At 47.0% G+C, this 72,089-nt stretch overlaps 3 protein-coding genes across 4 annotated transcripts in view; 2 read left to right on the top strand and 1 right to left on the bottom strand.

The window, feature by feature from the left end:
• The window catches only part of LOC136544701 (uncharacterized), a 12,865-nt gene extending 6,205 nt beyond the window's left edge, over positions 1–6,660 (top strand). Inside the window, exons 12-14 of the mRNA XM_066536769.1 lie at positions 3,540–3,584; positions 4,389–4,556; positions 5,787–6,660. Coding sequence (XP_066392866.1) covers positions 3,540–3,584; positions 4,389–4,556; positions 5,787–6,254 — 681 coding nt within the window. The 3' untranslated portion in view covers positions 6,255–6,660. The remainder of the gene's footprint in view (positions 1–3,539; positions 3,585–4,388; positions 4,557–5,786) is intronic.
• Positions 6,661–8,455: 1,795 nt separating this feature from the next.
• Positions 8,456–12,792, top strand: LOC136498933 (rhomboid-like protein 19). Of its 2 annotated transcripts, XM_066494635.1 has the most exons (8): positions 8,456–8,763; positions 9,020–9,144; positions 9,772–9,832; positions 10,229–10,395; positions 10,809–10,920; positions 11,015–11,217; positions 11,724–11,861; positions 12,210–12,783. In XM_066494635.1, exons 1-8 carry the CDS (start codon positions 8,731–8,733, stop codon positions 12,343–12,345), a joined length of 975 nt encoding a protein of 324 aa, XP_066350732.1. In that variant the 5' UTR covers positions 8,456–8,730; the 3' UTR covers positions 12,346–12,783. The 2 variants fall into 2 exon arrangements, with proteins under 2 accessions (XP_066350732.1, XP_066350738.1); XM_066494641.1 differs by lacking the exon at positions 11,724–11,861 and having other exon boundaries at positions 12,210–12,792.
• Positions 12,793–12,896: 104 nt separating this feature from the next.
• On the bottom strand, positions 12,897–15,521 carry LOC136498949 (probable glutathione peroxidase 4). The gene is made up of 6 exons (XM_066494651.1): positions 15,329–15,521; positions 15,125–15,201; positions 14,966–15,027; positions 13,967–14,085; positions 13,332–13,502; positions 12,897–13,243 (listed from the first exon to the last, which is right to left on the bottom strand). Exons 1-6 carry the CDS (start codon positions 15,380–15,382, stop codon positions 13,214–13,216), a joined length of 513 nt encoding a protein of 170 aa, XP_066350748.1. The 5' UTR covers positions 15,383–15,521; the 3' UTR covers positions 12,897–13,213.
• Between the last annotated feature and the right edge of the window lie 56,568 nt (positions 15,522–72,089).

Here is a 72,089-nt window from a genome sequence, read left to right on the forward strand (position 1 = left end):
CAGGTAGCGCAGACTGCCGATGAGGCGCCAGTAGTGTGTAGGATCGACCTCCGCCGCCGTGCTGTGCCTGCTAAGCCTCAGCCGCTCCTCCATTGGAGTATGGGCAGGGTTGCAGCCAGCCCTTTCGCCGATCTCCAGAATCCTCTTGGCATAATGTGTTTGATGGAGGGTGATGCCGGTGGCATCTTGATGCACCTCGACACCGAGGTAGAAGTTGAGGAGGCCGAGGTCACTCATGTCGAAGGTCTTCATCTTAACCTTGAACGCCTCCACCTCTCGATCCTCTGCGCCGGTGATGATCAGGTCATCGACGTAGACGCCGACGAGCAGGACAGAGCGTCCACTGCCCCGCCGGTACATCGCCGCCTCGTGAGCACTTTGCTGGAAGCCCATCTCCTTGAGTGTGGCATCCAGCTTGGCGTTCTAGGCGCGCGGAGCCTGCCGCAGGCCGTAGAGGGCGTTGCGGAGGCGGTAGACCTTCCCCTCTTCTCCGTCGACGGCGAAGCCGGGCTGCTGCTGCACGTATACCTCCTCCTTGAGGTCGCCGTTGAGGAGGGCCGATTTGACATCCATGTGATGGACACGCCAGCCTTCTTGAGCCGCCAGCGCGAGGAGGACCTTGACGGATTCCATGCGCGCCACCGGAGCAAACTCGTCGTCGTAGTCCACCCCTTCTTGCTGGATGAAGCCACGCGCCACGAGTCTTGCCTTGTGCTTGGTCACCGCGCCCAACTCATCTTTCTTGAGCTTGAATACCCATTTTAGGGTGATGGGCCGGTGACCGGCAGGGAGCGGCACCAGCTCCCAGGTCCGGTTCTGCTCCACCTCCTTGAGCTCTTGCTCCATTGCCGCCCACCATGCCGGATCATCCTTGGCCTCGCGTAGTTGGTAGGCTCGCCGGCGTGTGTGAGGTGAAGCTCGGCAAAGAGGCGTTGAGGCGGCGGAGGCGGAGGATGGTCGCCGATGATGTCCGTCATCGTGCGGTATCGCAACGGCTCGTCGTCGTAGTAGGCGTCGAGTCTGTCATCATCATCCTCCAGTGGAGTGGCAAACTCCACTTGGTCTCCAGCCACAGCTGCTGCCGCTGGTGATGCCGGTGAAGTAGTAGGAGCAGCAGGGGACGCTGGCGTTGGCGTTGGCGACGCTGGCTGGGGTGCTGGAGGAGCGACCGCTGCTGCCGATGTCCCTCCGGGCTCCCCCGGATTTGGTGACGGCGAGCGCGGTGCAGAGTGTGATGGCGCCGACGATGTAGCTCCGGCCGCCACTGGAGAAGCATCTTGTGCTCCCCCGGCTCCTCTAGTCTCCCAGAACTCGACGATGAAGTCGCTCTCCGCTGCGGCCGAGCTGCCGGCGTCCGGGGTGGACCAATCCCAGCCACGCCCTTCGTCGAAGACGACGTCACGGCTGATCCTGACACGCTGCGTTGCAGGGTCCAGGATGCGGTACGCCTTGGCTCCCTCCGCGTACCCGATGAAGATGCCGGGTTTGCCGCGATCATCCAGCTTGCGGAGCTGCCCCAGATCGTTGGTGTAGGCGACGCAGCCGAATGTCTTCAGGTGGCCGACCGCCGGCGTGCGCCCGTGCCAGGCCTCGTAGGGGGTCTTTCCCTGCAAGCTCCGCGTTGGTGAGTGATTAAGCAGATGGACTGCCGTCATCACCGCCTCCCCCCCAAAACTTGGCCGACATCCTCCTCTGCTTCAGCAACGCCCAAGCCGTGGCCACCACGGTTTGGTTCCGGCGTTCCACCACGCCATTCTGCTGCGGCAAGTGAGGCGCCGAGAAGTGGCGCTGGATACCCTCTCCCACGCAATAGTCGGCGAACTCCGCGACGGTAAACTTGCCGCCGTTGTCGGTGCGTAGCACCCGGAGCTTGCGGCCGCTCTCCTCTGCCGCGGCTTGAATCTTCTTGACGGCGTCCGCGACAACATCCTTGGACGGCAGCAGGACGGCCCACATGAAACGGGACGCGTCGTCCACCATCAGGAGGAAGTAGCGCCGCCCTCCTGGAGTCGCCGGCGTCACGGGCCCGCAAAGGTCGCCGTGGACGAGCTCCAGCTGCTTCTGCGCACGGTACTGGGCCTGCTGAGGGAAGGGGCGCCGGCGCTGCTTCGTCGTGACGCAGGTGTCGCAGACTTGTTCGGCGTGCTTGATCACCGACATGCCGTGCAGTGCACCATAGCCTGCTTGCCGAGCTGGTGTAGCGCTTCGAAGTGGAGGTGGCCGAACCGCTCGTGCCAGCGCCACACGTCGTCGTCCTTCCTCGTGGCGAGGCAAAGTGGCTTCGCGGCCTCAAGATGGAGGACATAGAGGTGGCTAGGCCCGCAGTTCACCTTGACGAGGAGGCGCTCGCGGCGATCCCAGATGCGTAGGACGCCCTTGTCGATCTCCACCTTGGACCCGCCCTCATCGAGCTGGCCGAGGCTCATGGTGGAGTTGCGTAGCGCCGGGATGAAGTAGACGCCGTGCAAGACTCGGTGCTCGCCGGTCTTGGCTTGGAACATGATCGAGCCGACGCCTTGAATCTCCACCCTTGACGCGTCGCCGAACCGCACCGAGCTGCGAACAGAGGTGTTGAGGTCGGAGAAGAGTTCGCAACGGCCGGTCATGTGGTGGGTAGCGCCGCTGTCGAGGTACCAGCCATCCAACTTGTCCTCGCCGAAGCCGGTGTTGAGGAACGCACGAGCCCGGGGTTCGTCGATGTCCGTCTGGACGGTCGCTGGCGACCCGCGATGGCCTCCACGTCGCCGATGGCGCTCTGGAGATGTCGATGGGATTCGGCGGCGCACCGGGCTCCGTGACGGCTCCCTGGGCTGCCACTCCAACTCCACGCGTAGCGCTGCGGCCGTGTTGGCCGCTGCTTGGGCTATTGCCACTGCCTGCCTGGCCCCCTCGATCGGCTGCGGCCTCTGCGCGGCCAGGCGCTCAGCGCGATCGGCGCCAGGATTGACCACCACTCCTCCGCCTGTGTTGGCGGCTGCGGTGGCGGCTGCTGCTCTCAGGGCGCGCTCGCTGGAGGTGGACATGGCCTCTGCTCTCTCCTAACCATGTTCCAATACCAATTGTTGCAAGTAAGTAGCTAGACAAGTGGAATTTCTCCTACCAGAGGGCAGCTTGGCACTTAGCCGCTTGATTGCATTATATAGGAAAAGCAAACTTGGGATACAAGAAGTTCTCAACTACTACAGCATATTCTAGTGCATAAAGTAGATGCTAGCTTGGATGCTAAGGCACCTGAAAACAGCTAGACAGTGAATAGTAAATAGCTAAGTAGATAACTAGATACATGGGTAAGCACTAGGCTAAACCCTCACTAAATGTATTTTACTGGGCAATCATTCCTTGTATAAAAATGACCAAACAAAACATCCCTAACTTATATCTCAAGCACAAATAATGGGCGGACAATGGAGGGAAAGGAAGAGATAAGGGGGTTATTTTGGCACAATATCCTCAGTAACCAGATGTTTCTCCTTATGCATTGTTCTCTGTTTTAATGAGGTAGCAAGCGTGGCTTCCACTTTTTATGATTGTTTTTGCAGGTCCCATCTGGTGCCACCACTGAAGATAGGGCTGATCGAACTGAGGTACTTTCCCCTTTAGGATTAGGATTATGCATGTTCTTTCTTTTGTAACACCGAAGTTTCTTATCTGATCATACCTAACTGTGACTTTTTACAGTTTGAAAGCAAATCACTCATACTAATCCTAGAACCATTGCAATTTGGAAGATATAACATGCTTGATTGCCATCAATTACTGGCATACTGGGTCTGACAAAAGGTGTCATCGAAAATTTATAATCCAGAGCGTATGGCATGACTAATAAGAACTTGTATCAAATTTGTAGTATTTAGGGAAGACATGAGAGGTTGATGCGTTCAAGTATGATGCTCTAACAGGCCCATATGCAGAGTGCGTTGCACCACACATCTTAACCATTATAAAGTCCAGCTTCCTTTGTAGTTTCTACCTTTTCCTGTTTTGTGTAGTCCTTGCTTTCTGTGTATTCCTTGCTGATTGGCCTGAACTTATTAGATTCCAAAAACCATGCACTTGAACAGTTACTATATGAAATGTAAAGTATATAATCAGTATTGAGTGTGCAGTGCGCTACATATGAAATTTGAAATGCAATATGGAATTTAGATGCCATTTATCTCAAAGTTGTAATTATAATTAAAATGGGCATTAGACTTCATTTGTTGTGGTAGTGTTATACCAAATTCATCTGCTTCAAGAACGTGCGTGGGCTACCTTCCAATTTCATATATTTTGCTGATACATTTCAGTGGAAATGCTTTGTTCTGTCAAATGCTAATCTTTGCTAAGCTAGTTTACACCTATTGAGCATGACCATACAGATTCTTACTCGGTTGCTGTCTGAACAGGGTTTGGATAGTGATCTTGGTCCCTCCTCATCTAGTGTATCAACAGCAACTCCTCCCAATGGCCGCAACGGAAGGCTGCTGACTCCAACCTCTGATGATGGCGAGTATGTGGAGTACTCATTTGATAGCATGTCAGATATGCCTTACACCGTGGAAGACGAAGATAGAGTAAGTCATACCTCAAATTCCTTATTCGGAGTCATAGTTGTGCCGTTATGCTTCACTTTCTTGTGTAGTACCTTATGACTTCTATATAGTTCAACAGAGGGTAAATATAGAATCTGGAGCTGGGTGCCTGGATCACTGATTAAACATAAGGTCATACCGTGATAAGTTCTTACTAATCTTTGGTCCAGTAATGACAGTACACTAATTAGAGCAGCTCCAACAGATGTAATATCCAGCTTCCAATAGCAATATTCGGAAAACCCAGGCCAAATACGCGCTCCATCAGCTTCTCCATCAGGCCCTTCAAAAGTTTGGACGCCCAAAACGCTTCTCTCACTTTCCACCTGCGGAGAAGCTTTCCTGCTTCCCAAGACTCCTTACTGCACATCGTCTTCTTCCCTCTCCGTGCTGCGGTCCTTGCTGGTCTGGGTGTCCTTGCGTTGAGCATCTGTGTGAGTGTGCCTCCTCACAGTGTTGCTCGTGCCCACCCTGTCTGGTCCCTGGTCCCTGTGAGCCCTGCCTGCCAAGTCTGGCTCTGGCACCATCCATGTGCCAGGCTGGAGTGAGACTGCCGGCTACGGGCTGCCACGCTTGTCGATGTCAAGTCAGGTCGGGCCCATCTGCGTATCCTTGGCAACTGCATGGATACGGTCTGCCTGTGCTGGAGTGACGCTCGTGCTTGGGGTTCCATCCTTCCGGCCCCAGCCCCTTCATGTTCCTTCTCCATGTGAGGGAGATTGATTATTGTGCTGGATTTGATTTGGCCGTGAGAGTTCAAGTGATGAAGCTGGGCTGTTTGGTTCAACTCCAAGCAAACTTACCTGGCGCGCCGTGTGTTCCTAGCCGTCCGATTTCGGTCGCCTGGGGTCTGGATCGTTGCCTGGCCGTGAGTCTGCCTGGGAGGGTTCGATCCAAACAGCCCTAGAAAGTGAATAATGGAGAACTGCTGGAGATGGTCTTAAGGACTATTGGTGCAAACGAGCACTCCGATTTGAAATGCGGATCTTAGCACCATGAACTTGATGACTTAGAGCTGTTGGGTATGTAGAGAACTTTGTTGGTAGCACTTTTAGTGTGGTACTATATATCTCATTCATGTGCAAATCAATGCCTTAAGGACTACAAGGATGAATGCTAACATGCTGAATGTGCTTTTTTTTTTAAAGATTCATCCTTTTTTGTTTCTAAGCCTATCAATGTTGAATCTTGTCTTGCTGTGCTAACATGCAGATGCTGATGCAAGCAATTCTGGAATCACTGAAAGACTATGAACAGTCAAATACAAAAAATGTGCAATCCACTGCATCTGATGCTGCACCTAAAGAGAACGATACTGTAAAAGACTGCAATGGTGTGGCTGCAGCAGCATCGGAGCAAGATTCCTCTGTGTCATTTGATGCTCCTGGCAAGCATACGAATGTCTACAACAGTGGAGAAAAAGTCAGTGAAGGGCAAAGTACAGATTGCGACGCTGTAAAGAACAGTGCTTCGGTCTCTGCTTCTGGTTCTTCAGAGCCCCTGGCATCAACTCAGATGACCAATGGAAAACCTGCTTCGGCAGAATCCCAGAAAGTTACTCAGAATGCCAATGGAGAGGACGGCACAAGGGCAACTTTGGTAGCTCAGAAGAGCCGGACGGGCGGCCTGATAGATGGTTTGACACAAAAATGGGGTTCTTTCTTCAAGAACAACGACTAAGACGAGGAAAATGATTCCCTTGACAATACGTGTCCCGTTGTGTTAATAGTAACAGAGTTGCCGTTGGCTGATGTCCAACTTGATTGGTTTTACATGTAAAATGGAAAGGAAACAGGTGATTTCAGGACGTTGGTGTGTATATAGAAGTAGGAATTGTAGCGCCCCCCCCCATTAATTTGTATCATCTCTCAACGTCCACTGTGAATTGGCAAGCCCCTTCTTCTTGCTAATGTGTTGTAACATAATTTGAAAGCCGATTACTTTGTAGGGTTTTATATTTTTGTTTATAAAAATAGTAAAGGGTAATGTGCCTCTTAATGTCGATTCGAATTCTCTTATACAGTATTAATGGGGTCAAATAAATATTGTATTTACGTCCGTGATGCCCAAAAAAAAAACCATTGTAATTTGTTCTGCATAAATTTATGTATGGTACTTCGTCTTGGACTTGGGCAGCAAACTGAAAGCAAAACGCCGGTGATCTATTGCCATCCGCCACCCCGACGTTTGTTTGGTCGGTGATCAAAACTTATCACGTCTAACCTTTTGTAAACTGTTGTTGTCAGAGAAAGTTCGGCGAACAAAATTGAAGCCACACTTGGGTAAAGTTTGGCAAGAAAATGGATCTATGATGTGGGACATGGTGTTAAGAAAGTGTGACACACCGTAGTTGTGGTAGCAAACTAATTAGCTATCAGAAAAACTGTGGCATGACACGTTTTGGTCACGACCCAAACATACCCTATCTGGGGAGTCTAGCTTCTCGCCGATACAGAGTATACGACGGTTGACGTCGGAGCAGACTGGTGGGAATGGGTCATTGCACTCGCATTCTCTGGAACTGGAAGACAATATGGGCTCGCCGATATGAGTATACGACGCTTGACGTCGGAGCAGGCTGGTGGGTATGGGTTGTTGCACTCGCATTCTCTGGAAGACAATATGGGGCACCGAGGTGTGGCACGATCTGGTAGCAGGCCCGTGTAGCCGCACTACGCTGCCTCACTCGCAGCGTTCATGTTTCGTTCACACACAATGGTGGATGCATCCAGTCACGCGCGGTCACGGTAGGAGCGGGCACACTCGCCGTTGTGCGCGTGCGCGTGCGCGTACTGGGTTTGGACCCAACCAACTGAATCCCAACGGACGGGACCGGCCACTGCCCCGCCCGCGCCCGCGCGGCCGCGCCTTTGCCAGTGCCCCTGCGATTCGAGTGGGGCGGACACGGACCGGCCCATGCCCACCCACCCAGCCATAAGTTGAGTCGCACCCGTCCATCGCCCTCGCCGCATAAAACCGGAAAAAATCTACTCCACCCTCTTAACTATGGAAGATGGTCTACATAACTCCTCAATTATGAAACTGTCTGTTTTACATCTGAACTTTCCAAAACCGTCTAATTTACCCCTGGGCGGTTTTTCAGAGGCGGTTTTGCTACAGTAACAGCGGGTCTGCTACAGTGACAACGGTTTTGCTACGGTACCGGTGCTTTGAATTTCCTTTTTTTTTATTTTCGGTGAATTTTTGAAAAATCATAGAAAAATCATAAAATGAAAAATCTAATTTTATTGGACTCCACATGAGTAGATCTACACAGTGAATATATAATACGATATGTTTTAGTACAATTTTTTTTTAGCTTTAGATTAATTGGAAAATCCAATTTTATCTGTAATTAATTAGAATTTATCTATAGCTAAGTTATACATAGTCCAATGAGTACGAAATTTTTACTATAGTTCAAGCATATAATAATTAGCGTACCATAAAAATTTCACCACAATTGGACCATAGAAGCTGCAGCTATGAATTATTCCAATTAATTACAGACAAAATTAGATTTTTCAATTAATATAAGGCTACAAAAAAAATTTGTACTAAAGCATACCGTATTATATATTCACTGTGTAGATCTACTCATATAGAGTCTAATAAAATTATATTTTTTCATTTTATGATTTTTCTATGATTTACTATGATTTTTCAAAAATTCACCGAAAATAAATTTAAAAAAAGAAAATTCAAAACATCGGCAATGTCGCAAACCCGCTGTTACTGTAGCAGACCTAAACCGCCCAGGGTAGAATAGACGGTTTTGAAAAGTTCATGAGTAAAACAGACGGTTTTATAGTTGAGGGGTTATGTAGACTGCCGCATAGTTGAGGGGTTGGAGTAGACTTTTTCCCATAAAACCCCGGCTCGCTCAGTCGCTCGACTCGGCCCCGCTCGCCTCTGCTCACCGGCGACGGAGGACGCCGAGGAGGCTCTCCGCTGCCGACTCCATTTCTACGAGATCCTCTCCGCGCAAGAAGCGAAACACCGCGTCTGCCTGCACCCGCGGGTCGCCGGCCGCGGTCTCCTTCCGAGTCCCGACTCCCGAGCGCGGCTGCCGCCAAACTTCTGACGAGTGTCGGTGACCTCGGGTCGGGTTCGGCCTTCGACGGACGGAGAACTGAGGGAGGTCGCTGCCGACGCAATGAGCGCCTCCGCGACCCCGACCCCCGCAGCGGTATGGCTCGACTGCCCGCGCTCCTCTTCTCGTTCTCCCCCCCTCGTTCCGCCGCGCGCACCCGCCCCTTGATCTGCCTGCCCGTGCTTCCACCGCCTTCTCATTGAATCGACCCTGCCCCTCTGCATTCCGCCTCGCTGACGATTCTACGGGCCTCACAACGGAGGATCACGGGTTCCCGGCGGCAGGACCGGATCGCTTATACTACCAGCTAGCGCGTCTATGCGTGTCTGACTGATCGATCTCGCTGATGCAGGGCGGGCGGTTGTTCACGGGCTTCACCAGACTGTGCAAGGGCCTCGCCGTCATCCTCTTCCTCGTCCACATTTTGGTCCACCTCTTCCCTTCAGCCGCCACCTATCTCACGCTGATACCAGCCAGGTACCCACTGTGATTCCTGATCCCGGATCCCTGACTCCTGATCCCACAGGGAGGGTTAGCCGAGCTACCTGCTCTTCCCTATTTGGCTGAACCGCGATCAGTCATTTAATATGTAATTCTGTACCCCCATTCACTTACGTTCAATTTGTTTAATTGGAAACTTATTTTAGTCACGTTTCCCTTCGGTTGCTGCTCAGTTGTGTTTAACTGAAACCAGAAAAATAATTTTCTGAATGTAATATGCGCTCCCATTCAGTTATTGCTAATGCTCTTCTTTATATGGGGAAAGTGCAATTTCATGTAATCTACACACTGATTTGATTACTCGTCAGTTGCGTTTAATTGGAATTTTACTAATTTGCATTTCTTTTTGGTTACTGCTCAGTTGCCTTTAACTGAAATTAGAAAAGAAAAAGGTTTCTAAATGGCATTACTTAATGCTTGATTCAAATTTGATGGAAGTTTCAACGTCCATTTCCACTTCCACCTATGTTATACTGTTGGAAATGACCATATATAACTACCTCAATCTACATACTGAGATCCTTATTGTACCATTTCTTCATAGTAGATTACATGAATAGCTCTTTCCAGGAGATTAACTGACTAGAGGTGTTCTCTGTACAGGACAATCCCTTTTGCTTGGAACCTGGTTACCGCTGGTTATATTGAGCAAACAATTCCAGGGGTATGTTTGCTCGACACATCTCCAACAGTCCAATATACCAATTCACCATTCCGCGATTATGTTTGCACGTCCTGCTGACCAAACATTGAAACAAAAGATGAACTCTAAGCACGTAAAAAATTGTGAGGAATGCTATGATATTTCATATGTTTTCTGTTTCCCATTATATTGCCTCCTATGCCTGAGGAATATCTGATTTACGTTGCTTGATGTGTACTTTAATTTGAAATCATGTTGTTCTGTTGTCTGTTGGCTTTCAGTTTTCTAGGAAATCTCTTTATCCTTGCTCATTATTCTCTTACCTAGGATACTGCATCACACCACAATGTTGTGAAGGCTCTTATTTATTACATTAGGCAATGGCACCCTTATCTTACAAGGCTTCTGTGTTTCCAGGTGATAGTGAGCATAGTTGGTCTTCTTCTATTTGGGAAGGTGTTGGAGCCTTTATGGGGAGCTAAGGAGTTGCTCAAGTTTATTTTTATTGTTAATCTCTCAACTTCAGCTTGTGTCTTCGTAACTACTATTGTGCTGTACTACATAACACAGGAGGAGAGCTACCTGTAAGTGTCACATTTCATTACTAGCTTGCTAGTCAAATAGTTTTTTTTAATCCGATTTACATGGGCACTTTGTTATGGAATATTTTTTTAAGCATACTTGCAAAAGTATTTCCAGACAGGCAACCTGCAGATTCAATGTCTCTAAGTATTGTACTCTAAGAAATGATGTGCTGACTGCTGAGCTCCCTCATTTGAAAATTGAAATGATGTTTTTGTCTCCCAATTTTATGATAGGATATCTAACTGAAAAGGAAGAACTAGGTTTAGATGGCTTGTTGGGAGATGCAGCAACATAATGTTTTCTGTTTCTTTTCAATAGTGGATATTCATAATATTCAGTTCAGAATGATTAGTTTCTCAGCCTAGTTATACTTTGCCATGAAAATTGACATTACGTCTATTTGATTCTGCAGTTACACACCTGTTTCTGGGTTTTATGGAGTTCTTTCAGGACTACTGGTGGGCATCAAGCAAATTTTACCCGATCAGGGGCTTAACCTTCTTGTGCTTAAGATTAGCGCAAAGGTGTTCGATCACTTCTATAATGAAATTTGTCTAATTTGGCAATCAGTTTTGATTATCTCCCAAGGTTTCCTAACATTTTTTTCTGTTTATTCAGTGGATTTCATCTATTGTTGCATTTATCTCGGTTGCTGTAAGCTTCTTCATAAAGGAATCCATGTCATACCTTCCCATCATATTGTTTGGTATCTACATGAGCTGGATTTACCTGCGTTACTTCCAAAGGAGATTAGAAGTAGGCCTTAAAGGGGACCCAAGTGATGAATTCTCATTTTCAAGCTTCTTCCCTGGATTTTTAAGGTACTGTTTTTCACAAGTGATCTTGCTGTAAAGCAGTGGGAAATGCAATGCAATGCATAATTCTGCGAAGCCAAGAACATTTTAGAGGACCCCTTGCTCAGCAATGTGGGAATCCCTAATTTAAAATGTTAGAAGAAAATTTTGGATTACCATTGCAATTAAACATAACATCTAACTCTTACCTTCGAAAGCATATATGAAGAGAAAGAGTTAGGAAATGGCTGTAGAGATATCAGATATAGGTGCTCATCCAATATTTTTTTTTCCATGCTAGTGGTGGCTCCTGGCCCCTAGTAATAATGCAGAACTCTAGCGCTAACCCTCCAACCATATCATTTTATGAATTCCTAGCTCCAAGGTTCTGCAGAAGATTTGTCCTTGGATTTTTTTTTTTCTGAAAGTTACGATTGCTGAACACTTTACAAACAATACATGACTCAACAAATCTAGAAATAAATAGACCTAAACTTTGTTTTTTATTTCATAAACTTACTAAAATGTCGCAGGCCAATTTTGGACCCTATTGCTTCTATATTCCACAAACTTTTCTGTGGACGATTTGCAAGACCTGAAGGCACAGGCCAGCAGACATTGGATGGGTCACAGTTCCCTGGTTCAGGCTCCATTGAGGCAAACAGGAGGAGGTGCGAATCACCCCCCCCCCCCCCCCCCCCTCTTTTTTCTCATCGTTCTAGCCATCCATCACCGAAACCATCTGCTTGGTAGAGCACATGCTGTTGGTTTCCTTTCCTACCGGTTGAGCAGCATCACGAAATGATTGCTACCCATTCGTCAGTTTTGATGTTAGCCTGCTCGCTTGCTCGTAAACGATCGTAAATTTCCAGCTAGGAACAGTGTTTTTCTCTCACATCAAACCAACCAGCAGTAAATAATCCACGATACGATACGGCCTCCCGAACAGGCTGCTTATCTGGTGAAACCGGCTTCAATCAGGCATCTCATTTGATTCGATTATTGTCTGTTCCCTGCAGAGAAAGGGGTCAGAGGGCACTGGAGCAGAGACTGGCAGAGAAGCTGGCCACGGTCAGGAACGCGGAGGGCACGCCTCCGCCGAAGCAGCAGCAGCAGCGTGAGGACGCGGAGGATGATGCTTCTGATAAAGTCTGAGCCCTCTTGTTCTCAGCTGGTGGAATTCGCTGTCAGGGGAGGAGATCCTTGTGTCAGATTTTCCTTGTATTTTTGCGCGTGCCGTCGCGTGAACGAGACCCGCAGTGGCATGGCGATTGTGACAGAAGAGTGCAACCGTGTAAGAAGGCAAATGCGACACGCTTGCTCGAACCAATTCTTGCAAGACAGCGAGTAGTTTTTTGTATGGGTGTTTCGTGTCGTGCTCAGTACTCAACCCTTGCCAAATACTTTACGTAGTTTCATGTGCGATCTGACCGAAATGCTACGCTGCTACGCGCCCAAACCTGCCTTATCTAAGTTTTCCAGCTGTCTTTGTGTTAGCTATGACATCCGGCCTAAAAATGTTTATTAGAAGCATTGAAGACCTGACCGGAAGCGTTAAAAAGGTCTGATAGCAACCTGTGAGATCGTCTAGAAGAAGCGTGCAGATGTGATATGGCGCACAAGCCATGCCCCCTCCAATACCACCAGCCTCAGTGAGACCACACATAGCCAGTCCGTCGGGCCATCAAGCGTAATTAGGAACGGAATGGGCGTAAACACAAACCTTAAATAAACTATAATGCTTCACCAATGTTACATAGTTGTGCATCGATATACCATGACTTCACTCTTCAGACAAAAAAATAAGGGCAAAAACAGTTCGGAGAAGATGATGGCTAGTTAATACAACCAATACTTACACGAGCGCAATGAGCATGAAGGCGAAAAGGAGGGCATTATACATATTTACTGTACAAACAAGCAAAGACGTCTAAATGTTGCTACGACGGAATAATTCTGCGAGACTGCAAGTAACTATTTCTGCAAGTGGGTGATGGATGAGGAGACAAGAGGACATGAGATCTTATTCCTCAAGGGCCTTCTGGATGTCCTTCTGCAAAGTCGAATAAACACCAACCCATCAAAAAGTAAGCAGAGGTCTCGAAAGGAAGAGAGAAAGAGTGAGGGAAGGAGGGAGGGACCTCAATTGACATTGGAGCTGTCGATGTTCCGTATCTCTCAATGGCCTTCCCGTTCTTGTCCACGAGAAACTTGGTAAAATTCCATTTGATTCTTGCTGATCCAAACAAACCAGGCTTGCTAGCTTTCAGAAACTTGTAAACCGGCGCGGCGTCCGGGCCATTTACACGCACCTGCAAACCCAAGTTTAAAATGCAATCGGCTTTCTTAGCAACAAGAACACAGTTTGCACGTTGATGTCAACCTGTCAGGTCTATCCAAAATACCAATATGCATGCCAACAAATTCTCACCATGGCTGATTACTTGTAATTTTAGACGGTGACATGCAGATGCAGATTGCATCTTTAAATACACTTGTGCAAATCGACTAAAACTTGTCTGATTGTGCCAAAGTAAAAACAATATAATAATGCATCGTCAAGTTCTGTGTTTATTTGTATCACATGATGTTAGTTTCCAAATTCATGTATTCTGTCATGTGGCCTTTGGCATCATCTAGAAATTTGCATAAAGAATATCCAATATTATTCTAACCACCAGGTACATGAGATGAGACTAGTATTCAGAAGAAATTATCTTAGAAAAAGGATCAAAAGTTTCTTAGCAAGCTAGCATGTTTGACAAACAGTTCTCACCTTCTGAAAAACTGGGTATTCAGCTTTAAATCTGGTGCAAGCAAAGTCTTTTATCTGCTGATTAGAACCTGGCTCTTGTCGCAAGAACTGATTGCAGGGGAATGCCAATATCTCAAAGTCTGACAAGTTTGGAAGTAAAATCAGTTTCTGTTTGATCTAAAGAATAAAATCAGTTCAATGGAATAGCATGCGCAGACTGAATCAAAGTACAGAGGCATAGTCACAAGAGACATGGGCTTGCTTGATAGCCATATATACTGAACTTAAAGCAAATTTGCTGCAAGTGTAAGTGGGTACAATACTTGATGCCAAAGCAACAACAAATCGTGATCATTCTAGCGTCATTTAAACTCCATGCAGTTTCGATTTAATTTCACTCAACAGTGCCCATATTGGCTGTCAGTCAGGAAAATGTTAGGTCGAAGCTAATTTCAGTTGTCCAAGAAATTTGGGGAAACAAACATCTTCTTTGGAAAACAGGGTTCTCACAGCCTCCTTTCAGAACCCTTCACTGATCCTCCAAACGTGTCTGCAAGTTAGAACCACTATCCAAGCACTCCAGAAAACGGAAGATCGCTCTGATTTGATAAGGGAATGCAATGAAATTGTATGCATGCTGTACCAGCTGCCTATCTAATGTAAGCTGCATAAAACCCATACATGTCGAAAAACAGTCGCAGATATAAGCTACAGGTAAACAAAGCTTTTGGTACGAGTGCTGTGTGGCAAACAATGTAAAATCTCCGTTGGGCAAGACTAATCACACAATTTTTTCAGGTGAAAATTTGTGTGATTTTTTTGCCATTCCACTTCAAACAGAAATTTCAATTCAAACAGAAGACAACAACCACTATTCCGACAAGCATCAACGTGCACTACTCCAATTCTAACTAGATCATTTGTTGAACCCACTTGTACACGCCAACTTCCAAAGAGATTCACATTTCAGACCATTAACAGGCACAGCAGGTCAAGAACAGCAGCAAGCAAAGAACTGACCTTTGTCCCTGTACTTCTGATAAAGCTCCGTCAGCTGCGTGTAATTAACCTCCGTGAACCCACTGACGGCACCGAGAACATCAAAACCGTCTCAGCATCTCACGAACCAGGAGAATACAGAGAACAAATTCTATCGACAGTCAGGGAAAGATAGCGTACCATTTGGAGGCGACGTTAACAACAAGGAGGACCTTCCCCTTGTAGGTCTCCAGGCTCACTTCCTTGCCGTTGCAATCCTGCTCCGCGAAGAAATCCCCCAAAATTTATCTTTTGCGAGAGGGAAAAAAACAGTAAAAGAAACTAATAAAAATACAAACAGGACCACGCAGAAGGAGCGTGATCTCGGGATGGGGATCGCCGCACCTTGACGGTGAATTCGTGTATGGAGGTCTCCGGCACGGACTCGGCCGCCCCCATCTCGCCTCCGCTCCGCTTCGCCTCTCCTTCCTTCCCTTCCCTACCCGAGCGGGGGGGCGCTCTGGAATCCCCGTCTCTTGGATTTGATTTTTCTCGTGTTCTTTTTTGTTCCGGTAATAACTGGGGGAGAGAAGAGAGGAGAGAAGCGTGTGGTCGTTATTTATAGCGGGATCAGATCATCAGAACGCCGGGCGTTGGGCGCGTTGAGCAGTGGCACAGGCTGTCTGGTCTGCGTCTGGCTCAGGCTCAGCTCCCTAAAAATTTTGCAAAATTTTTCATATTATCCGTCACATCGAATCTTTAGACGCATGTATAAAGCATTAAATATAAATAAAAAATAAAATTAATTACACAATTTAGACGAAATCTACAAGACGAATCTTTTAAGCCTAATTAGATTATGATTGGACACTAATTGTCAAGTAACAAAGAAAACGCTACAGTAGTCATTTTGCAAATTTTTTTTCATCTAAACACGGGCGAAGAACAACTGTCAACTTTTGCGGTCCCTGTGCCCACCTAGCTTTCATGTGACGGCACAAAGACCACAAACCGTCTCCGACTCTCCCTCTGTGTGCCGTGGATACCTGGATATTGCACGGGGAGCATTGATGTTCCCGTGAAGTCGTGAATTAGTTGCGATTTATCAGTGGTGAGTTTTCGTAGCGTCGGAGAGTAAAATTGTTATATCAGCTATTTTTTTTTAACATCACTCCTCAGTATTTATTCATTAATGTTTGGTCTACCTTAGTATAATTGTGACAACGGATTTTACCCTGATAAAATTCTATGTAACGTTTTTTTATCTCTTCATAATTAATATGTTAAGCCATAAATATGCTGACGTGTCAGAACTATGCTATTATAAATTTGATTTTTGAGAAACAGCATTAGTTATTATCTAATATACTTGATGCAGGTATGATTCTTCTAGCGACCCGTAGCGCGGTGGCAATGTCTCCGGTTGTGGAGCGTGCCCACCCAGATTCGAATCCTAGTTGGGACGAACGGGTGTCGCATGGGGTTTTTCCCCATATTTGTTTCGTGCAGGTCCTGGACACTCACGTGGCGCTATAATAGGACTACAACGTACCCATCGTCTACGAGGCTCGTGTGGCTTCGGTGATCTCCAGAAGGACGTTTGAGGTGTATAGGTTGTAGCCTCTAGGGATGTGCGTGTGTGTGGTGGTGTGAGTGTGTTGTGTAGAGTACAGATACTGTAACTTGTACACTAGGAGTCCAGGCTAAAAAAAGGTATGATTCTTCTAGTGTCACACACTATTTCGTACTATCGTAGCCTTTTTGAGCTCAAACACATGCGCATGAATAGATTTGTTTTTCGCACGGATAAAAATACCCCTCATAATCATCTCACTCCACTCACTGACATAAGGGCCTCACTCGTTAGTCACACACATTTCTCTTTCTCCTCCTCCTCTCTCTTTATAGTATCGCCTCCTCCGTCTTCATGGGGAGGAGTAGCAAGGGACGTTTGGGATGCAGCCAACCACGACGGTCAGTGAAGGTGGCTGCAGGAAGCCGACAATGACATGGAGCTATGGCCACGATCGACCCATGTGCTCCCCTATAAAGAGCACACAATGTTTAGAAGACGACACTAGGCGAGGGCGCGTCCAACGAGCAATGTCGATGGCGGGCACAGGGTGGCTGAGGGCAGGGAGGGCGAGGAGGCCGCTCTCGTACCTATGATCAAGGGCGGGAGAGGAGGAAAGTTCAGCAGATAAAGATGCTATTCCACCATGTCATCGTCAAGAAGCTCGGCCTCGGCTGTTGCATTGTGGGCACCGTCGCTTGCGGACCCCATAATGACGCCCATGGCGCCTGAGGATCTGGCTACGTCGTCGCTGCAATAGGCAGCCTCGACCCTCGCGCCATGCCTATCTCTGCATCAGGCATCCATGGAGGAGAGAGTAAAGAAGGGAGCAAGAAGATGAAGAATACATTCTCTCTCTCTCTCTCTCTCTCTCTCTCTCTCTCTCTCTCTCTATCAAAAGTTGTATCTATCTCTGTGGCGAGGAGCAGCAAGGGGCGATCGAGATGTGACCAGCCATGACAATTGGTGAAGACAGCTACGGTGGTGCGCTAGGAGGCGCAAACGACATGGAAGTCGAGGAGACAGAGCAACGGAAGGCCCACGACGACGAGGTTGAAAGGATCTAACAATGCCTAGAGGGGGTGAATAGGCGTATCTAAACATTTACTGCAAATGCTAAGTTCAAATTTGTCAGCCACTATTGGAAGCCCCAACAGTTTGGGTCAGAACTTCCAACCTCGTCAGAAGTTTCATCGCAAATTGTCAGAAGTCCTAACACCTATGTGAACTACAAAAGCAGTGCCAAATTTAACTTTGTGGATAAATAATCTAACAACACCACTTCCTAGTGGTTAGATGAAGATGTTGGGTCACTCCCTTAATGCTGAAATGCCTCCAATTCGTAGATCGAGTCCAAACCCTAAGAAGAAGCTTGGGAGAGAGAGAAACAAACAAATACAAGTAATTTCGAGCAAAATACAACAACAATAAGCATGCAGGACACAAGGATTTATCCTAAGGTTTGGCAACCCCACGAAGGAGCTCCTACGTCCCCATTGTTGAGGTGACCACAAAGGTCGGAGTCTCTTCCACCTACTTGCCTCTCTCAAGAAAACTACAAAGGTCACTTGAGCTTTCCACTAAGAAATCAAGGGTAATACAAACTTCACAAGGCTCTTCCATAAGATGGAAGCTCTTGGGCGACACCTAGCCGGCTAGGAGCAAAGCTCCAAGAGTAATAGACGCAAAATCCAATCGGCTTGACGAAGAAATCAAGTGCTCAAGCTTGCTAAGGCAATTTTCTCACTCAATCCACTCTCCTATCACTCAAATCCTTGAGGGAATTGAAGTTAGGAGCAAATGGGAGAGGAAAGGGGCGCCTTGAATGCTTAGGAGCTGTTTTGGATGAAGTTGGTCACAATGAATGAGTGGCTAACGGTTAGAAGAGAGAGGAGAGCTATTTATACTCTTAGGCAAAATCTAACCATTCAGATCTGTAAGGAAAATGGACCATATGCCCATTTACTTTGGATTTTGGTGTTTGATGACCAACACAACCAAATTGAACTAATGAATTTGCAAGTGATTATTTTGTAGTTCAATAGGGTGCATGACATGACTTGGATGAAGGCAACATGATGATCCGATGATCAACACCATAAACAAGACCCTAGGAGCATAAGAGAAGACCCAAAATATCAAGCAAAGTCCAAGCACGAAGATAGGAACCAAGCCGTACACAAGATCACGAAGAAACGAGCTCATAGAGATGACCGGATGCTGGACCGGATGCTCTGATCAAGAGACTCGGCAACAGCAGGCGTCAGCAGCAGTGACCGGACGCTGGATCGGACGCTGAATGGAAAATCGATCGGACATAGGACTACAACGTCCGATCAAGTACAAAAAGGTTCTAGAGCGGTGAAATTACGATCGGACGCATCCGGTGGCATGTGATCGGATGCTGGCAGCGTCCGATCAGTGGATCATGGCTCCAATGGTCGGGATGACCGGATGCGTCTGATTAGGACGACCTAAACGTCCGGTCAGTAGCAGAAAAGCGGGATTTCACCCCCAAAGGCTACTTTCTCAGTGGGGATTATAAATAGACCCCCAACCAGCCAAATGAAGTGTGTGAGCTGAGGAAACATATCAAGGGTGTTGATACACCATTTTAGTGATCTCCACTTGCATAGTGCTTAGTGATTCATTAGGTGATTAGCGTAGGTGCTTTGCGAAGTGCTTAGGTTGATTAGACCACCACTTATGCGCTTGCTCTAGGTTTAGGCCTAGTGTTTAGTGAGGTTTGCATATCTCTTACCACTCAGTGCTTGCGCGCACCATTGTTGTACATCGGAGGGGCTTATAGTCTTGTGAGATCACACCAACCGCGTTTGTGGTGTGGCCGCCACTGTGTACCGGAGGGAACAAGACCTGTGGTGTTTTGGCCGGAAGCTTGATAGTGAAGATGGTAGGGAGCATCCGGGAGTGGCTTGCCAAAAGGCACATCGGAGACCCACTTGAGCGTGGGGAAGGCCCGAGGCTATCCACGGAGTTACTCGACTGGGAGCTTGGCCCTTGCGAGAGGCTCCAACGAGGACTAGGAGAAGCTTGCGTGCTTCTTGATACCTCGGTAAAAATACCGGAGTTGTCAATGGGAGTTTGCATATCTCTAACTTGCTCTTTAGCTTTCGCATTTACATTGATTGTATTACTCCTTTTGTAGTAGAGATAGCAACACACTAGCAAAACCGTAGTTGCACATTTAGATAGTTTATCTTTTGTATAGGTTTTGCTAAGGTTAGAAAAAGATGCCATAGTTTAGAGTTAGATTTTTAAATTGCCTAATTCACCCCCTGTTAGGCGTCATGGTCCCCTACAAGTGGCATCAGAGCCGGTTGGCTCAATTTGGACCTTTGGCTTAACCGCCGTTGAGCCAATGCTATTTGAAGTGGTTGGGATGGATACCTCTAGGCCTCCGCACTTTGATGGCACTAACTTCCCATATTATAAAGCTAGAATGGCTTGTTACCTTGAGGCGGTTGATTTGGGAGTTTGGAGAGTCACTCGTGATGGGATGAAACCCATTAAGAATCTCGATAAACCCACAAAGAGTGAAGAAAAGGAAATACATTTCAATACTAGAGCTAAGAATTGCTTGTTTGAATCTTTTAGCATGGATGTGTTTAACCAAGTGTTCACTTTAAATATGGCACATAAAATTTGGTTAAAACTCCAAGAGCTCCATGACAGCACATCAAATGTCCGTGAGTAAAAATATTGTCTAGCTAAACAAAATTAAGATTCTTTTACAATAAATGATGATGAGCTTGTTCATGATATGTATTCTCGTTTGAATCTAATTATCAATGAGCTCCATTCAATAGGATTAACAAAGCTAGATGATGCAGATATCATGAGGAAGATCATCTCTATGCTACCACAAAAGAAATATGTAAGCATCATCACCATCCTTCACAACATGGAGAACTTGAGCACCATGACCCCGGGCATAGTCATTGACAAGATAGTGGTATTTGAAATGTCACGTAAGATGGGTCAAGACGAAGCCTCTTCATCGAGAAAATGCAAAGCTCTCACATGTAGCGAGAAAAAGAAGATGAAGGGCAAGCAAGTTGAGACAAGCTCAAGCTTAAGCTCCTCAAGTGAAGATGAAGAAGAAGAAGAAGATGATGATGATGATGATTCAAGTGAAGATGATCAATCTTCCTCCTCCACCTCTGACCTTGATGAAGAATCAATCAAACTAATCAATAAGGTGGAGAAGATGATCCAAAGGCTCAATGTCAAGGGTGTGTCCATCCAAATCCAAGATCTCATTTTCACTAATCAAAGAAATGAGCAAAGAAAGAGATGATGCTATGGATGCGGTGAGTTAGGGCACTTTGTGGAAGTTTGTCCAAATAAGCCCACACCCAAGACAAAGAAGAAGGCATGCAAGAACCAAGCCCTCACATCAATAAGGTCATGAGATGATTCTTCAAGTGAAGAAGAACACCATCACAAAGAGGCGGGGCCGCAAGCACTCATCATCAAGCTCCTCTCGTGTGTGCCTTATGGCATGAGGTAACGAAAGCTCATCCTCTAGTGAGAGTGATAGTGATGATGAAATGTCTTCTTATGATGAAATTGTGCAACAAAATCTTAATTATGCTAAAGTTTGCACTAGTCAACAAAAGAAGCTCGAAAAAAATAAAAGAAAAGCTAGATAGTTCACAAGAAGCATATAAAACTTTGCTTGAACAATATGAGACATTTGCTAATCTCAATATTGAACTATCTACTAAAATTGAGCAACTTAAGGCTAGTACAATAACAAATGCATGCACAATCAATGATGAGCAACTTATAAAGAAAAATGAAAAATTAAAAGAAAAGTTAGCTAGCTCATAAGATGCTTATAAAAATTTGCTTGCTAAAATGGAAACCATGTGCAAACATTGTGATGAGATAACTAATAAAGTTGCTAATCTTGAAGCCGTTAGTACAACCCCCACTAAGGCATCTAAAAAGAAAAGTTCTATCTTTAACATGTCTAAAGAGGATGCTTCTACTTCTTGTAATGATTTATGTTTAGACTCATCTTTGTGCAACCAAGTTTGTGTTGAGAAAGTTGTTGTAGATATATGCACACAAGAGGTTGCAAAGGAGAATGAGCAACTCAAGCAAAAAGTAGCTCGCCTCACCAAGGACGTGACTCAAGTGAAAGGCAAGGCGAAGCAAGCCCAACTTCATCAAGATAACACTATCAAGGGAGTGAAGAAGCTTGATGAAGGACAAACCATGGTTTGCTATGTATGCCACAAGGAAGGTCACAAGTCCTATGAGTGTAAGATGAAGAATGGGGGAGGAGCAAAGAAGAAAGAGAAAAAGCAAACAAGCAAGCTCTCCAACACATACACCAACAAGGTGGACAAGAAGGCTTCCACACCATACTTGTTAAAGAAAAAGAAAAATAACAAGGTGGTGGCCATCAAGGTGAACAAGCAAGCCAACAATGGGGTCAAATGCTTTTGGGTGCCAAAGAAAATCATTTCCAACATGAAGAGCACCAAGAAGGTTTGGATCCTGAAAGGGAAGTGAGAAGCCCAATGGATTTTAGGGAATTTGGAGACTTGCCAAAGTATGGGTGCATTTCATGGGGTGCATCATAATGGACAAGAACATTGCCAAGTGGGTTAGTGAATACTATGGACCCAAATTCCCCTTCCCATGTTAGATAACTAGATTCAAGTTTTTAAGTGGTACTAGATTTAATTTCTTACAAATTGGTATCTTTAAGCATCTAGTTACTTTTCATGCCTATGTTTGCATTTGCATGCTTATATCTTTTGTCATGCATACACTAGGTATATCTTATTGTTGGCTTGCTCGGTTTCATTCTTAATCCTTGGAGCAAACCTACAAGGTTTAAAATTGTTTAGGAGCATGGCACATAGCTTGTCTTTCGATTGTTCATCTAATATGTGCCAAAGTCCAAATTGTAGATAATTTCTCCTGAATATCGCCTTCAAAAATGACTCTCACATTCATGTGATGTCATCTTTCAAGTGGTATTTTTTATTCTAAAATCAATGTGCATGTTTCCTACAAATATTCCATACTTGTGTGCACAAATTTAGGGGGAAGTTACTCTACAAGTTGGATGCTTTGAGACTAACACATTTTCAAGCTTATCATATGTGTAGTAGTCTCATTGCAAGAAAAATGGAGTCCTCGGAGTTAAGCATCATACTTCAAATATCCACCACCTATTGCAAGTGGTAGAAATCAAATTGGTTTCCACGTGTGGTATTTCTAAACCGATATCATCATGTTGATTTCATTTTGATATTTATATGCTTTCTCCATGCATTATATAGATTAAATTCCCTTGAGCAATAATTTGCCAATTATGCATATGCTTTGCCTTCTACCATATGTATACATATATTTAGGTGGAGCTTAATCTATATAATGCGAGAGTCAAATTTTGTGACCTATTCCACTCTACACACAAAGGATCACAAAGTTTGACCCTTCCTTGTGCTACTAATGTCTTCCTTTTTTGGTGTTTGATTCCAAAGGAGAAGAATTTAGAGGATCAAAAGCAAGCATTAATTTGTAGGACCAAAAGCTAGATCATAATTTACAAGTAGTAATGGTCTATAAGTGGTAATAGTCCGAGAAAGGGAGGATAGTGAATTATGGATTAATCTATATAAGAGGAAGAATTTGTAGGAAGCAAGGCTTAAATCCATAATGCCACATGGGGACATTTGCAAGGGCAAGATAAGTTTTTATGTGATATCTTTTAGTCTTACAAGTAGTATCTTTTAGCATCATATAACCTTGCCCCTTGAATTGCATCCTAGTAAGTAGATAGTTTTTTTTAATTTTCAAATTCTTATTATTTGCTTGCTTTGGTCGTGTTGTCATCAATCATCAAAAAGGAGGAGATTGTAAGGAAATGGACCCTAGGCCCATTTACTTTGGATTTTGGTGTTTGATGACGAACACAACCAAATTGGACTAATGAATTTGTAAGTGATTGTTTTGTAGTTCAATAGGGTATAAGACGTGACTTGGATGAAGGTGACGTGATGATCCGATGATCAACACCATAAGCAAGACCCTAGGAGCACAAGAGAAGACCCAAAATATCAAGCAAAGTCCAAGCACGTAGATAGGAACCAAGCCGTATGCAAGATTGCGAAGAAACAAGCTCACAGAGGTGACCGGACGCTGGACCGGACGCTCCGATCAAGAGGCTCGGCAACAGCAGGCGTCAGCAATAGCGACCGAACGCTGGACCAGACGTTGAACAGAAAATTGACCAGACATAGGATAGCAACGTCCGATCAAGTAAATAAAGGTTTCCAGAGCGGTGAAATTACGACCGGACGCGTCCGGACGCTGGCAGCATTCGATCAGTGGATCATGGCTCCAACGGTCAGGATGACTAGACATGTCCAATCAGGACGACCTAAGCATTCGGTCAGTAGCAGAAAAGCAAGATTTTGTCCCCAATGGCTACTTTATCAGTGGGGCTTATAAATAGACCCCCAACCGGCCAAATAAAGTGTGTGGAGCTGAGGAAACATATCAAGGGTGTTGATACACCATTTTAGTGATCTCCACTTGCATAATGCTTTGTGATTCATTAGGTGATTAGCGCAGGTGCTTTGGGAAGTGCTTAGGTTGATTAGACCACCACTTATGCGCTTGCTCTAGGTTTAGGCCTAGTGTTTAGTGAGGTTTGCATACCTCTTACCACTCGGTACTTGCGTGCACCATTGTTGTACATCGAAGGGGTTTGTAGTCTTGTGAGATCACACCAACCGTGTTTATGGTGTGGTCGCCACCGTGTACCGGAGGGAACAAGGCCCGCGGCGTTTTGGCCAGAAGCTTGATAGTAAACACGGCGGGGAGCATCTAGGAGAGGCTTGCCGAAAGGCACATCGAAGACCCACTTGAGCGTGAGGAAGGCCCGAGGCTATCCACGGAGTTACTCGACCAGGAGCTTGGCCCTTGTGAGAGATTCCTTGCGAGGGGCTCCAATGAGGACTAGGGGAAGCTTGCATGCTTCTCTATACCTCGATAAAAATACCAGAGTCATCGACGGGAGTTTGCATATCTCTACCTTGCTCTTTAGCTTCCGCATTTACAATGATTGTATTACTCCTTTTGCGATAGAGATAGCAACACACTAGCAAAATCATAGTTGCATATTTAGATAGTTTATCTTTTGCATAGGTTTTGCTAAGGTTAGAAAAAGAGGCCATAGTTTAGTGTTAGATTTTTAAATTGCCTAATTCACCCCCTCTTAGGCGTCACGGTCCCCTACAAGATCTACGTCGGAAGTTCTGACATAGATCTCGGGACTTCTGATCTCTATAGAAAACACTGTAGAAAGCAAGGTCTAGGTCATTGTGAACACGCCAATGTTGAGAGTTCTGATGATTGGCAGGACTTCCAACGCACGTCGGGAGTTCCGACGGCTGGTACTATGGGTAGGCCAAGTGGTCAAGCATCGAGACTTCCGACCGTCGGGAGTTCTGACTCATGTTGGGACTTCCAACGACTAGGTCACCGAGCAGGCTAAGTCACTGGGCACCGGGACTTCTGGCTTAACCTAGGACTTTCGACCATCGGGAGTTCTGACTCACGTTAGGACTTTCGATGACTTAAGTCACCCAAAGACATTCTACGTGCTCGTGAAGTGCTAGAGTGTATCTCTTTTGATTTTATTTTTATATTTGAGCACTCTATCTTCCTTAGACCACCTAAACTTGCATCCCTCTTTATATAACGGCGGATCCTAAACTCAAAACAAAAGATAAAACCTTTGGAGAGCGCTTTGAGATCGTCTGCCTTTTTAACTTCAAGAATTGAGGGATACCATTTCATCTTAGATCAACTCTTTAAAACTTTTAAGGGACTAAAGCTGCATTATATCTCGTTAAGATCTTATTAGTCCCTAATTTGGATGTCATCAATACACCAAAACCCACATAGGGGGCAAATGCACTTTCAATCCCCCCTTTTTGGTAATTGATGACAACCAGCTTAGGCTTTTATAAGAATGAAAGAATTTAAAGCTTTTGAACCTCAAAATTTATAGAGAGCTCCCCCTTAATATATGCAATAAATTTGAATTTCAATGATAATCATTTATCCATCATTTGCATATATCAAGACACAAAATCTCCCCCTAAATTTTGCAATTCGTGGGGTGCAACAAGTGTATGTTAACAAGTATATATCCATGAAAGAGATATGCAATATGGCATGTTATATTCACACATAAGTAAAAAGAAGATGAGGGCCAAGAGCAAAAAGAGCAAAAGATAGTAACAAATCAATACAAGGCCATCAAAATAACAATCACCAAACACATGTAGAGACAAGCACAAGAGCTAATAAAGTAGATAGATAAGCATAACTTGTCCTACAAACATCCATCACACACACAAATACATATAGTTGTCCATCACTTAGTGCCACCACATGACATAGTTCATACAAGCTAAAAAGTTTTAAAGTCTTGAACCAAGCCAACTAACTTATTACAAAGATAGATCAAAGCCTAACACTCCCCTTTGTCAACAAGTGCTAAAAGGGGTAGGCCGTGGGAGAGAAATGACTACTCATCCTCGTAGTCCTCATCATCATCGTGGTCACCACCATTATCATCGTTGTTGTCATCATCGTCTTCCTCGATGTACTCGTTGTCCTCATCAGTAGCCTTGCTCTTGCCATGAGGGAAAGTAGAAGCATCGTCCTCATAGGCCGCACAAGCCTCATCATAAAGCACTAGAGGATCATGGGGTGGCACAAACAGTGATGGTGGTGAGGACTCAATACCAGCACGCTGCTCCAAATGGTAGAGCCTCTCTTGCATGTCATGCTCACGTTGAGCATTAACACAGCTTTGTCCAAACATGTAGGTCATGAGAAACTTGAACTTGCTAGGCTTCTTACCAGAGGAAGAGGAGGAGAGTGGCTCAGCACTAGAGCCACAAGAAGTAGCAGGTGGTGAAGCACCATAGCCAGAGCGAGAGCTTTAAGCACCTTTGCCTTTGCCTTTGTCAGCTTTCTTTAGTTCCCTTGCAGTTGTAATTGATAGCTTGTTGGCAATCTTGAGAACTTTATGAGTGGAATAGGTGGGGAATCGGATGCCTGACACTTGCTCAATCACATGCATAAGATAGGGGCATACGGATAGTGCTTCACAGGATCCTCACTTGCATCATGAATCTTGTTCCAAATGTAGCGACTGATGGAGAACTTGTTGAAATCCTCACCAAAGCGCTCAAGCACCTTCTGAGAATCATCATGAAGATATGTGGAGTCACCGCCCTTTAGGTATAGGATCTGACGAAGGATGTTGTTTAGAACATAAAAGTAGGGCTTCAGATACACTGTCTGTCCATCAGTGGTATAACCATCAAGATACATGTGCTGGTACTCCTCCATAGCCACATCCTCATACTCAGTAAGATCAGGTGTCGTGCGGTCGTATTCACCCAAACCAAGAAGGCTAAAGAAAGTGATGAAATCCACCTTGTAGTGCTTGCCCTCAGTGGTCCAATGGATGATGTCAACGACACTGGTAGAGTCGGTCTCATGGTGATAGGAGGCATAAAACTGACAAATGATCTCATTGTTCCAATGCTTGCGACACTCTAGCAAGTGAGATAGATCCATTGAGCGTAAATCATGAACCATCTGCTCTAGCTCTGGCTCCTTGAACAGACCAAGGGAATAAGCATCAATGACCTTCATCTGAATGATCGGTGGCTCACCCTTCGACAAGAACTTGCAATAGATCAGGGAATGATAGAAGTCGAAATGGAAGGGATGCCAAAAATGATAGTCAAGCTAGAGATCCTTCTCATCCTCAACATAAAGATTCCGGTCTCGCATTGTCCTAATGTCCCGAACCTTGTGACGGTAGTCAGTCGACAGAGGAGGAGTGAAGCCACCACAAGGATTAGGAGCTAGGTGGGGCTCCCGGAGGACTGGTAGAGGACCCGTAAAAGGAACAAGATCACTGACAAAGGTAGGACCGTTGCACGGTGTACACGTAAGCTCAACAGCGATGGTGCGGCTGGCTCGCTAGAGGGCTTCTTCTTCTTCATCATCAACAATTAGATCATCACCAACAAATGCGCGTGCAACAAATGCGCATGCTAGAGGAGGTGGAGGAGTAGCTATCGATCCTTGACCACCATGGCCACGTGCACCTTTGGCCTGAGAATAGGAACCACCAACACCATCATGGGGACAAGCTGCCTTGGTGCGACCAGATGGCTTGGGGGCAGCGGCGTGGTCTTGGTTGCACTTGGACTGCTTCTCTTGGCAACAAGGAGGACTGTCTTCACTACCGGATGCCATGACCGTGAAAAACACGAAGTGGATCAAAGACTCAAGGCAAAGAGAAGCGAACAAAAACCAAGAAATGAAGAAACATGAATGGATTGGTGTTGATACCAATTTTGGCATACCCAAAATATGTGAAAACATTTATACCATATTAAATAAAATGGTATAGATGATCAAGTTTCATATGAATATGATATAGGCAAATAAGGAATAATATAACATCGCTAAAGAGGAAAAGAAGATGGAGCAAAAAGAAAAAGGAGACACACATGTACATATATGCATGAGCGTGTTCACGCCACAAAAACACGACAATCACATGTCCCATAAACACACCCGGCCGTAAATACATACACCTGGGTTAATCAAAACATGGTCATGCAAGTACGTGTGTGGTACATACGCAGCAAACGTATAGCACATACGTGCACGCCGACCAAGAAATAAGCTATTTCCTATTATTCTCGGAGATGTAATTAACATAATTTTTACATAAAATATAAGAATTATGGAAGCATGCATACCGAGCTCGTGCTTGCTCGGCAGTAAGCAGTTTAAATATTCCGTAAATACGGCATGACTAAATGGTCACATCTATATTATACAAAAGTGCCATGGTGATAGGTGTAAATGAAAAGAAAGATAACGAAGAGTAAACAGAAGAAAGGATAAACCCATGCGCGTGTTGAAATACCTAGATATACACACGCGCATACATGATAGACGATTCGAACCATGGGCACTCGTACGCCGTCACATGCATACGTACATGCTCATGCAACGTGCCATCGACCGGCCATCAATAAATAAATAAATATACCTCTGATCACTATGGTTAAGAATAGAAAATGGCAAATGGTCCACATGTCATGGAAATGTAGCTTCCAGGTCCTGAGCGTGCTTTACACATTCAAACAGAGTCAAGGCGTGGCCACGTCCAGTCCGACGCTGCGACCAAGTCCACGTATGTAACTCCCTTGGACTGCACGATCATGCATACCGCGTCCATGGTGATTCAAAATAAAGTTAAGTTGCCACTTAAGCGCGCTGGATTAACGAAAGAAAATCAAATGAAAGGAGCGCCAAATCTCCTAGGAACTGCTGGTTGCTTGTTCTATAAATAGTAGGCTGCTGTGCGCATTCAAAACCCCCGCTCCCCGACCATAGTGCCGTTAGGCCGCCGGGCTGCTCATATACGCTGCTAGGCTGCCGCTCTCATCTTCCCAACACGACGAGGACCTGCGGTCTGTTCGGAAGGCCATAAACGATCGTGGATTATTTACTGTTGGCTGGTTTGGTGTGAGAGAAAAATACTGTTTCTGGCTGTAAATTTACGATCGTTTACGAGCAAGCGAACAGGCTGATGACACCCATGCATATGACCATGTTTGACGCATGGTATGGAGGGGTAGGAGGTCAGTAAGGGTGTCCAAGTTAAGAAGGAGGTTCAAGGCTAATTCGGTTCGAATCTCCGAGGTGAAGGCCCAAAGCAACTTAAGTTCGAGTCTGCCTCGGCCTCTAGGACCAGTTTGCCTTAAACTGGTCACCTAGGACGCATACGGAATCTGTTTTCAATGATCCACATATGGTTGGAAAGCTAATTTAATAAGGAAGCCAATCCAAGTAGTCTCACATCAAAAGACCATCGGAATCAACAGGAATCATTGAAACAATTCAGCATCCAGAATCTGCCAGGGTGCTGCGACACCGTCTTTTGGTCCGTTGAACCGTGTATCGTGTTTGGGCCCATTAGGGGGCGCGTCCAGGGAGTGACACCCAAAACTCTATAAATAGCAGCCATCGCTCTACTTAGAGTTTGAGTTTTATTTAGTTCTCGATTTCCTTGTAAAATAGACATCGTTTTGTTGCAACTGTGCCGCCAAGGCTGCTTGCTGTGAACCAGGGCCCCAGTTCTTGATCTTGTTCATTTGTGGCAATTAGTCCTTTCGAATAAAGACTTGAACTCCTTTTTGTTTTTATAAGCCTCATATTTATTTGTATTTTCAGATTGCGTTCATCTCGTTCTTACTTGTGTTCTGGATTCGCTTGTAGGAAAGCCTTCTCGGCGAGGTCAATCGCGCTCGCGTGATTGATAACCAATGAAGCAGTGGTGTAACGGTTGTGGGGGTCCGAATTAGTCTTGGTTCAAAGCCTAGATCGTGAACGTCGAGTCTCCACCAATCGACGCTATCATACCGATCGAAAGATCGGGCCTAGTCTACATCAAGTGGTATCAGAGACCTTGTTGCCCGTTAGGTATAACTTTGTTTACCACTTTAGATTGTTACTATTTTTGCATTACCTATAGTCCACAAAAAGCCAAAAAATACACCACCATATATTCCCTGTCCTATAGCCTCGTTGTGCCGTGCAATTTCGTCTATGTTTCGCGTTGTTGAGTTTGTGTCATAGGGCAAGTTCTGGTTGCTGGTTTTAGATCGTTTTTAGTCCAGTTTGTATTTTTCCCTTTGTTTTTCATCATAATCCATGAACACCTTCAAATCTTGCTGTGTTTCTTTTATATCCATCAAACCTAGTCCACGCCATCTAATTTGTTATACTTGTCTTCATTGTTTCCATCAAATCTTTGCTGTCGTGACCAATTTTTAATGTTATTTAGATTAATAATTGTAGGAATTTTTGTGGCAATTTGGTAATAGCTTTGGCCATGAAATTTTTACAGTAGATTCATTAGATTATTATGTGCTCACTGTAATTTTTATAGCCTTAGAATAGATTGAGAAATATGGTAGCTAGTCCTCCTTGTTTTAGTATATATATATATATTAAATCAGTAATAAAAATAAGGATGCCTTTAGTTGCTAAGATAAGGCTTGAAAGGTTTCACACCTGTTGAGTGGGAATAATAGGTAAATTAGCGTCTTAGTCATTAGAGTTAGCTTAGTAGCTTGGTAGATGTATTCTTATTTTAAGAGTTATTGTTGCTATATTACTAAGTGTTGCATCATCATTTCATGCATATAGATAATGAGTTGGTAGAGTTCGTGACCGCGGACGAGCCGAAGTACGAGGAGATAATTGAGGAGGATGAGGAGGAGATCCTCATAGAGGAGGGAGCCCCGAAGCCACCAGCTACTGACTTTGCGGACACCACGCCTACCTAAGGCAAGCCCCGGTGCATAACCCTTATTTTGAATAATCACTGGAAATATATATATGATGTGCATTTACGTTACAGGGTTTACATTGAAACTACATGCATAGATATACCTACCTGTGAGTCCTACTAGCTTAGGTCGAGTAGCTGTTATGCTTAGGTTTTTCGGTAGCGTGAGTAACACTCATAATCGGTGATTATTATGATCACTCTCATGATAAAATGGTGAAAAGAAATAGAGACTAGGCAGGGATATGGTATGGGTATTGGTGGGTGTAAGAGGTTGTGTCCCGTGGCCAACGGGACATAGCTTGGTTACACTGTTTTCCCTATCCGTGTCGGTTAAGGACCAGCCATTGCATTAGATTCTAGTCAGGTCACAGACTTATTATCCTAAGCACATACTTGTTTATGGGAGCAGGAAAGGCTCATTGCTCTTTTGTCATGGGTTTCAGCTCTTTTTGGACCAACTGATTGGAGGCAGGGATGGTGGAGGTCTAAGCACCACACTAAGTCCAAGACTCAGGTGTGGGGGCTTGGAGTCCAAGTTTGGATAGGGACCTGGACCCCTTGACAAGAGAGTGATGGGTTGGTCCTGCTTATGCCTAGGGTACGAGCGGGGCATGTGTTTCGGGGTACCTAGCTGGGCATATTGATTCACGAATCGCCGGATAATCCGGTATGACTTATCTACAATCTAGCACCATAGTAAGAACTAGAAGATGAAAGATGGTGAAATGGATCTGTTTGCTCAACTCTTACTTGAAAGTGGAATAGGTGCTTACCTAGAATGACTAGATAATGAACTAATCATGACTGCTAATAAGAAACATACATAAGGATTCATTACTAGTATTGCTTTCTACAAAAAGGAAACCCAACAAACCATAAAGCTTATCATATCCTTTGGAGTTGGGAAATTATTCCCACTAGTCGGGTAAGTCTTGCGAGTACATTGTGTACTCAGGGTTTATTTACCCTTATTGCAGGTGCAGCTTGAGGAGTAGCTATTATGTGAAGGATTTTTCTGGTGGGCATAGACGAATCCTTATATATTATCGATAGACGTTTATTGTAACTCCGCTGTTTAAATTCTGCACTCTAAACTTGGTACTGTAATGATGTATTTCTAAGAACCCTGGTTGTATAAAATGAACTAAGTATTGTAAACTCGTTCTCATTATTGGATCCTAGAGGAAAACATGGATTATTCGAGTTCTTCCTTGGGGTGTGTTTGATGGAATCCACCCGATGTAGCTTACTTTTGGGGTGCTTAGTTTCTGGCGGAAGACGAGCGCCTTCGAAGGTGTGTTATTTCGAGCAGTTCTGCCATAGGTGGTATTGGAGCCAATAATGACTTATGAGTTTCATAACTCTTTTCAAAACCTAAAAATTGACCAACAAAAGTTTTGCGAAAAGTAGGATGCGATAAAATTATGTAAATAAGTATAAGCCCTAGCAATATGGTCTATCTAGGATAGAGGCACTGGTTTTATCTAATCAAGATTCTACATGTACACTAACTTATGCTGCGTAAGAATCACTTATCAAGCGGAAAGTGGGTGTACGATGTGCTGAATTTTTTTTACGAATGCCGCTATATTTTGGCTTGAGTGAACGGGTAGGCCGATGCATGCATCATGAAAGGAGAATCTTGCTTAAACTAAACTCCCCCCTACACGTATAATTTGGATTAGTGAATTGATAGAATAACCTAAAAGAATACTTTAATAAAAGTCTTATCATTTCTCTAAATCTCTTGTTCCTGATCTGGAGGGTTGTCCCTAATGATTGGTTCCTATCTGTTTATAGATGAACCTGAGGTCTGGTCATGGGAGTACCAGCGCTGGGGCGGACCCAGGTGATAACGATCGCGGTGAGGACATTGGCAACAACAATGGGGCGAGTCACGAGGCTCCGCTTCTGGATCCTCCTCCTCCGCCACCACCGCCTCCAATGACTCATGTGGAGATGATAGAGGAGATGTTGGCTGCTCATCGTGAGTTAGCTCGTGCCATGGAGCTATTAACATAGGCTATCGGTGGCTTTGCCCATGGAGGCCACAAAGGCAATGGCGGGAACGGGGGTGGTGCCCGTGGTCCTGAGGGACCCTATTCTTACCAGGATTTCATGAAGATGCACACACCCACATTCACGTCGACTGCTGAGCCTCTAGATGCAGAGCATTGGCTTCATATTCTAGAGTAGAAGTTTCTGCTACTCACTGTAACTGAGGAGCAGAAGGTGCACTTTGCAGTGCAACAGCTATTGAGTTCTACTAGTGCATGGTGGGACACGTTCAATGATATGTAGATGGTGGATCACCGTGTGACTTGGTAGGAGTTTACTACTGCTTTTAGAGAGTATTACATTCCTACTAGTGTTCTAAACAGAAAGTTGATGGAGTTTCTAGACCTGAGGCAAGGGAGCATGTCTGTGATGGACTATGTAAACAAGTTCAACCATCTATCGCAGTTTGTTGGACTCACATTGAGACTGAGGAGAAGAAGAGGGACCATTTCTATCGCAGCATCTCTTGTAGTCTGTAGAAGGAGCTGTACATAGGGAACTACCAAACTTTTAGTGCTATGATGAATGCTGCTATTGCCATGGAGGGACTTCAGCATAACTCTCAAGCTGAGTGGAAGCGCAAGCGGGTGATTATTGGGTCTTCCAGTCACCCCTAGGCTCAGAAGGTACATGTTATCAGGCAGGTGTCTTATCAGTCTTTAGGTGGGTAGTTGTTCCGCTAGCCTCAGCAGACCTACCAGGCACCTCCCATTTAGTACCGTGCACCTACTCAGTAGGTGCAACAACAGCAGCCCTAGGGACAACAGGTTCTGCCTCGTCAGGGGTAGGGGAATAAGCCTGGTGCTTGTTTCAAGTGTGGCAAGGAGGGTCACTATGCTCGGGAGTGTCCGCAGAACTAGCCTGTATAGTCTACTCAGCCCTCAGCTAACTCCTGTCTAATCAAGCGGACAATTATCAAGAAGAAGGTGTCAGTAAGCTACTCTAGGCAAGTTAATTTCACTAAGGCTGAGAAAATCTTGCAGAATGAACCGGTGATGGCTGGTATGTTTACCATTGATTCCCACCCAACATATGTGTTGTTTGATTCTAGTGCATCACATTCATTCATGAGCATGGGGTTTGCACAAAGGCATAATATATCTCTATGGCTATACCTATTTCCTATAGAATCAGCTCTAGGTGCACAATTGTGCGTTAATACTCAGATGAACATAGTTGGATTAGTGCTAGCCACTCACACTTACCGCCTCTAGTTCATGGTGCTGCTCGGGCAAGGCATAGATGCAATTATGGGCATAAACTGGTTATGAGTATATGGGGTAGTCTTGGATCTTAAGCAGAGAATTGTTGAGTTATAGCTTCCTTCTTTTGAGGATAGGATGTCTCTTCTTATGCCCTCAGATCCAGCCTTACCAGTTGCTGCTCATGTTGAAGCTTCTCCTGATCTTGCCTCTATTCCCATGGTCTGTGAGTTTTTAGATGTCTTTCCTAAAGATCTACCTAGGTTGCCCCTGGATAGAAATGTGGAGTTTTCCATTGAGTTAGAACCTAGCACTGCTCCTATTTCCTGGCATCCCTACCGCATGGCTCCTAAAGAATTAGTAGAAATAAAGAAGCAGTTAGAGGAATCATTGGAGATGAGATTTATCCATTCTAGTTCTTCACCATGGGGTTGTCCAGCCATTTTTGTGAAGAAGAAGGATGGCACTCTTCTGATGTGTGTGGATTACCGCCCTCTCAATGCGGTAACTATTAAGAATAAATACTCTTTACCTTGTATTGATACTTTGTTTGATCAATTGGCTGGTGCCAAAATAGTTTCAAAGATTGATCTTCATTCTGGGTATCATCAAATTAAGATCCGACCACAAGATATACTAAAGACAACTTTCTCTACTAGGTATGGGCTGTATGAATTCCTAGTCATGTCTTTTGGTCTCACCAATGCTCCTGCATTCTTTATGTATCTCATGAATTCAGTCTTTATGCTGGAGTTGGATAAGTTTGTAGTGGTGTTCATTGATGATATTTTGATATATTCCAAGAACAAGGAAGAGCATGCCCAACATCTTTGGATAGTACTAACTCGATTAAGGGAACACAAGTTGTATGCCAAATTCAGCAAGCACAAGTTTTGGTTAGATCGAGTGTAGTTTTTGGGACATGTTCTGACACTTGAAGGTATATCTGTGGACCATGATGTGTTAAATTGGAAGTCTCCAAAGTCAGTGCATCAGATCCATTAGTTTCTGGGTCTTGCTAGTTATTATCAGCGCTTCATTCCTAACTTCCCCAAAATAGCTCAGCCAATGACCAAGTTGCTCTAAAAAGATGTCAAGTTTGTATGGAGTTTGACTTATGAAGAAGCTTTCCAAGCTCTAAAGAATTTTCTTACCACAACTCTTGTTCTTGCCCAACCATATATTGACAGGCCATTTGGTGTGTATTATGATGCCTCAAGGATTGGACTAGGATGTGTGCTTATGCAGGATGGGCGGGTGATAGTTTATGCTTCACGCCAGCTAAAAAAGCACGAGGTGAATTATCCCACCCATGATTTAGAGCTGGCTGCTATGGTGCATGCTCTAAAAATTTGGAGGCATTATTTGTTGGGAAATAAAGTACATATTTTTACGGATCACAAGAGCCTCAAATATATTTTCACTCAGTTCGAGCTAAACATGAGGCAACGAAGATGGTTGGAGCTAATCAAGGATTATAATTTGGAGGTTCATTACCATCCTAGAAAGGCTAATGTGGTAGCCGATGCTCTGAGCCAGAAGTCATATCAAGTCGAAGAAGAATCCTTGTCTCTCAACCATGCTGAGGTGCTAGCCCATAGTGTTCTAGTATTGGATTTACTTGAGCAAATTATTATAGAGCAAAGGCATGATGTTTTGGAAATCCTGCATATCAAGAAGTTAATTGCCGAAGGGTGTGGTCCTCATTTTGGTTTTGATGATCAAGGTGTAGTGAGGTTCAAGAATAGATTGGTGGTTCCATCAAGTGAGGAGCTTAGAAGAAAGATTTTGGATGAAGCTCATCATTCCAAGTTGTCCATCCATCCAGGAAGTAACAAGATGTACCATGATTTGCGCCACTTATATTGGTGGTCCAATATGAAGCAAGATATCACCAAGTATGTCGCGGAGTGTGATACTTGTAGTAGAGTTAAGGCAGACCATATGCATACACCGGGATTTTTGTAGCCCTTGCCTATCCCTATTTGGAAATAGGAAGATGTTTCCATAGATTTCATTATGGGTTTACCCCGCACGTCCAAGGGCTATAACTCTATCTAGATCATTGTGGATCGCCTTACCAAATCCGCTCATTTTCTCCCGGTGGATACTAGATATTCAGCCAAGAAGTATGCCGAGTTGTATTTTGACCGGATTATAACCCTGCATGGAGTTCCTCTTACCATTGTCTCTAATAGAGGGTTAGTCTTTGTCTCTTGCTTTTAGGAGCAACTCTAAGAATGTCTTGGTACTAGTCTCCTAAGAAGTTTAGCTTATCATCCGCAAACTAATGGTTAGACAAAAAGAGTCAATCAGGTACTTGAGGATATGTTGAGGGCTTGTGCCATTTCTTTTCCTGAAAAGTGGGACGAATGCTTGAACTTAGCTGAGTTTTCTTACAACAATAGCTATCAGAAAAGCCTTCCTATGGCACCCTTTATAGCTCTATATGGAAGGAAATGTAGAACACCACTTAACTAGGTTGAAATAGGTGACCATGGATATTTTGGGCCTGATTTTATCAAAGAAGCTCGAGAACAAGTCAGTATTATTTAGAGCCATTTGAAGGCAGCTCAAAGTCATCAGAAAACTTATGCGTACAACCGAAGAAGGCCATCGCAATTTGAAGTTGGTGATCATGTGTATCTCATGGTATCTCCCATGAGAGGTGTACATCGATTCGATGCCCGTGGGAAGCTAGCCCCTCGCTATGTTGGACCTTACAAGGTTTTGGCCTAGTGTGGTTCTGCTGCCTACTGTCTCCAACTTCTAGACATTTTGTCAGTAGTAAACAATGTCTTCCATGTTTCCCAGTTAAAGAAATGCTTGCGGGTTCTCGATGAAGTAGTGGAACTTGAAGGACTTCCCCTCCAGCCTGACTTGTCTTATATTGAGCATCCTGTAAAGATCTTTGACAAAAAAAGAAAGAGTGACTAGAAACAGTGTGGTGAAATTCTATAAAGTTCAGTGGCAAAATTGGTCGGAGGATGAAGCAACGTGGGAGCAAGAAAGCTATATCTTGAAGCATTATTCCCACCTTCCTTCTAGTTAACTGAGGTAATTGTTTAAATCGAAATGTATTTCTTATCTCTTTTCCCACACTAGGCACATGAAATCTCGGTGCGAGATTTTATTTATGGGGGGTAGATTTATAACACCCTCGGTGTTACACTGTAAATCATTTGCTAAAACATGTCATGCGCATCATGTTTATGTGTTAATGCATATAATAAAAGTGTAGATCAATTTCCGTAACTCAAAACGATCAACGGAAGTGCGAAACGAAAGTTAATTCCATAGTCATATTATATCACGTAGGGTTTAAAACTAATTTTTATTAAGCAAAAATGCTATAGAACATATATGTGATACTTGAATAAAGTTTGAAGTACAAACTTTGTATATGACAAGGAAATACCCGCGGTCGAAAAATGATATCACTAGCTAACATTTCTAATAGCTTGGAAATCGAATTTGAAGCAAATCCAACACAAGACTTGGTCAATTTCTTAAGTCTAAAAATAGATTGACAAAGCTATGTTTGGTAATTTTTGTTGACAAATTGGGTTAAGGAGTGGTGTGGTATTATAGTTTGTTTTGGTAGCTTGTTATATCCTCTAAGGCATAGCAAGGGTGGTTTGGGGATTGGATCAACAGTTTAGATTTTTTGAATGCTTTAAAAACCGTGCACAACACGTTCTCGACCTGTTTCCTCACGTGGGCGCGGTCACCGTGTCTCTAGGACATGACATCGTTGCCTCGGGTGCCCTACGTGCGCACTCTGCCATGCTTGGTCAGCCACCATGGGTGGGTCGGCCTAGCCACATGATGCTGCTGCCACATGGGCCCAGTGCCCTGGCCGCCATGCCACCCTAACGTGCGGGCGTCCCATCCCGCTGTCATGCTGCTGCTATACTGCCATCACGTCCACCTCTGCCACCTCACATCGGGACACTACCACTGCCATCGTGTCGCTCCTATACGCATGTTGCATCGTGTTGCCTCTCCCTGGCCCAGTTGGGTGCCATCTGCACGTGGCCGTGCACGCCGTTGTCGCTTTGCCATTTATGGCATTACAGCCGCACGTGAAATGCCAGTTGGGTGCGCATGCCCATCGTCTTGTGCTAGTGCATGGGACTCCCAATCTCACCACTCATGTCTCGCCTGGGTGCATAGCCACGCCACTGCCGCTGCCCATGTTCCCTTGTCTTTTCCCCCACCGCCGTCGCTGTGCTGCAACAATACCTAGACGCGTGTGGCACCTCCCATTAATTCCACATGCCAGCACCTGCGCTCTCTTTTCCTCTCACTGCTTGTGCCACCCATAGTCTAAATGATGGCTGGCCGGGCACCAATTTGGCTTTTTTGCCTCGGCGAGCCGTTAAGGCCACGCTTGGTAGTGGGTGCAGACAGCTCGCTCGCTATTCGCCCACTGTCCAATTCACTGTACCACTACCTTTGCCTAGCTCCTTCCTTCGCCCCACGCACCTCAGCCTAGTCGCTACCAGCTCACCTTCATTGCTGATGTGACTGTGTCACCATAGTGTGTCGCCACCAAGCTCAGCCACACGTGGCCGGCTTCCCTCAGCTGCCCTATGCCCCAACCATCACTTCGGGCAGACTCATAGTACGTCATTAGTGATTAGCCACCACCTCTACTGGCTTGTTAGTGGTGTAGCTCGCCGGGGTGGCTGCGCCGCCGTTGTGGGCAGTCGTGCGTGGTGGTAGCTCGCTTCGGTTCACCCCATGGCTCTATATCGCCACGATTGGGTTAGCGTTAGGGTCGTAGGAGGTTTTGGCTCGTTGGTGGGGTCAGCATGGGTCTCTGGTGGCCGACGCACCATCTTGTGTCATCGCCGCCACGCCGACACGCGCAAGGACGGACAAGGACCTGGCTGTTGTAAAGAAGAGTTGTTGCGAGGGCTATTTTGCTTAAGTGCCGACTGTAGGAATAGGCCGCATAGTACTCACGTGAATAGTAGATAGAGTGGGGGCATTTTCACAAAAGTATCAGCGCGCGCGTGGGCTCCTCCGCTGTGGGCCACCTTTGCACATGTTTGGGCTACACCACTCATTAGTGGGCCGCGTGGGTTGAATTCATTTTTCATTTTTCTAGAAAATAGAAATAGTTTTATATTTTACATTCTAAGTTGAATTTTGAAAATTGATATCAATTCATATAAGTATCCAAAAATTGTGAATTAAATTCTGTTGAGTTCCTAAAAATATTGTCTATATGATAGTATGGTTAGTTTATGCATGTCTATGTTGATGCTAAGGTCTATTAAATCATTTGAAAGTGTTTAATGTTATTTAGATTAATAATTGTAGGAATTTTTGTGGGAATTTGGTAATAGCTTTGGCCATGAAATTCTTATAGTAGGTTCACTAGATTATTATGTGCTCACTGTAATTTTTGTAGCTTTAGAATAGGTTGAGAAATATGGTAGCTAGTACTCCTTGTTTTAGTATATATATATTAAATCGGTAATAAAAATAAGGATGCCTTTAGTTGCTAAGATAAGGCTTGAAAGGTTTCATGCCTATTGACTGGGAATAATAGGTAAATTAGAGTCTTAGTGATTAGAGTTAGCTTAGTAGCTTAGTAGATGTATTCTTATTTTAAGAGTTGTTGTTGCCATATTACTAAGTGTTGCATCATCATTTCATACATATAGATAACGAGTTGGTAGACTTCATGATCGTGGGTGAGCCAGAGTACAAGGAGATAATCAAGGAGTACAAGGAGGAGATCCTCCTCTAGGAGGGAGCCCTGGAGCCACTAGCTGCTGACTTTGCTGACACCACGCCTACCCAAGGCAAGCCCTAATGCATAACCCTTATTTTGAATAATCACTGGATATATATATATATATATATATATATGATGTGCATTTATGTTATAGGGTTTGCATTTAAACTATATGCATAGATATACCTACCTATGAGCCCTACTAGCTTAGGTCAAGTAGATGTTATGCTTAGGTTTTTCAGTAGCATGAGTAACCTGGCATTACTCACAATAGGTGAATATTATGATCACTCTCATGATAAAATGGTGAAAAGAAATGGAGACTAGGTAGGGATATGGTATGGGTATTGGTGGGTGTAAGAGGTTGTGTCCTACGACCAACAGGGCATAGCTTAGTTACATTGTTTTCCCTGTCCATGTCGGTTAAGGACCGGCCATTGCATTGGATTTTAGTAAGATCACAGACTTATTATCTTGAGCCACTGTTCGCCTAAACGGTCGTTTAGCCCGTTTAAACACCGTGTAAACGCTACACGGTGGTGCGCCGTTTCCGTTTAATCACCCGTTTACCCCGTTTAATTGGCCGTTTAGCCCGTTTAATGGGACGTTTTGCCCGAATAATGGCTAAACGGTAGGTGACCGACTGTTTACCGTTTAGCGTTTAGGAAAACACTGTCTTGAGCACATACTTGTTTATGGGAGAAGGGAAGGCTCATTGCTCTCTTATCATGGGTTTCGGCTCTTTCCAGACCGACTGATTAGAGGCGGGATGGTGGAGGTCGAAGCACCACACTAAGTCCGAGACTCGGGTGTGGGGGCTTGGAGTCCAAGTTTGGATGGGGACCTAGACCCATTGATGGGAGAGTGATGGGTTGGTCCTGCTTGTGCCTAGGGTACAAGTGGGGTGTGTGTTTTGGGGTACCTAGCTAGGAACATTGATTCGCGAATCGTCGGGTAATCCGGTATGACTTGTCTACAATCTAGCACCATCGTAAGAACTGGAAGATGAAATATGGTGAAATGGATATGTTTGCTCAATTCTTGCTTGAAAGTCGAACAGGTGCTTACCTAGAATGGTTAGATAATAAACTAATCATGACTACTAATAAGAAACATACATAAGGATTCATTACTAGTATTGCTTTCCGCAAAAAGGAAACCCAACAAACCATAAAGCTTATTATATCCTTCAGAGTCGAGAAATCATTCCCACTAGTCGGGTAAGTCTTGTGAGTACATTATGTACTCAAGGTTTATTTACCCTTGTTGTAGGTGCAACTTGAGGAGTAGCTGTTGTGTGAAGGATTCTTCTAGTGGGCACATACGGATCCTTGTATATTATCGATAGATGTTTATTGTAACTCCGCTGTTTAAATTCCACACTCTGAACTTGGTACTATAATGATTTATTTCTAAGAACCCTAGTTGTATAAAATGGACTAAGTATTGTAAACTCATTCTCATTATTGGATCCTAGAGGAAAACATGGATTATTTGAGTTCTCCCTTGGGGTATGCTCGACGGAATCCACCCGATGTAGCTTGCTTTTGGGGTGCTTAGTGTCTGGTGGAAGACGAGCACCTCTGAAGGTGTGTTATTTCAGGCGGTTCTACCACACGAACACATAGTCAAAATGCGGTCAAAGGGGTGTGCGACTAGATCTGCGTCGGGAGTTCCGGCGCTGAGCCGGGAGTTCCGGTAGTTGGGACTTCTAGCCTGAGCCAGCACTTCTAACACAGTGTGGGGGTATTAACCCCTATACCGTTATGGCTAAGCTTGGGCTGGCCCGGATCGATGGGTTCAGTCCGCCCAAAAGGCGACGTGCGGTCCAGTTAACCTGATCGGAGTCCTGCACAAGGAATCAAGATGGATTTGGCGACCAAGCAGGATCCTGGTCGGTTAGAATAGGAATCCTTATCCAGCCACATATGGCAATTGTAACTGACTAGGATTAGTTTCCAGATCTATAACCCTGCCCTCCGGACTATATAAGGCGGGCAGGGGACCCCTCTAAAAATATCTCTCATTGACATACAGCAATACAAATCAGACGCAGGACGTAGGTATTACGCCTTCTTGGCGGCCGAACCTGGATAAAACCTCGTGTCTGTCTTGCGTCACCGTCTTGTTTGGGGCTTGCGCATCTGTCTGCCGATAATCTACTACCTTGGGCATACCCCTAGGTAGACTGCCGACCATATTTCGTCGACAGTGGCGCGCCAGGTAGGGGGTGTGCGTACTGCTCTCCAAGCAAACAAGATGGTCATCATCTCCGGCACCATGGCTACGCCCAACGGCCTCACGTTCACCGTCGGCCAGATCACTTGGACCACTGGCCCTAGCGTCTCCATCGCCATGACCGCAGAGGAGGCGTGGATTCAACCCGTGCCGACGACTACTTCACCTGCATCGGCTACGGCTCCGACCACGGTGAACAAGGCTCCGACCACGGTGAACATGGTTCCGACCACGACGAACACGGCTCCGACCACGATGGATCTGGCTCCGACCACGGTACATCTGGCTCCGACCACGCCCATAGCCACGCCGACAACCCGTCATCCACTTCCCCGCTACAGAGGAAAGCAGATCGACGACACCAACCTGCACGACTCCATCGATCGGGTCGGCATCAAACTCGCTGAAACCCTAGCTCTGGTAAGTACGATTCAAAGCCAACCTAATGAGCAGGTAACAGCTCCCCACAATAGATCTATCCGACCAGCTCGGGCCAGTCGTCCTGCACGGTTTAGAACAGATCTTGTGGTCGTATCTACTCCTGAGGGGCGCTCCGCTCGTCGCCAGCCAGCCTTCGCGACGGGTCTCCGACTCTGCGAGTATGAAGTCCCGATGGAGAACCACCAGGTCTAGCCCTATGGCCTATGAAATGCTGCCTCCAGCTACGCGTACAACCTACGACGCCGCTCGGACCTATGTCCTATCCACCGATCTCGGCCAAAGCCATGCAACATCGTCAACATGGTCCGGATTGAAGATTATCAAGAAGGATCCGTCCACACAGTCCGAGAGGGTGACTCCAGCTCCTCATCCGGCGTCGCATCCAATGCATCTGTCCACACCGAGCTTCAGCGTCACAAAGATGAAGGCGTCAAATACGATCTGGATCTACCAGACCACGCCCCGGGTTTCCCCCAATTTCCGTCTTTCCCGCCAAGACGAGGGGATTTGATCCATGTTGTTAGCAACGACGAGCCGCCAGCAGTTGGCGAAACAGAACAAGAAAAGACTGCACGCGAAGCACGCAATATTGACCGGTTTAATCACCGGCAAATCGAAGCTGAAGCAGACCAGGAGGCACGACGCATAAGGCTCCGACCTCATGACCTCAACAATGCTTTCGACAGGGTGGGGGACAAACAAGTCTTCAAGACCCCAAGCGCCAACGTAGCCGTCGCCATGGCGACAATGCAGCGGTTGCCCAACACTCCCGAGACCCAAGCAGTCCGTGATGACATACAAGCTTATCTGATAGCTGCTATGGCTCAGACCGTAGAGATGAATCAAGCCCGGGCTCCATCCGTTTCTGTCGAATCAAGCCACAGCCGCCAATACTCGAGTCGCTCACAGCCACTCAACCAACGTGGCTCGCGCAATAACGACCCATCAGACAACCATCAAGGCGGAAACGGTGGTCATGATGGTGGTCGGGACGACAACCACCGCCGGGAGGATAACCGCCACGACGTTCGAGGCGACAACCGCCGAGATAACCGCGACAATCGCCGTGATAACCACGGTCGCAGGGCTAATCTAGATGGCAATCGAGATCGCCGCGATGGCAATAACGATCTCCGCCATTACCTCGGCGGACGGGATCTACGTGCTCGCATCAACCAGAGAGCCGACGATCGTGCATCCCATGAAAGCTATCGCCGTATGGGGTATGACACCGCCCACTGTCTGCCGGGTCTGAAGCAGTTCACTCCACACCTACGCCAAGTCATATGGCCCAAGAATTTCAAGCTCAAGAAGCTTCAGAAGTACGACGGCAAGGAAAACCCCAAATTATGGGTCATGCTCTACGAAACTGCGTGCCGCTCAGCCATGGCTGACGAGCACGTCATGTCTAACTACTTCCCAGTCGCTGTTGGTCATGCAGGTCACCAATGGCTGGTTAGCTTGCCAGCGAACTATTTTGACTCTTGGCAGGAGCTCAGGCAGGCCTTCATCGACAATTTCATCGCTACTTGTGAACAACCCGGCAACAAGTACGATCTGCAGCGGATCCGAGATCGGAAGGATGAACCACTGTGCGAGTACGTTTGGCGTTTCTCGGAGATGCGCGTCAAGGTCCCATCAATCTCTGACAACGAAGCAATCGAGGCTTTCGTCACCGGCCTCCGCTTCCACGACGTCCTAAGAGACAAGCTCCTCCGGAAGAGACCCGAATCAGTCACAGCGCTTTTGGCCACCGCTAAGAAATACGCGGACGCTGACGACGCTAAAAAGATAATCGTTGAAGAAGCAGCAAGGGTTCCACGCTCCGACCACCCTCCACACCGCGATGATTACCGCAGCAATCGTGGTCGGAACGACAATTTTGACCGCCGCAACCAGCGCAACGACTCCCGCGACCACCGTGATCAACGTAATCAGCGGCGCAACCGCCGTGACGATTATAGAAGCAAGCGCGCTCGGGAAGACGACGGCGAGGTCAATACCGTGAAAAAGGGCAGCGGACGTCGAAACTACGAGGACGACTATGCCAAAGCATTGAAGGGACCCTGCCAGCTCCATCCCAAGTCGAACCACACCATGGAGAATTGCCGCGTCCTCAAGACTATCTACATGCGTCAACAGGCTCCGAATACGTCCGACAAGCCTAACGATGTGGGGGAACAGCGCAACGAGGACAATGACGACGACGATGCAGATCCTCGTCATAAATACGTCAAGCCGACTGATCGCGTGCACACCATCATCGGCGGCAAGGTGTCCATTGAGACCAAACGAGAATGCAAGCTGCTCACCCGCGCTTGCTTGAACATGGCAAAGACCGACAACCTTCTCACCGATCCGCGGCTTCCTCCGTGGTCTCACCGTGAAATCTGCTTCAGCAAGAAGGACCAATGGGCCGCCATACCCGAGCCAGGGCGTTTTCCCCTGGTCCTCGATCCTTGTATCAACAAGGTTCAATTCGACAGGGTACTGATCGACGGCGGCAGCTCCATTGATATACTGTTCAAGAACAGCCTGCCCGCTCTGAAAATAGCCCAGGCGGACCTGAAGCCGTACGAGGCATAGTTCTGGGGCGTTCTCCCCGGACAGAGCTCCACACCTCTCGGGCAGATCACGCTACCTGTGTAGTTTAGGACTCCGGACCACTTCCGCACCGACTACGTCAACTTCGTGGTCGCTGATTTCGATGGCACCTACCATGCTATTCTTGGTCGACCGTCGCTCACCAAGTTCATGGCCATACCTCATTACAGGTATCTGGTGCTCAAGATGCCTACTGAGAAAGGAGTTTTAACCCTCAGGGGCAACGTATACGCAGCTTATACCTGTGAGGATGACAGCTTCAAAATAGCAGAGGCCCACGACCTCTCTATTCGCATGGCCGAGACCATGCTCGACGCTAAGAAGACCCCGGCCGACCACTTGGAAATCCCAGAGCTCGAGGCTCCACGCAAGAACATTAGATCTAAGGAGCACAAGATGATCCAGCTGGTCGAGGGCGATCCCAGCAAAACGGCCCTCATCGGGGCTGACCTAGATCCCAAATAGGAAGACGCGCTCGTCAGGTTCTTGAGGGGCAACATGGATGTGTTTGCATGGAAACCTTCCGACATGCCCGGTGTACCTCGGGACTTGATTGAGCACTCCTTAAGTGTCAACAGCAAAGCCAAACCAATCAAGCAGAAGCTACGATGGTTCGCTCGCGACAAAAAGGAGGCGATTAGGGTAGAAGTTACACGGCTTTTGGCAGCCGGATTTATCAAAGAAGTGTATCATCCGGAATTGTTAGCCAACCCGGTTCTTGTACGCAAAAAGAATAATGAATGGAGAATGTGCGTTGATTACACTGATCTCAACAAACACTGCCCTAAGGACCCCTTTGGCTTACCTCGCATAGACGAGGTCGTAGATTCAACCGCCGGTTGCGAGCTGCTTTCCTTTCTCGATTGCTACTCTGGTTATCACCAGATCGCTCTCAAAAAGGACGACTAGATCAAGACATCTTTCATCACGCCTTTTGGCGCCTACTGCTACACGACTATGTCGTTCGGGCTCAAAAACGCCGGTGCTACCTACCAACGCGCTATACAGGCCTGCCTCAACGACGAGATAAAAGATGGCCTCATCGAGGCTTACGTCGACGATGTAGTTGTCAAAACCAAGGAAGCACATACCCTTGTTGACAATCTGGAACGCACCTTCGTAGCCCTTAATACGTTCCAATGGAAATTAAACCCAAAGAAGTGCATCTTTGGTGTCCCTTCTGGCATATTGCTCGGCAACGTCGTCAGTTACGATGGCATACGCCCTAACCCGGAGAAAGTCAAAGCTGTCTTAGACATGAAGCCCCCAAAAAAGGTGAAGGATGTCCAGAAGCTCACCGGCTGCATGGCTGCTCTAAGCCGTTTCATATCAAGATTAGGAGAAAAAGGACTACCGTTCTTCAAACTGCTCAAATCGTCCGAGAAGTTTGAGTGGTCGGAGGAAGCAGACGCTGCCTTCACGCAGCTGAAACAATACCTCACGTCACCTCCAGTACTTACTGCTCCCAGAGAAGACGAAACTCTCCTACTTTACATTGCGGCAACCGATCGGGTGGTTTCCACTACAATGGCGGTCGAGCGCGACGAGTCGGGCCACGCCTACAAGGTACATCGGCCAATTTATTTCATTAGTGAGGTACTCAATGAATCCAAGACCAGGTACCCACAGATTCAGAAACTGCTCTACGCCATACTGATAACATCTCGAAAGTTGAGACATTACTTCGACGGATATCGTGTGGTGGTCATGACCGAGTATCCTTTGGGGGACATCATTCGCAATAAGGATGCGAACGGGCGCATCGTCAAATGGGCAATGGAGCTATGCCCCTTTTCCTTGGAATTTGCAAGCCGTACTACAATCAAGTCTCAGGCACTCGTCGATTTCATCGTCGAGTGGACAGACTTAAGCACGCCTGCCTCTTCAAGATCCGACGAATATTGGACGATGTACTTCGACGGTTCTCTCAACATTGACGGTGCAGGAGCAGGAGTTCTTTTCGTATCACCATCCAAGGAGCAGCTCCGGTACCTCCTCAGGATTTATTTCCCAGCATCTAATAATGCCGCCGAGTATGAAGCATGCCTGCATGGTCTACGCATTGCGGTTGAGCTTGGAGTTAAACGTCTCTATGTCTACGGAGATTCGGCTCTGGTCATCAACCAACTCAACAAGGACTGGGACACGACCAGTGAAAAGATGGACGCATATTGCAAATTGATAAGAAAGCTGGAAGGCAGGTTCTATGGCATCGAGTACATACATGTGGTCTGGGATAAGAACCAGGCAGCGGATGCGTTGTCAAAGTTAGGATCATCCCAAGCCAAAATCCCACATGGCGTATTCGTCCAAGACCTGCTCACGCCTTCCATTGAAGACGAAGATTCAACAACCGACAAAGTTTCAGACCAGCAATTAGTGGCTACGGTTCCGGCGCTGACCACAACCGAGCCACTTCCGACCACTCATGAGCCGGACTGGAGAACGCCTTTCATCAAGTACTTGACAGATGGTAGCGGTTATGTCGATCGAACAGAAAATGAGCGCCTGATGCATCATAGTAAGCAGTATCTGCTCGTCGATGGCAAGTTATGGCGCAAAAATGCTAAGGAGGAAATCTTGATGAAGTGTATAACCCAGGAGGAGGGCGAGCATCTCCTAGACCAAATCCACTCTGGCTCCTGCGGCAACCACGCGGCCTCAAGAACACTGGTCGGTAAGGCTTTCCGAGCAGGTTTCTATTGGCCGTCAGCAGTGGCCGACGCAGAGAAGCTAGTCCGCCGCTGTGAGGGTTGTCAGTTCTTCTCCAAGAGAATCCATGTACCAGCACATGAGATCCAGACGATTCCAGCCTCTTGGCCCTTCGCATGCTGGGGACTGGACATGATCGGGCCTTTCAAACCAGCTCCTGGGAAATTTACATGCGTTTTTGTGTTAATTGATAAGTTTTCTAAGTGGATAGAATACATGCCTCTGGTACAGGCATCTTCAGAGAAAGCTGTCACATTCCTCGACCAGGTCATCCACCGTTTCGGCGTGCCCAACAGCATCATTACTGATCTGGGAACTCAGTTCACCGGGAACGCTTTTTGGGACTTCTGCGATGAAAGGAGCATAGTTGTAAAATATGTCTCGGTGGCGCATCCTAGGGCTAACGGACAAGTCGAGTGGGCAAATGGCATGATCTTGGACGCATTGAAGAAGAGGATGTACAGAGAAAACGATAAAGCTCCTGGAAGATGGCTCAAGGAGTTACCAACCGTTGTCTGGGGCCTCCGAACTCAGCCCAGTCATAACACCGGCGTCTCACCATACTTTATGGTTTACGGCGCTAAGGCAGTCCTCCCACTAGATATAGCTTTCAGATCAGCACGGGTAGAGAACTTCGACGAAGGCAAGGTCAACGAAGTATGGGAGCTAGAAGTTAACAGCGTAGAAGAGAAAAGGCTTGATTCTTGCGTACGCACGACCAAATACCTTGCTGTTTTGTGCAGGTACTACAACAAGAATGTTAAAGAGCATTTCTTCGTGGTCGGGGACTTAGTCCTGAAGTGGAAGACGAACCAGGCTGGTGTCCACAAACTCGCAACCCCATGGGAGGGACCCTTCATGATCAAGGAAGTCACACGTCCAACGTCTTACAGGTTAGCTCATCTAGACGGCACGGACATACCGAACTCATGGCACATCGACAAGCTTAGACGCTTCTATGCTTAACTACTGAGATATGTACTCTACTTGTATTTTCGATTTACTTTACTAAAGCAACTATGATTTCTCCGACCACTCTAATGTGTCACTCCGAATTTTATGGTTATTCTAACTTAAGCCAGTACAAGCCGACCACCACTCCTTCTACGGTTTTCGGAGCAGGCCCTGTCTCCGGTTCCTCCCAACACATGCACGGGATCTGCTCTCTACATTGCGGGTGATCGGTAGGTCCCCCCTGGTTTGACTTGTCTGCGTCCACATGTGCACAAGTCATAGTACCTCATACTCTGACCACATGCCAGACTAGGGCCGCACAAACTTTTTAGGATGACGTGTTGAGCAAAACGGTACAACTAAACAGAACGTTAACACGTTCCCACTTAGTTACACCAACAAAAAATTTCAAGCTTAAAGTGCGTTTTGTATAAAACAAACAAGCTTATAATGATATACAGTTACGTTATTACAAGCTTGCCTGAAAAGGCTCAAGTTTACAATAACACAACTATGTCCTCCTTCTACAGCTCTAAGCCTATTACATTGGCTGGTCGGGGCGCATGGCATTTACTGCTCGCCGCCTCTGATACCCTACTCGAGTCTCGGGGACTCTAGAGCTAGTCAAGCTGAAGGGGATGGCCCCGCCGGTGCTTGGCTGGTCGAGACCATAGGCTTCGTTGGTTGGCTTGCAGCTGGTGGCATTTCCAGCTGGCTTGTCGATGGCATACCCTGCACAGGTGCTGTCCCACCTCCGCACAGGTTAATATCGCCAATTATCTTTGATGACAAGTCCAGCTGGGCTGTCCGAAGCTCTTTGGCCTTGTTTGGGTCTATCTCCTTCGGGTACCCAGCCTCCAAGCGTTTGAGATCGATCAGGGGGTAGTGAGCACGCACCATGCTTAGCACATGGGCACCCGTGTACTCACCCGCCTCCTTCACAAAGTCTTGGAACCATCCCCATGCTTGCTTGCATCTCTCGACTAGTCCGAGCTGAGGCGTCCTTAGCTCTTCCTCTGTGAGCGCCGGGTCGATAAGGTCGAGGACGGGCACAATGCCAGTTGCCATTTCTTGGCACCGCTTGCTCCACGTGTCCCGCTCCTCGGTGGCCTTAAGGCATTGTGCTTTCCAGTCGTCACGCTCCTTGATCATGGCCTCAAGGTGCCTCTTGGCATTGACTTTCAAAACTGAAAACAGTACAAGACATCAAACGTGATGACACGACAAGGCAATGTGGGCAATTGAATGAGAAAGGTGGTCTGGAGTGCTTACTTTTCGGGTCGTCCTTCATTCTGTTAGTGTGGTCTTGGAGTTCCGACTGGCGGCGTGCCAGTTTCTCGTTGTCCTCCTTCAGGCGACCACATTCTGCAAGCGCATGGCTGTTCTCCCCTTGGAGGCAGGCCACTTCAGCTTCTAAACCTGCATTACAGCTATTACTATCAAGAACAAAATAACACAAGTCCCGCACTTGTTATGATACGGTGAACACTTACCTATTTTCTCCTGCTCTTTGTTTTTGAGCTGGCCGACCAGGTTTTGGTTCTGTGCTTCTTGGACTGTCCTCTCCTGATCGGCGGCTTCAAGTTGGTGCCGTAGGCGTTCCACTTCAGCCGTCAGCTCCTTATTGGTCGTCGTGATTCCTTCTATCTGGTCGAAGCACCTTTTTCAGTATCTGGCAGTTTTCATCAAGTCCTGCATTCAGACAAGCTATGTCAGACAGTTCGACTACACAACAGGGTCAAAGGACTCAAGCCAAATATACCTGGACTTCCGTCACCAGACGCTTGGCCGCCCATTCGACTCTTAAGGTCTCTTCGACCTCTGGGATCTCCTCGTGCATGACCCATTCATCATTCTGATAGCGCGACACATATATATGTTGTCGCCTATCTTGGGGACGGCCTAGGACTTCTTCCACTTCTTCCTCTTCAGCCTCCTGTTCAGGAGGCGGCACTGGTCTAGAGTTCTCAGACTCCATGACCACTAGGGATTTCCCACGGGCCGTCGCGTCAGCAACCATGTTCTGGGCAACTCCTGGCTGCTGCCCCTTGGCTAGATCCAGCTTCCTTGGCGCCGTGGTATCCGCCTCAGCAGGTTTCGTGCTTGGAGCACTTGTATTCTGCTCGGTTGTCTTCCCGACCAGCTGCTCGGGGACTAGCGTCTGGTCGTCCGCCTGCTGAGGCTCAGGCGGAGTCCCTACCATGGGCTCCTCCACGGCTGGTTGCTGAGCAATTTGTCCCGCTGTTGTTGGTGAGGATGTTCCGCACCCAGTTAGCTGGTCGGGGCTTTCGGTGGAAGCCGATCTGATGAATTCAGAGACAAATTCAGAAGATAATAGCATCCAATGCAAAATGCAAAGCTTACATAAAAAATATAGATACTTACAGTTTTGACTTGCGGAAGGATGTGGCGAAGGAACGTCTCCTCGACCGCCCCTGCTCCGCTTGCTCGGCAGTTTCCACCGGGACTTGTTCAACCTCCGGTACGGGCGTCGGAGTATGATGTGGCATGTTTCCTTCATCTGTCCTCTATGTCGCAGTGGTCGGTGCTGTGACCACTGCTGGCCCAGAGGAGCCACCCTGCTCCGACGGTCCCACCTGCCTTCTCCTCTTTCGGGGGACGAGCCCGAAGATGTCCGCATCCTCTGCTTCGTCATCCGATAGGGGGAAGATGGCTTGACGTCGTTTGCTGGCAGCCGGACGCTTGCCAGCGGCTCTGGTCGAGGCGTCCTCTACGGTCTCGAGAACCGCCCAGTGAACGTCGTCGGTCCTGGCGCTGGTCTGGGTGGCTGGGCCGGTAGCTTGCGGCCATTCTACACCGGGGGGAGGTGACACGAACACTTCTGCTCGGTCACGGCCATTACACTGAGACACAAAATGAAGGAAAAGACAGTTATTTTCTTGATACAACATGACTCTACAGTTAAAAGGAGGCGTCATTTACCTTTGGGGGAGGACGAGCCAGCTTGAAGGCGTGCTCGATGGCGTTCAGTGCAACATAATTGGGATCGGCCAGGTTGAACAGCTCTCCAATCCTGCCCTTGATCTCCATCTTGTCGAGCGGCTCCTTCCTGGTCCTCGTTGGATCAGCGCCTCCTTGGTACTCGAATCCAGGATGAATCCTTTTCTGGCAGGGTTGAATTCTTCGGCTGATGAAGTTGCCGACCACGCTTGGGCCATCAAGCCTTCCCCACGGGATCATCCCGAGCAGTTCGGCGATCTGCTCCAAGTTTTCGGGCTTCTCTGACCAGCTACTTTTCTTCTCTGGAATCAGCCCCACATCGCACAGAGTGATGGTGTTTGGCTCTTCATGGATGTAGAACCACTTCTTGTACCACTCGTCCAATGAGGTGTTCTAGGGGCAGTGCAGGTATTGAGCCTTCATGCCATCACGCAGGTTCAGGTAGACACCTCCGGCGATCTTCGAGCCACCGCTTCCTTTCTTCCGAAGACAGAACAGGTGGTGAAAGAGGTCGAAATGGGGCTGGAAGCCACCATAAGCCTCGCAGAGATGGATGAAGGTAGAGACAAGAAGAATCGAGTTGGGATGCAGATTGCAAATCCCAATCTCGTAGTACAAGCAGAGACCCTGAAGGAAAGGGTGCACTGGAATCCCAAAACCCCGTTTGAAGAAGTCTTCAAAGACCACAATCTCACCTGGTTGTGGATCGGGGAAGCTTTCTCCTTCCGGCGCACGCCATCCCGCAAGTGCCTTGTTGTGGAGCACTCCCATGGCGACGAGGTCCTCGATGGTCTGCTCGTTGCTCCGCGACTTCCACCATTCCTTCGCCATGACCCCGCCTTTCTTCCGGGCGTCTCTCTTCGCCATTAGTTCGTCCTTACTAGGTGGGTGGATGCGGGAGACTGAGGGGATTGGCGATGATTTTTGGGGGAATAGGGTTTCGGCAGGAGGAAGAAGAAGGTTGTGGCGGCGGATGGCAATGGGGAACGGTGTGAGTAACTTACCAGATCTACGTTATATAAAACAAAGAGCACCGTCATTTCGTTCGCCCGAGAATATTAGGAGTCGTGCGCACACGCCGCAGACGGTTGTTCACACAACCTCGAAATCTACGCCAATAAACGCGCTCCTTCGTTAATAGTGTACGCGCCTCTTCGTTGATGATGTAAGAGGGCCCACACTGACACACCTCAATACAGGTGTCAACCGACTGTTTGCAAAAAAAAAAAGACAGAATGATGTACTATACCTATTTACTTTTTTGACCAGACGTGTCAGACTAGACTTGGCAAAGAATAGAGAAATAAGTACACCAAATAATAGTACAAGCAGCGCAAGTGATCGTGGATTTGCCCAGACCACTACTGTGCTTGGATCCTTCCCAGACCACTTTTGTGCTCGGGGACTGCTCCGACCACGGCCGTGCCCGAGAACTACTATGACCACCGCCGTGCTCGGGGACTCTCCCGACCACTTCTTATAGTTTTGCTCTCCTCAGCTACATGTGATTTGTACTCACATACAGTTGAGAGACATTTATTTAGACCTTGCTACAAGGCTTATACTTCGCCTTCCAGCAAGCTCGGGGACTAAGTGGGCACACTTCACCTTGCGGTGAATGTGTTTGTTTAAATCGACCCCTGTGCTCTGAATTATTATAAGGATTATTAATATGCTCGGGGACTGCCCCGACCACTGCTTGAATAATGGTTCTCCTTGGCTACATGTGATTTATACTCACATACAGTTAAGAGACATTTCTTTAGACCTTGCTACAAGGCTCATACCTCGCCTTCCAGCAAGCTCGGGGACTACATCAGTACGATGCACCTGTCGGTGCATCTCGTATCGCCTGTACGACGATTGGGTTCTCAATTTAACTGGGAATTCTTTTTAGACCCTGGCACCACGTGCCTAAGTCACCTACTACCAGGCTCGGGGACTAAGTGGGCACACTTCACCTTGCGGTGAATGTATTTGTTTTTCGACCCCTATGCTTCTGATGTTCAAGGACGTTATGCTTCAAGACCACTTACATTTCTTATCAGAAATACAAGTGGGCACACTTCTCAGGACAGAAATCTTTTTCTTTTTTCTTAAAGAGCACCATACATTCTTCGGACAACCTACTTCTTCGGTGATGATGGTGGTCGGAGGCGTCAAGGATTCAAGCCTCGTTTGTCGGAGAAGGTTAAAATGGCGTGTCGTAGCATAATACATGATGCTCGGGGACTAGCTATGGGGGTATTAACCCCTATACCCTTACGGCTAAGCTTGGGCTGGCCCGGATCGATGGGTTCAGTCCACCCGAAAGGCGACGTGCGGTCCAGTTAACCTAATCGGAGTCCTGCACAAGGAATCAAGACGGATTTGGCGACCAAGCAGGATCCTGGTTGGTTAGAATAGGAATCCTTATCTGGCCACATATGGCAATTGTAACTGACTAGGATTAGTTTCCAGATCTGTAACCCTGCCCCCCGGACTATATAAGGCGGGCAGGGGACCCCTCCAAAAAATATCTCTCATTGACATACAGCAATACAAATCAGACGCAGGACGTAGGTATTACGCCTTCTTGGCGGCCAAACCTAGATAAAACCTCGTGTCTATCTTGCGTCACCGTCTTATTTGGGGCTTGCGCATCTGTCTGCCGATAATCTACTACCTTGGGCATACCCCTAGGTAGACTGCCGACCATATTTCGTCGACACACAGGAAGACTGAAAAAATTTCTAGCTCCAACTCACCACGCCATGTGGGGCAAAAATATGATGGACACTAACATTTTCAAGTGTGACTAGATCTCAAACAAGCATCACAAAGCAATAGTCACATGTGAAAATTAGAAAATAGATTTTGAAATTTCACACAACATTTTCACAAGTGTTTTCACCTAGCTAGATCAAACAAACTATGTGTAAGACCTCAAGCCACGTTATGACAAACAATGATATTTAGCTCACTCCTCAAAGAATAAAATCTTGACTCATCTAGAGGCTTTGTGAAGATATTGGCTAGTTGCTTTTTGGTGCTCACATGATGCATTGTGATATCTCTGTAACACCCCTGGTGTTATGAGCTTGCTTAGCACCAAGATTTAGGTCTAAGAAGGATTAGCCTAACAAGTTTCTGGGTTTTAAAAATTTATAACGCACGTGAGGCAAAAAACAATTTCTATGAACAAGGATCAAACATAACTTGTATTTAGTACTTAATTAAAAATTGAAGTACAAGTTTAGTAGATGGAAATGCAACTTTAAATCTTATAAAATAGAAGTTGTTAACTAGTGTTTTGGGAGCTCAAAAATTAAATTTGATGTTAAGATAAGCTCTTTTCGTTAAGTAGGCAAACACTTGAACTATTGTGTAAAATACCATTTTTGGTGAATTATATTGAGCAAAATAGTTAAATGGAGCTTAAATATTTTGCTCCTATGGGTTAGTGTGGGGGTATTAACCCCTATACCCTTACAGCTAAGCTTGGGCCAGCCCAGATCAGTGGGTCCGGTCCACCAAAAGATGACGCATGGCACAACCAACCTGTTCGGAGTCCTGCGCAAGGAGTCAAGATAGATTTGGCGATCAAGCAAGATCTTGGTCGGTTAGAATAGGAAACCTTATCCGACCACCTATGGCAATTATAACTGACTAGGATTAGTTTCCAGATCTGTAACCCTGCCCCTCGGACTATATAAGGTGGGCAGGGGACCCCTCTAAAAATCATCTCTCATTGACATACAGCAATACAATCAGACGCAGGACGTAGGTATTATGCCTTCTTGGCGACCGAACCTAGATAAAACCTCATGTCTGTCTTGCGTCACCATCTTATTTGTGGCTTGTGCATCTGTGTGCCAACAATCTACTACCTTGGGCATACCCCTAGGTAGACTGCCGATTATATTTCATCGATAGTGGCGCGCTGGGTAGGGGGTGTGTATACTGCTCTCCAAGCAAACAAGATGGTCATCATCTCCAGCTCCATGGCTACGCCAAACGGCCTCACGTTCACTGTTGGCCAAATCACCTAGACCACCAGCTCCGACGACTTCATCGCCATGACCACAGAGGAGGCATGGATTCAGTCTGCGCCGACCACTGCTTCACCTGCATCGGCTATGGCTCCAACCACGGTGGATACGGCTCCGACCACAGTGGATACGGCTTCGACCATGGTACATCTAGCTCCGACCACGCCTGCATCATCTTTAGCCACGTCGACCACTCGTCGTCCGCTTCCCCGCTACAAAGGGAAGCAGATCGACAACACAGACCTGCTCGACTCCATCGATTGGGTCAGCACCAAACTCGCTGAAACCCTAGCTCTGGTAAGTGCAATTCAAAGTCGACCTAATGAGCAGGTAAATGCTCCCCACAATAGATCTACCTGACCTACTCGGGCCTGTCATCTTGCAAGACTTGGTATAGATCTCGTGGTCATATCTACTCCTGAAGGGCGCTCCGCTTGCCGCCGGCCAGCCTCCACAGCGGGACTCCAGCTCTCTGAGTGTGAAGCCTCGATGAAGAACTACCAGGCCTAGCCCTATGGCCTGCGAAATGCTGCCTCCAACTACGCGTATAATATACAGCGCTGCTCAGATCTGTGTCTTGTACATCGACCTCGGCCAAAGCCACACAACTTCGTCAACATGATTCGGATTAAGGATTATCAAGAAGGATCCGTCCACATAGTCCAAGAGGGTGACTCCAGCTCCTCGTCTGGCATCGCATCTAATGCCTCCATCCACACCGAGCTCCAGCATCACGATGATGAAGGCATCGAATACGATCTGGATATCCCAGACCACACCCCGGGATTCCCACAATTCTTGTCTTTCCCACCAAGGTGAGGGGATTTGATCAATGTTGTCAGCAATGACGAACCACCAGCAGTTGGTGAAACATAACAAGAAAGGACTGCATGCGAGGCACGCAATATTGACCAGTTTAATCATCGGGAAATCGAAGCTAAAGCAGAAGAGGAGGCACGACGCATAAGGGTCTAGCCATGCGACCTCAACAATGCTTTCGACAGGGTGGGGGACAAACAGGTCTTCAGGACTCCAAGCGCTAACATAGTCGTCGCCATGGTGATAATGCAACGGCTACCCAGCACCCTGGAAACCTAGGCAGTTCATGATGAAATACAAGCCTATCTGACGGCTGCTATGGCCCAGACCACAGAGATTGTGAATCAAGCCTGGGCTCCATCCGTCTCAGTCGAGTCAAGCCACGCCGCCAGTACTCAAGTCGCTCACAGCCACCCAACCAACATGGCTCGTGTAACAATGACCCATCAGACAACCGTCAAGGCAGAAATGGTGGCCATGATGGTGGTCGGGATGACAACCGCCGTCGGGAGGACAACCGCCATGATGTCTGGGATGATAACCACCGAGACAACCGCGATAATCGTCGCGATAACCACAGTCATAGGGCTAATCTAGATGGCAATCGAGATCGCCGTGATGGCAATAACGATCTTCGCCATTACCTCGGTGGACGTGATCGACGCGCTCGCATCAACCAGAGAGCCAACGATCGTGCATCCCATGAAAGCTATCGCCGTATGGAATATGACACTGCCCATGGCCCGCTGGGTTTGAAGCAGTTTACTCCTCACCTTCGCCAAGTCATATGGCCCAAGAACTTCAAGCTCGAGAAACTTTAGAAGTACGATGACAAGGAGAACCCTGAATTATGGGTCATGCTCTATGAAACTGTGTACAGATCAGCCATGGCTGACGAGCACGTCATGTCTAACTATTTCCCAGTCGCTGTTGGCTATGCAGGTCACCAATGGCTGGTCAGCTTGCCGGCGAACTACTTTGATTCTTGGCAAGAGCTCAAGCAGGCCTTCATCGACAACTTCATTGCTACTTGCGAGCAACCTGGCAATAAATATGATCTGCAATAGATTTGGGATCGAAAAGATGAGCCACTGCGCGAGTACGTCCGACGTTTCTCAAAGATGCGCATCAAGGTCCCATCAATCTCCGACAATGAGGCAATCGAGGCTTTCATCACTGGCCTCCGCTTCCACGACGCCCTAAGGGACAAGCTCCTACACAAGAGACCTGAATCGGTTATAGCACTCTTGGCCACCGCTAAGAAATATGCGGACGCCGACGACGCTAAAAAGATAATTATCGAAGAAGCAGCAAGGGTTCCACGCTCCGACCACCCCCCACACCGTGATGACTACCGCAGCAACCGTGGTTGGAACAACAATTTTAACCACCGCAACCAGCGCAATGACTCCCGCGACCACCACGACCAACGTAATCAGCGGCGTAACCGCCTTGACGATTACAGGGGCAAGCGTGCTCGGGAAGACGACGGTGAGGTCAACATCGTTAAAAAAGGTGGTGGACATCGTAACTACAAGGACAACTATGCCAAAGCATTGAAAGGGCCCTGCCAGCTCCACCCAAAGTCAAACCATACCATGGAGAATTGCCGCATCCTCAAGTCTATCTACACGTGTCAACAGGCTCCGGATACATCCGACAAGCCTAACGACGTAGGGGAACAGCGCAACGAGGACAATGACGATGAAGACGCAGATCCCCGTCACAAGTACGTCAAGCCAACCAATTGTGTGCACACCATCATCGGAGGCAAAGTGTCCGTCGAGACCAAATGTGAACGCAAGCTGCTCGCCCGTGCTTGCCTAAACGTGGCCAACGCCGACAACCTCCTGACCGATCCGCGACTCCCTCCATGGTCTCACCGCGAGATCTCCTTTAGCAAAAAGGACCAATGGGCTGCAATGCTTGAGCTAGGACGTTTTTCCCTAGTCCTCGATCCTTGTATCAACAAGGTTCAATTTGACAGAGTATTGATCGACGGCGGCAGCTCCATCGATATACTGTTCAAGAACAGTCTGCTCGCCCTAAAGATAGCCCAGGCGGACCTCAAGCCATACGAGGCATAGTTCTGGGGTGTTCTCCCCAGATAGAGGTCTACACCTCTCGGGCAGATCACGCTACCTGTGCAATTTGGGACCCTAGACCACTTCTGCACTACTACGTCAACTTCGTGGTCGCTGACTTTGATGGCACCTACCATGCTATTCTTAGTCGACCATCGCTCACCAAGTTCATGGCCATACCTCATTACAGGTATCTGGTGCTCAAGATGCCTACCGAGAAAGGAGTTCTAACCCTCTGAGGCAACGTGTACGCAGCTTATACCTGCGAGGACGATAGTTTCAAAATAGCAGAGGCTCATGACCTCTCTATCCGCATGGCCAAAACCATGCTCAACGCCAAGAAGACCTCGGCTGACCACCTGGAGATCCCAGAGCTCGAGGCTCCATGCAAGAACATCAAGTCCAAGGAGCACAAGGTGATCTAGCTGGTCGACGGCAATCCTAGCAGAACGGCCCTTATCGGGGCCAACCTAGATCCCAAATAGGAAGACGCGCTCGTCAAGTTCTTGAGGAGCAACGTGGATGTGTTCGCATGGAAACCTACTGACATGCTCGGTGTACCTTGGAACTTGATCGAGCACTCCTTGAATGTCAACGGCAAGGCCAAACCTATCAAGTAGAAGCTTCGATGGTTTGCTTGCGACAAAAAGGAGGCAATTAGGGTAGAAGTTACATGGCTTTTGGCAGCCGGATTTATCAAAGAAGTGTATCATCCAGAGTGGTTAGCCAACCTGGTTCTTCTACGCAAAAAGAATAATGAATGGAGAATGTGCGTTGATCATACTGATCTCAACAAACACTACCCTAAGGACCCCTTCGGCTTACCTCGCATAGACGAGGTCATAGATTCAACCGCCGGTTGTGAGCTACTTTCCTTTCTCGATTGCTACTCTGGTTATCACCAGATCGCTCTCAAAAAGGACGACCAGATCAAGACATCTTTTATCACGCCTTTCGGCGCCTACTGCTACACGACAATGTTGTTCGGGCTCAAGAACGCCGGGGCTACCTACCAACACGCTATACATGCCTGCCTCAAAGACAAGATAAAAGATGACCTCATCGAGGCTTATGTTGATGATATAGTTGTCAAAACCATGGAAGCACATACCCTTGTTGACAACCTGGAACGCACCTTTGCAGCCCTTAACACATTCTAGTGGAAATTAAACCCAAAGAAGTGCATCTTTGGTGTTCCTTCCAGCATACTACTTGGCAATGTCGTCAGTCACGACGGCGTACGCCCTAACCCAGAGAAAGTCAAAGCTGTCTTGGACATGAAGCCACCCAAAAAGGTGAAGGATGTTCAGAAGCTTACCGGATGCATGGCCACCCTCAGCCGTTTCATATCAAGATTAGGCGAAAAAGGACTATCATTCTTTAAATTGCTCAAAGCATCCAAAAAGTTTGAGTGGTCGGAGGAAGCAGACGCCGCCTTCACACAGCTGAAACAATACCTTATGTTACCTCCAGTCCTCACTGCTCCCAGAGAAGACGAAACACTCATGCTTTACATTGCGGCTACTAATCGAGTGGTCTCCACGGCCATGGTGGTCGAGCGCGACGAGCCCGGCCACGTCTACAAGGCACAACGACCAATCTATTTCATCAGTGAGGTACTCAATGAGTCCAAGACTAGGTACCCATAGATCCAGAAGTTGATCTACGCCATACTGATAACATCCCAAAAGTTGAAACATTACTTTGATGGATATCGTGTGGTGGTCACGACTGAGTACCCACTGCGAGACATCATTAGCAACAAGGATGCGAATGGGCGCATCGTCAAATGGGCAATGGAGCTATGCCCCTTCTCCTTGGAATTTGCAAGCCGTACTACAATCAAGTCTCAGGCACTCGTCGATTTCATCGTCGAGTGGACAGACTTAAGCACGCCTGCCTCTCCAGGGTCCAATGAGTATTGGATGATGTACTTTGACGGCTCTCTCAACATCGATGGTGCAGGAGCAGGAGTCCTTTTCATGTCACCATCCAAGGAGTAGCTCCGGTATGTCCTCAGGATTTATTTCCCAGCATCTAATAATGCCACTGAGTACGATGCATGCCTACATGGTTTGCGCATTGCGGTTGAGCTCGGCGTTAAACGTCTCTATGTCTACAGAGACTCGGCTCTGGTCATCAACCAACTCAACGAGGACTGGGACATGACCAACGAAAAGATGGATGTATACTGCAAATCGATCAGAAAGCTGAAAGGCAGGTTCTATGGCATCGAGTACATACACGTGGTCTAGGACAAAAATCAAGCAGCGGATGCGCTGTCAAAGTTAGGATCATCCCGAGCCAAGGTCCCACATGGCGTATTTGTCCAAGACCTGCTCACGCCTTCCATCGAAGAGGAAGATCCCACGGTCGACAAGCCTCCAGACCAGCAATTGGTGGCTACGGTTCTGGCGTCGAGCACCACCGAGCCGCCTCCGACCACTCATGAGCCCGACTAGAGAATACCTTTCATCAAGTACCTAACAGATGGCAGTGGTTACACTAATCGGACAGAAAACGAGCGCTTGATGCATCGCAGTAAGCAATACCTGCTCGTCGATGGCAAGTTATGGCGCAAGAATGCAAAAGAGGAAATCTTGATGAACTGTATAACCTAGGAGGATGGCGAACATCTCCTAGACCAAATCCACTCTGGCTTCTATGGCAACCACGCGGCCTTAAGAATGCTGGTCGGTAACGCTTTCTGAGTAGGTAACTATTGGCCATTAGCAGTAGCCGACGTAGAGAAGCTAGTCCGCCACTATGAGGGTTGTCAGTTCTTTGCCAAAAGAATCCACGTACTAGCACATGAGATCCAGATAATACCAACCTCTTGGCCCTTCGCATGCTGGGGACTGGATATGATCAGGCCCTTCAAACCGGCTCCTAGAAAATTTACATGCGTCTTTGTGCTGATCGACAAATTTTCTAAGTGGATAGAATACATGCCTTTGGTACAGGCATCCTCAGAAAGGGCTATCACGTTCCTCGACTAGGTCATCCACCATTTCGGTATACCCAATAGCATCATCACTGATCTGGGTACTCAGTTCACCAGGAACGCTTTTTGGGACTTCTACGATGAAAGGAGCATAGTAGTAAAATACGTCTCGGTGGCGCACCCTAGAGCTAACGGGCAAGTCGAGCGGGCAAACGGCATGATCTTGGACGCATTGAAGAAGAGGATGTACAGAGAAAATGACAAAGCTCCTGGAAGATGGCTCAAAGAGTTCCCAGCCGTGGTCTGGGGCCTCAGAACTCAGCCCAGTCGTAACACCAGCGTCTCATCATACTTTATGGTTTACGGCGCTAAGGTAGTCCTCCTAGTAGATATAGCTTTCAGATCAGCATGGGTAGAGAACTTCGACAAGGGCAAGGTCAATGAAGTACGGGAGCTAGAAGTGAATAGTGCAAAAGAGAAGCAGCTTGATTCTTGTGTACATATAGCCAAATACCTTGCTGTTTTGCGTAGGTACTACAACAAGAACGTTAAAGAGCGGTTCTTTGTGGTCGGGGACCTGGTCCTGAAGTGGAAGATGAATCAGGCTGGTGTCCATAAACTCGCAACCCCATGGGAGGGGCCCTTCATGATCAAGGAAGTCACACGACCAACGTCTTACAGGTTAGCTCACCTAGACGATACGGACGTACCAAATTCATGGCATATCGACAAGCTTAAACATTTCTATGCTTAACTACTGAGATATGTACTCCTCTTGTACTTTCGATTTAATTCAATAAAGCTATTATGATTTCTCCAACCACTCTAATGTGTCACTTCAAATTTTACGATTATTCTAACTTAGCCAGTAATAACTTACCACCATTCCTTCTACAGTTTTCGGAGCAGGCCCTGTCTCCGGTTCCTCCCAACGCGTGCATGGGACCCGCTCTCTACGCTATGGGTGATCGGCAGGTCCCCCCTGGTTTGACTTGTCTGCGTCTACGTGTGCATAGGTCATGCACCTCACACTCCGACCACATGGCAAACTAGGGCCGCACAAACTTTTCGGGATGACGTGTCAAGTAAAATGGTACAACTAAACAGAACGTTAACATGTTCTCACTTAGTTACACCAACATGAGTTTCAAGCTTAAATACGTTTTATACAAAGCAAACAAGCTTATGATGATATACAGTTATGTTATTACAAGCTTGCCTAAAGAGGACCAAGTTTACAATAACACAACTATGTCCTTCTTCTACAGCTCTAGCCTATTCTATTGGCTAGTCAGGGCACGTGGCACCGGCTGCTCGCTGCTTCTGATATCCTGCTCGAGTCTCGGGGACTCTTGTATTGGTCGAGCTGAAGAGGATGGCTCCGCCGGTGCTTGGCTAGTCAAGATCGTAGGTTTCATCGGTTGGCTCGTAACTAATGGTGTTTCCAGCTGATTTGTCGATGGCGTACCCTGTACATGTGTTGTCCCACCTCCACACAGGTTAATGTTGCCAATTATCTTTGAAGATAGGTCTAGCTAGGCCATCCGAAGCTCCTTAGCCCTGTCTGGGTCCACCTCCTTTGGGTACCCAGCCTCTAGGTGCTTGAGATCGATCAGGGGGTAGTGGGCATGCACCATGCTTAGCACATGTGCACCTGTGTACTCACCCGCCTCCTTCATGAACTCTTGGAACCATCCCCATGCCTTTCGGCATCTCTCGACCAGTCCGAGCTGCGGCGTCCTCGGCACTTCCTTTGTAAGCGCTAGGTCGATAAGGTCGAGGACGGGCAGGATGCTAGTTGCCACCTCCAGGCACCGGTTCTTCCATGTGTTCCGGTCTTCGGTGATCTCTAGGCATCGCGCCTTCCAGCCATCACGATCTTTAATCATGGCTTCTAGATGCTTCTTGGCATTGACTTTTAAAACTGCAAACCACACAAGACATTAAAATGTTACGCCACGACAAGATAAGGTAGGCAACAGAATGAGCAAGGTGGTCTAGAACACTTACTTCTCAGTTCCTCCTTCATCTTAGTTGTGTGGTCCCAGAGTTGCAACTGGTCTTGCGCCAGTTTCTCGTTGTCCTCCTTCAGGCGACCACACTCTGTGGCCACATGGCTATTCTCCTCTTGGAGATGGACTACTTTGGCTTCTAAGCCTACACTATAGCTGTTATTACCAACAATGCAACAACACATGTCATGCACTTGCTGTGATAAAATGACAACTTACTTGTTTTTTCCTGCTCTTTGTTACTGAGCTGGATGACCAGGTTCTGGTTTTGTGCCTCTTGCTCCATCCTCTCCTGGTCGGTGGCTTCAAGTTGGTGGCGCAAGCGTTCCACCTCGGCCGCCAGTTCTCTATTGCTCGCTGTGATCCCCTCAATTTGGTCGAAGCACTTTTTTTAGTACTTTGCAATCTTCATCAGGTCCTGCATGTAAACAAGCTAAGTTAGACAGTTCAACTGAATAGCAGGGTCAAGTGGTCAAGCCAAACATACTTGGACTTCTGTCACCAGACGTTTTGCCGCTCGTTCAACTTTTAGGGTCTCTTCGACCTTTGGGATTTCCTCATGCAAAACCCACTGGTCGTTCCACCAGCGCGACACATATACATGTTGTCGTCTGTCTTGGGGACGGCCCAAGACCTCCTCTACTTTGTCCTCTTTGGCCTCTTGTTCAGGAAGCGACGCTTGTCTAGAGTTTGTAGTCTCTGTGACCACTATGGCTTTCCCACGAGCCGTAGCATCGACAAGCGTGCTCTGTGCCACCTCTGGCTGCTGCTCCTCGGCTTGGTCTGATTCCCTTGGCGTCAAAGTATCCCCCTTAGCAGGGTTAGTGCTCGGAGCACTTGTACTTGGCTCGACTCTCTTCTCGACCAGCTGCTCAAGGACTATCATTTGGCCGCTCATCTGCTGAGGCTCCAGTGGATTTTCTTCTATAGGTTCCTCCATAGCTGGCTGCTGGGCAGTTCCCTCCACCATTGCTGGCAAAGCCAAGCCGCACCTGGCTAGCTGGTCAGGATTTTCGGTGGATGCCGACCTAATATATCAGAGATAAGTTCAAAAGACAACAATATTCAATATAAATAGAAAGCCTTCAGCAAGGTTACAAATACTTGCAGCTTGGAAGCACGGAATGATGTGGCGAAGGCATGTCTCTTCGTCTATGCCTGCTCCATGTGCACTATGGGCGCCATTGGGTCTCTTTCTATGACCAAAACTGGCGCCGGGGCTTGGTGCTCGACCCCTTTGCCGCTTGTCCTCTGTGTTGCAGTGGTCGGTGATGTGATCCCTACCGGCACGGAGGAGCCACCCTGCTCCGTCGACCCTAGTTGTCTCCTCCTCTTTCGAGGGACAAGTCAGAAGATGTCTGCATCCTCTGTTTCATCATCTGATAGTGGGAAGATGGCCTGACGATGCTTGCTGACTGTCAGTCGCTTGCTAGCAGCCCTGGCTGTTGCCTCCTCCCCAACCCCGAGTATAGCCCAGTCGATGTCTTCGGCCCTAGCACTGGTCTAAGCGGTTGGGCTAGCAACTTGTGGCCAATCCACAACAGGGGGTGGAGACACGAACACTGTTGCTCTATCATGACCATTACTCTGGGAAACATAAAGGCAACAACACAGTAAGTTTTTGTTACAACATAACTCTACGGGTACAAGGTAGCATACTTTACCTTTGGGGGAGGATGAGCCAGCTTGAAGGCATGCTCGATGTCGCTCAACCTGACATAATTTGGATAAGCTAAGTTGAATAGCTCTCTAATCTTGGCTTTGACTTCAATCTTGTCAAGCGCCTCTTGCCTGGTCCTAGTTGGGTCCGCGCTACCTTGGTACTCGTAGCTCGGATGTACCCTCCTCTGGCAAGGCTAGATCCTTCGGCTGATGAAGTTCCCGACCACACTCGGACCATCTAGTTTCTTCCATGGGATCATCTCTAGCAGTTTTGAGATCTACTCCAAGTGCTCGGGCTTCTCCGACCAGCTGTTCTTCTTCTCCAGAATGAACCCCACGTCGCATAATGTGATCGTGTTCGGCTCCTCGCTGATGTAGAACCACTTCTTGTACCAGTCATCCAAAGATGTGTTCCAAGGGCAGTGCAAGTACTAGGCCTTCATCCTGTCATGTAGATTGAGGTATATGCCTCTGGCTATCTTGGAGCCACCACTTCCTTTCTTCCGCATACAGAACATATGGCGAAAGAGGTCGAAATGGGGCTAGAAGCCACCATATGCTTCACAAAGATGGATGAAGGTGGAGACAAGAAGAATCGAGTTGGGATGCAGATTGCAAATCCCAATCTCGTAATACAAACAGAGCCCCTAAAGGAAAGGGTGCACTGGAACCCCAAAACCCCGCTTGAAGAAATCCTCAAAAACCACAATCTCACCTAGTTGTGGATCAGGGTAGCTTTCTCCTTCCGGTGCGCGCCATCCCGCGAGTGCCTTGTTGTGGAGCACTCCCATGGTGACGAGGTCTTTGATGGTCTGCTCGTTGCTCCTTGACTTCCACCACTCCTTCGCCATGACTCTGGCTTTCTTCTGGGCGTCTCTCTTCGCCATTAATCCATCCTCGCTAAAGGGGTGGATACGGTGGAGGGGTGATTGGTGATGATTTTGGAGGTATAGGGTTTGGCAAGAGGAAGAAGGCTGCGGCGGCGAATGATAATGGGGATCGGTAAAAAATAACTTACTAGTTCTATATTATAAATAACCAAGAGTTCTGCCGTTTCATCCGCCCGAGATTCTTGGGAGACGTGCGCACGCGCCGTAGATGGTTGTTTTCACAATCTCGAGATCTACGCCAATAAACGCGCCCCTTCGTTACCAGTGTACATGCCTTTTCGTTGCTAGTGTGAGAGGGCCCACACTGACACACCTCCTTACAGGTGCTAAGCGACTATTTGTTAGAAAGGGCAAGAAGACAGTAGGACATGCTATACCCGTCTGCTTTTTTTGACCAGACATGTTAGATTGGACTTGACAGAGTAAGAAGATAAATAAATACACCAAATAATAATACAAGCGGCATTCGTTTCTTCGCTACATGTCTCGTGCTTGGAGACTGCTTCGACCACTATAATGCTCGGGGACTGCACAGAACACTGCCGTGCTCAAGGATGGTCCAGACCACTACCATGCTCAGGAACTGCACAGACCACTACCATGCTCAGGAACTGCACAGACCACTACCATGCTCGAGGACTGCTCCGACCACTAACGTGCTCGGGGACTGCTTCGACCACTAACATGCTCAGGGACTGCTCCGACCACTAGCGTGCTCGAGGACTGTCCTGACCACTGCTCGGAGACCGCTCTCCTCGGCTACATGTGATTTGTACTCACATACAATTGAGAGACATCTACTTAGACCTTGCTACAAGGCTCATACTTTACCTTCTAGCAAGCTCGGGGACTACATCGGTATGATGCACCTGTCGGTGCATCTCGTATCGCCTATTTGACGATTGGATTCTTAACTCTAGTGGAAATTATTTTTAGACCCTAGCACCACATGCCTGCGTCACCTACTACCAGGCTCGGGGACTAAGTGGGCACACTTCACCTTGCGGTGAATGTGTTTATTTAATCGACCCCTATGATTTGACTGATTGTAAGGATTACTATCGTGCTCGGGAACTGTCCCGACCACTGCTCGGAGACCACTCTCCTCGGCTACATATGATTTGTACTCACATATAGTTGAGAGACATCTATTTAGACATTGCTACAAGGCTCATACTTCACCTTCCAGTAAGCTCGGGGACTACATCGGTATGATGCACCTGCCGATGCATCTCGTATCGCCAGTTCGATGATTGGGTTCTTAACTTAACTGGGAATTCTTTTTGAACCCTAGCACCACGTGCCTATGTCACCTACTACCAGGCTCGGGGACTAAGTGGGCACACTTCACCTTACGGTGAATGTGCTTGTTTTTTGACCACTACGCCTCTGATGATCAAGGACGCTACGCTTCAAGACGCACTTATATTTCTTTACAGAAATACAAGTGGGCACACTTCCTAGGACGGAAATCTTTTTCTTTTTTCTTAAGAGCACCATACATTCTTCGGACAACTTACTTCTCCGGTGACAACAATGGTTAGAGATGTCAAGAACTCAAGCCTCACTATTCGGAGAAGGTTAAAATGGCGTGTCGTAGCATAATACATGGTGCTCGGGGACTAGCTGTGGGGGTATTAACCCCTATACCCTTATGGCTAAGCTTGGGCCAGCCCGGATCAGTGGGTCTGGTCCACCAAAAGACGACGCGTAGCCCAGCCAACTTGTTCGGAGTCCCACGCAAGGAGTCAAGATAGATTTGGCGATCAAGCAAGATCTTGGTCGGTTAGAATAGGAAACCTTATCCGGCCACCTATGGCAATTGTAACTAACTAGGATTAGTTTCTAGATCTGTAACCTTGCCCCCCGGACTATATAAGGCAGGTAGGGGACCCCTCTAAAAATCATCTCTCATTAACATACAGCAATACAATCAGACACAGGACGTAGGTATTACGCCTTCTTAGCGGCCGAACCTAGATAAAACCTCGTGTCTGTCTTGCGTCACCGTCTTGTTTGTGGCTTGCGCATCTGTCTGCCGACAATCTACTACCTTGGGCATACCCCTAGGTAGACTATCGACCATATTTCATCGACAGTTAGTATAAGGTATGGACTATTGCATGAAATACTTGTTGGTAGTAGTTAATAGGGTTTATGCCTTTTAAAAATTGTAACAAAAGTGTTAATGGCTGTTAGTTTGAATTGAACCCTAACTTTTCTAAGTATGAGAAAAGTAGTAAGACAATGCTATCTTGACATTGAAATTCTAGCTAAAATGTTTAAACACTAGCTACATATTTTGGTATTGATGATTGCATTGAAGTGAGTACTTTAGCATCGTGAAGCCCACGGATGAGTTGGAGTTGTCGTGGCATCGCAGAAATTGCCCTAACTTTGTTTGAACACGCTGTCAAACTTGTTTCGGGCTTTGATCATGAACAGGTGTTTAGCGCGATGAGCTCCTATTGGCACCTCTCTATCTCCCTCAATGCTCACTCTCCAGCCATGCTCGTTGCTCGGACGAGAAGCACTTAGTGGCTACTAGAATCTTGAACTCTTGTTTTAATCTCATCTAGGCTCTAAGTGGTTGGTTTTGATGCTTTAAAATTTTGCTTCGCACGTGGTTCAGCCATTTGGGCCTGAGGATGCATTCACCACATCTGATGTCACACCATCGTGGGCTACTACACTGCTGTCGGCTGCTGCTACCACGCACTATGCCATGCATTGGCTGGCGTACTCTGTAGCCATGACCACTGTCCTGCTAACCAGCCGTGTGGCATCAGCTACCCGCCAGGCTAGGCATGGCCATAGCCGCTCTCCACCATGTGCGGGACGTGGCTGACTATGGCATTGTCCAAGCGCACCTGCAGGGCTATGCCTTATCCTCTTGTTGTTTTGGTTACTATAGCACTCGCCCTCAGTCGCACAACCCAACTTCCGAGCTTGAGCTCGATGTCATACATAGTGTATTGCATCGCGATGCCATGCGCGTGGCTTCATGTGGGCACACCTTCAATGGCTTTGTCCAAGCACTAACCGACACGCCGCCTATCCTTTGCTCAAGAGGTCATATCCCCACGTTGTCGTGCCTCATTGGGTCATGGTTGGGCCATCTCTGCTGAGGCCGCTTCCCGCGATGTGGCGGTGGTAGTGCACCACTCTCCCTCTCCCTTTCTTAATCACCAACCCGAGGCTTCCCAATACAATTCCTCGCACCGGTGTGTAGCTTAGCAAGTTAGCTAGGTGTCGCATTCTCCTTGAGCCTAGTCGTGGTCTGTCAATGATCAATTTTGGTTTCTGCTCGTTGTTGGTCATGTGCGCCGCCATGACCAGAGGGTTGGGGGTAAGGCCTGTAGGAGTGGTAACAGTTCAAGTGCTCGTAACCCTAAGTTCACCTTGGCTCCGTCCATCCGTTTCTCGTGTTATTTTGGCCAAGGTGCTCGTCATCGGTGGGGTGACACGCCGATGTCCATCGTAGAGTGCCGCTGCCTCGCTCGGTCGCACGTGGCTAGACCGTCGTAGCGCTCCCTTGCTTCAACCATTAGTAGGGTGTACACCACGGTGAGCCCCTGATACTTATCCGCCACTTCTACTCTGCCAAGTGTACATAGGCTCGCTGGAATAGTCGTGACATCACCGCGATTAGCTGCTCGCCACTGTAGCCCATGACCGTGTGCCTCCGAGTCCTTAACCGCCATCCATCCTTGCGCGGTTAGCTGTAGATGGTGGTCGGCCCCTTAATTCTGTCGTAGAGAGCCTAGTTTGCCCGATGTAACCGGCTTGTGCCATCGGCCACCACGCGCGGCGCACGCGGGGATCCTAGGGACCTCCCCATGGTAAAGGTGAAAATATCTAAGGGTATAGTTGCAAGATTACTGGTGGTAGGAATAGTACTCATAGTAGTCATGTTATTATCTAAAAGCACAGGGGCTTTTCTGCAAAGCCGCCATTGCGCGCAGGTGCCCCGGCCTTGGGCCGTGCTGGGCCGTCGCGACGCGCGCGTAGCCGCACCGCACTGGGCTACTGGGCCTGAGGGGGTTGCTGCCGGCCCTTATCTTTTTTCTAATGCAATTTTAATTTAGTTTCTAAGGTAAACTTGTAAATTCAGTTTAAAATTTTGTAGTTGACAAAAAATTGTGAAACCAATTTTGTTAGGTTTCTAAAATCATGATTTGTCTGCTAGTATATTTTGTTCACATAGTTTTATAATATTTTTAGGAGTTATATAATGAATTTGAGATGCTTAATATTATAAGATATAAACTTGAAGGAATTTTCGTGATAAATTGGTGATAGTGTTGGCTCTGAAACTTTTATAGTAAATTCCTAGCATTATTAGGTGCTCACTGTAATTTTTGTAGCTCCATAATAATTAGTTTGCTAAGGTAGCTAAATGAGCCCTAGTTCAAAAATATATGTTTAATCAATAAAATGCTAAAACACCTTGAGAGTTTAGAACTAAAACACTTGTTGGGAAATAAAGCCTTACTTGACAACGTGGAACGTAGCCTAGTACGTTAGTCATTAGAGCTATCTCGTAGCTTGAGAGGCATAATCGTATTTTAAGAGTTGCGGTTACCGTTGATTAATTGCGTCTCTACGTTGCATCCACGTATGTCATAATAGGAACAACAATGGATCGTGGAAATGATTGGAGTAGCGGAAAAGATGGTGCCTTGATGATTGTCACAAATGGAATGCTAATCCTTGGTTATATCTTGCCTAGGGAAGCCCCGATGCATAACCCCTATTATTCTACACTTTATTTTATTCTTGTGCATTAAGTTTTAAGGAGTTGAATGAAACCCACTTGCATATATATATATCCTTATCCTATGAGTCCAACTAGTATGTTAGGATCATGTAGATTGCTATGCTATAGGACCTAGTAGAAGTCGAGTGATCTAAAAGATATTATTGTTTTTATTATATTACTATCACATGGAATATATATGGAGGATAATTGGAGACCGGGAGGAATGGTACTTTGGATCTAGACTTGGTTAGGCATTCAAGCGAGGCTCAAATTGCACTTGTTCCACCTGTGTCGATTGAGGACCATCCGTTGCTATGGATGGTAGTCAGGTCATAGACTTATTATCCTAAGCACATACTTGCTTATGGGAGCGGGAAGTCTCGTTACGCTCTTGCCGTGGGTTCCATCTCTTTCTGGAGCAACTGATTGGAGGCGGGGAAAGGTGGAGGTCTAAGCACCATATTGAGACCGGGTCTCAAGTGTGGGGGCTTGGAGTCTAAGTTTGGACGGGGACCTAGACCCCGTGACAGGAGTGGAATGGGTTAGTCTTGCTTGTGCCTGGGGCGTAAGCGGGGCGTGTGTTTCGAGGTACCCAGCTAGGATATAATGGTTCGCGAATCACCATTCTTGTGAAATGGTATGACTTGGCTATGGTCTAGCACCATAGTATGAACTAGAATATGAAAGATGGCAAAATGGTTCTGATTGCTTACCACCTGCTTGAAAGTAGCATAGGTGCTTACATAGAATGGTTAGTTAATGAACTAATGATGACTTCTAATAAAATTGAATATAAGGACGCATGTTTAGTAATGCTTCCACAAATGCAATAACCCATAAGCCAAATAAGCCTTGCATATCCTAGGAGTCTTTTATTTTTCTCCTATCGGGTAAGTCTTGTTGAGTACAATCGAGTACTCAAGGTTTTATTCCCCCTGTTGCAGGTGATCGAGGAATGGTAGATGACTTTTGTGTGTGGAAACCTCTTGGTGGGCTCAGCGAGGATTTC

This window comes from Miscanthus floridulus, chromosome 1, assembly GCF_019320115.1.
Source record: "Miscanthus floridulus cultivar M001 chromosome 1, ASM1932011v1, whole genome shotgun sequence".
NCBI classification, from domain to species: Eukaryota; Viridiplantae; Streptophyta; class Magnoliopsida; order Poales; family Poaceae; genus Miscanthus; species Miscanthus floridulus.

Bases quoted from the DNA above. Each gene is read 5' to 3' on its own strand.
- LOC136498933 (XM_066494635.1), top strand. From the start codon at position 8,731: ATGAGCGCCTCCGCGACCCCGACCCCCGCAGCG. The intron at 10,921-11,014 runs GTGTTCGATCAC...CTGTTTATTCAG, and splicing joins TGCTTAAGATTAGCGCAAAG to TGGATTTCATCTATTGTTGC. The intron at 11,218-11,723 runs GTACTGTTTTTC...AAAATGTCGCAG, and splicing joins TTCTTCCCTGGATTTTTAAG to GCCAATTTTGGACCCTATTG.
- LOC136498949 (XM_066494651.1), bottom strand. From the start codon at position 15,382: ATGGGGGCGGCCGAGTCCGTGCCGGAGACCTCCATACACGAATTCACC. The intron at 15,202-15,328 runs GTGCGGCGATCC...TTCGCGGAGCAG, and splicing joins TACACGAATTCACCGTCAAG to GATTGCAACGGCAAGGAAGT. The intron at 13,244-13,331 runs GTCCCTCCCTCC...TCGACTTTGCAG, and splicing joins CAGCTCCAATGTCAATTGAG to AAGGACATCCAGAAGGCCCT.